The following is a 72,089-nucleotide window of genomic DNA, read 5'->3' as shown; positions in this document are numbered from 1 at the left end:
GCGCTTTTACGTGCCCTCAGTTGTCATAGTGCCGATGCAACCGAAGCCCTTTTGAGTGCTTCTCTCTCGCCTATATCTCTCGGAATTGCTGTTTTATTCTACGATCTGACGGAGCGACGTTCTTAGGCCGCCATCTCCACTGCTATCCAAGCCACCAGCGATCTCTCCCCGTCAGCCAAAAGCCCATCGATCCAGGGTTCACCGTAGTGCACTCTGAAGAGCAGGGGGGAGGGGGGGGGGACCAGTGTTTTGATCTGTTCTGCATTCCGTACATCGACTGCGGGCTTCTCATCCCATTGATGCCAAGTGAGCACTGGTCAGGGAGGTGAAACAGAGCCCTGCAAACCCGCAGATACCGTATGGGATATTCAACGTGTCCTAGAGGAGCACACAGTGTCTGACGGGCCCCGCTATCTAATAACCCCCAGAGGCAGCAAAAGCAGCAACGCAAGTGCGGGCGTCGCAAGTACCACAAGGGGGAGCCACTAGATATTCATCTAAAACGGCGAACAGGAAACCTAGGGTGGGAGCAACAGCTGGAAGGAATAACATAACATCCACAACAAAACACAACCCACAGCGAACCATCTCTAATTTATCGTAAAGCCGAGAACCCCCACGACACAACCATGTCGGAAAGAGTCAAGACTACAGCAGCAATTAAAGAAAAACAAGGGGGACCCGGTAATTTCAGACTCCCCAATTAAACACAAGCCTGATATCAACAGCACCCTGGAGATGATCTTAAAGAAGATAGCAGAGGTCCACCGCCTGGCCAAATCAACAAAGAGCACCATGGACGCTATTCAACTAGAGATCGCAGCAGTCAGAGTGGACCTACACACTGTCAATTACAGGCTCGCTGCAGCCGAACAGAGAAACAGCGACATAGACGACGCATCCCACAGCTCGACACAGGAGATGAAGGCACTAACAAAAACCACCTCATCACTCCAGAGACTAACAGCGGAACTGGAAGACGAAATCGGCGGGGGAACATGTGTGGCCTTTGAGGATCTGATTTCCAAAATCACAAATCTAAAGTTTGACCGTCAATTTGAGTTGGACAGAGCGCACAGAGTCCCCACTTTTAAGTCCTCAACAAGACAAGTGGCCCGTCCTATCATCTGCAGGCCGCTAAGCGCGCAACACACTTAGGCCATCTTCGAGTTTGCACGTAAAAACCATCAGTCAACATGGAAAGGCAACAAGATCATCTTTAAGCAGGACTACTCAAAGCCCACGGTCGACATCAGGAAAGGTTTTCTTGCCATGCTACAGTTCTCCTTTATAGCCCCGGTCAAATTCAGGATAGTCGACTCCGGGAGGCAACACTTCTTCAGCGACCCTAAAGATCTAGCTGCCTACCTAGACAGCCCTACTCCTCAACAAATGGAGACTGCGCAACTGGGTTCCAGCGAAAGGAATGCACCACCAGAACCGACTATCGGGTGAGCGCTGCTTACCAGACAAATCTCAGAGCCCATCCTTATACTGCCTGCAAGGGGTCAACATCACTAAGCGCAACAGCTACCTTGGAAGGCCACCTTAGCAAAGACAGTTTATGCAACATCTATCTACCTCATTTGACAAACTCGGCTACCTCATGGAGGGATTCTCAACTATAAACAATTACCTACCTCACAAGAGAACCCTGTACCCGCCCGCAAGCCCGCCTTGTGACATGCAATATGCAACAGCAAGACAAGGACACAGATTTTTCAAATATATATCCTAAAGACAATCCTGTGTATCCTTTATGTTTCATACTTTTCTCAGACTATTTTCAGATACCTGCTGACGGGCTCAGTAATCAGGTTTATTTTTGTAATGTATACAGAGGGGGGATTTCAAAGAACAGAGTCTAACGAATTCCAATAATCTCTTGGGTCTACAGTTATGTAAGCCACACAACAGTTATTCTCCGAGAGACGGGACGACGATCCTGTCGTCGCACGTCCGACATACGAGATCTACTGGGGGGGAGGGGGTGGGGGAAGAGGGTGGGAGGGGAGGAACCAGTACTATGGTTTCTTAGTTCTTGTCTACCTATCTTCTCTGTTTTTCTATCCTATTTCACCTCTTTACTCTCTACATTCTGGCACGATCTGCCAGAGTGTATACATAAAAGTTCTGACAGACGCACACGATACACACTAGGTGATCGCCGGCAGCAACACACTCAATCCCGCATCAGACCGTGACATTGTGTCCCTCAATGTAAAGGGCCTTAACCACCCCATTAAGCGCAGAAAGATCATAGACTACCTGGCCAAAACTAAAGAGGATATAATCTTACTACAAGAGACCAAGCTATCCGGAGAAGATGCCAAACTAGTGAGAGGTAACTGGATCTTGCAGACAGCATGCTCACCTGCTGTTAAAAAAAAAAGAGAGGGGTGATGACACCGGTATCCAAGAGATCCAACTTAATAATAGAATCACAATCCATCAATAGCGAATGGAGGCTCCTGGTGACACACCTGAGAAGAGGGGAGGAGCTAATCCACGTGGCTAATGTACACAGGCCAAACACGGACGATCCAGCATTCTGGGCGGGGGTGGCTCGATCGTTAGAGAGCTTCCCTCAAACTGACCTCATGGTGATGGCAGGGGACTTTAATACCCCATTAGACCACATAACAGATAGACAATCCACCTGTCGTTTTCACCCCACGAAATCACACGCAGCCCTTCGAAATATCTGCTCCAAATATAACCTAAAAGATGCATGGCGCCTTCAACACCCGGACACAAGGGACTACACTTTCCATTCTAACCCTCACAATTCGTACACCAGGATATATTACATATTAATATCTGGGTCCCATACACACCTAAACGAACATTCCGACATAGCCTCAAGACTAGTAACAGACCACTCATGTGTAAGTCTAAAGCTGAGCGGTTGTCATAACGAAGTAGTCACCCGGAGATGGCAGTTGAACAGCGACGTGCTTTCAGACCCCGCAGACAAAAAAAAGGATCGAGGTGGCTATAGCTGAATATCTCAGATTTAATGAATCCCATGAGACCATCCCCAATACTCTATGGGATGCTCTGAAGGCGACGGTCAGAGGCACAATAATTGAGATTAAATCGAAAAAAAACAAAAACACAAACTCAAGAATAGAGCAGCTAGAGCGGGGGAGTAAAAGTCTGGAACTATCCCATGCCAAGGCCGTTAAGGATAAAAGCCTATTAACTAAACTTACACAGATGAAGTACGAATACAACAAAATACTGAGTGAGAGGGGGGGACCGTGGATTAATAAATACAAAGCCCTTAATCTATGCGCGGCCAATAAAGCGGGAAAATTACTGGCCTCCTACTTGAAACACAAACATAGCCAATTCGCCGTCCCTTCCATCACTGACGCAAATAACAGAACCCACACAAAACACAATGTCATCCTTAAAACCTTCCAAAAAATCTACCAGGAACTATACAAGAAAGACCAGAACCTCAATACAGAGGAATGCTCTAGTTACCTCAATAGACTGGGCCTACCGCAGCTAAACACTGAGGAGATGCTCAGGCTAGGCCAAGAAATTAATACCACAAAAATTGAGTTGGCAGTCAAATCACTGAAAGACTACAAGGCCCCGGGCCAGATGGGTTCACTGCTGCCTTTCACAAGGCATTCCTAAGCCAACTGAAACCAACTTTGAAGCAAGTCTTTAACCACGCTGCAACTAATGGGGGGGGTGTCACAATCCATGTCAGAGGCTAACATTATAGTCATCCCCAAGGAAGGCAAAGACCACTTATCACCCAAAAACTACAGGCCCATATCCCTTATTAACGTGAACTTCAAGATTTTCGCGAAAATACTGGCAGTCAGACTAAATTCCGCTCTCCCCAAGCTAATAAGCAACTCACAGGTGGGCTTCTTACGCACACGCATGTCCACTGACAACACACGACTTCTCTGCCATATCATAAAGCAGGCATCTACCAAATTAGAACCAGCTGTGGCCATTACACTGGACGCAGAGTCTCCTGGAGCACTGTATGCAGGCCTTCAACCTAGGTAAAGGATACATACGGATGGTGATGGCCCTGTACCGGGAACCATCAGCCCGAATAGTGGTTAATGGGTCACTTTCTGACCCCTTCACCTTACAACAGGGCACCAGACAAGGATGCCCACTGTCCCCCTCGCTTTTCCTACTAGCACTAGAACCTCTCATCCAAGATATCAAACTTAACAAGAACATAAAGGGTGTACATATCAACGGCATGGATGTAAAAGTAGCCGCCTACGCTGACAATATTTTAATCGTAACGGAACAGCCGAAGACCTCCATTGTTGGCCTGATGCACACTATAGCTGAATACTCAGGGCTCTATGGGTACAAATTAAATAGACAAATCTGAATGCAAACCACTAAATATCCACTGCACGAGTGACAGTCTGGGGGGGTGGGGTCGGGCTTATCCTGGCAAGCAGGTTACATCAAATACCTGGGCATAAAATTTGGCAATGATCTAATCAACACTACACCATAACGAGAATATAATGCTAGAGAAGATTAAGAAACTCCTAGAATCATGGTCATAACGTGGTGGGGCAGAATAGAAACGATTAAAATGATGATCACGCCAATGATTAACTATCTGATCAGCATGCTCCCACTCCACACAGACGAGTTACACCGCAAAATAGATAGTATGCTCTCAAAATTTCCTTTGGCGTGGAAAAAAAGCACGGATAGGCATTACAAAACAGACTGGAGACTAGGAGGTGTAGACCTAGAAGACTTCAAAACTTTCCAAATAGCGTTTCTAGCGAAACAAGGTTCTTACTGGATAGCGCCGCCGGATGGCAACACACCGGCATGGTTGCAGGTGGAGAAAGCCATATTAAGCTACCTAAGCCCTCTCGCTCTGCTAACAGCAAACAGACACCCCTATACCTCAAAGCCGATCTTTAAAAACACAAAAATTTGTCCTACTAAAGGTAGATAAAAAGCTAGAAAACCGCACTATAGGGTCAAAAAACGAATCACTCTGGGCCAATAGCAGGATTCTATACAAAGGGAAGAGCTTAACCTTTGACTCATTGATTGAGAAAGGAATCTGCTATCCCCTCCAATTAGAAAACGAAACCTACCCCATCACCTTCACCCACACTCAAGGGAAAAAACAAACTAGAGGATATCGAATTTTATAAGTTCCTAAAAATCAGATCGGCTTTGTCCAAAACCAAATTTCTAGTCTCGCAACCATCAATCTTCCAGCTCGTATCTAAAATAAATAAATAAATTAGGACACCAGGTCTCACACCTCTACAAACTCCTCCGCCCTAAATCCACCAAGCTTAACGGCAAGACAGTTGCCTACTGGAATAATCAAAGTAAAGCCACTTTCAATGACCATGAGTGGGCCCCAATATGGGCGTCAGCTTCACGTAGTAAGATCTCCCCAGTGCTCTCACAAACGAAGTTTTGGTTGCTTCACAAGGCTTTCTGGACCCCTGCACGATTACACTCATTAGGCCTCCGAGAGGAGGCAGTATGCTGGAACTGTAACAAAAAGAAAGGGGATCTTGCACACCTTATCCTATACTGCCCTGAAAACATTCTGGGGTGAAATATTTAGGTTTTTAAACCAAATGTTTGACTGCACCCTAACAAAAGAATTCTCCACTATCACCACAGGATTTATGAGCAATGAACTGAATTCAGCAGACCACAGGGACCTCCTGGACTTACTACTGACAGCAGTAGTGAAAATGGTCCTCACAAACTGGAAAGACACTCCTAAGACATCGTACAAATGTCGGTTCAATTGGATCACTCATCTTAGAGGAGCAGACAACGTGACACTACAGAACTCACCCTGGAAACCAGCCTCCAGAAGGATGTGGGGGTCCCTGGACACGTTCCTAGACTTTTTTGAGCCCCCATGAAAGCGGGGTAGGCCGAGGAGAAACTTTTCTAGCACCCCAAGTGAAGTCCCACCCTACCAAGAATGTAATTGGGCCCCAACGGTCAGATGTAATGTTTAAGCAATGTAAACCTTGAGTGCCTGTCCTCTATCTTCTTCTTTCACCCCTTGCTTTCATGCTCCTTTCTTTTTTTCCTTTCCTTCTTGACTGTTAAGACAGGTAGGGAATGCACAGAATTATAGAGGCAAAAGCGAGTGGATGGAAAGTTGCAAACCCTGTTACAGAATTACCAATGTGTTCTTTTTAAAATAATGTAATAAAACATATTGAAATAAATAGAAAACCCTATCCCTGCCTTATTGTCACTCTCACTCAGTGGCTTACCCAACACTCGCCATTTTGAATTACTCCATAGTTCATTAAATCGCCTGGTGGTTTTCTGTGGAAGCTGTGCAATTGTTCCTACATTGTTTCTGTGCAATTCCATACGCCCCTAATCTCCTGGGGAATATTCTTCCCAGGCACCTCTTACTCCTGGGTGACTCATTGGCTCTTAAATTTCTTGGTTTTTAAGAAGTTTATACAACTGAAACTTAGTCCTTTATATGGTCTGGCTTGAAAGCGCAGCTGTCACCATAGAATTTTGCGAGAACCACCAAGAAAAGGTCTTTGGCTCCGCTCACATGTTGGGAGCCAGGACTGTTTTGATTGGGCAGAAGTTATATGCTTTCACACAAAAAAAAAGTGCTTGCCACCCCCACACAAGCTGTAGCGTTTTCTTTATTTATTCTGCTGCCTGTGCTTGAACTTTCAGGGGCACACACATTCCATTGTAATGCAATTAAAGTGTCTTAGATAACTGGAAAATGTATGGCATTTTTCCTCTGGCAGCAGCAGAGATGGGAGGATGTGGTCATTAAAAGGAAATGGAGTTTTAGGTTTGGCTTGACTGTGCATTCATAAGCTATACCTATTTATTTATTTTGAAGGTTTTGTATAGCGCGAACAAGACCCTTGCGGGTATCAGAGAGCTTTACAGGTCAAATATAGGTGACAGACATATACATAAAAATACTATAGGTTATGTTAATACAGAAGTGGTAACTATTACAGAGTAGCAAATATATACACGGACGTATAAATAGTTCAAGTAAATTTGGCCAAGCGTAGATTTCACTTCTTTTTTTAAAAATGCCGAGGATGGGTTCTGTCTTGTTTTGGGGGGCAAGGCATTCCAAATCCTAGGAGTCATTCCTGAGAAGGTTCGGTTGTATGTTTTCTTCTTGGTAAAACAATGTGGTTTCAGTAGAAGATTATAGGAGCTCCTGGTGGTTCTGTTACCACCCAATAGCACCAATTTCTCGGCTAGGTATCTCAGGTTTTTGTGATGCAATGCCTTGTGTGTCATACAGGTGAATTTCAAATGGATTCTGGCCTCAAAAGGTAGCCAGTTGAGGGCACGAAGGCCAGGGGGAGATGTGACAGTTTCTTTTGGAGCCTGTGATAAGTATAGCGGCTGCGTTGATTGAAGCTCTTAGAGGGGCCGTCGTCAATCTGAGAAGGCCGCAGAGAGCGACACTCCCATACTCCACTCTGGGGATCACTAGAGCCTGAACTGCCTGTTTGAAGTCATTTGCGGGTATGATGGGTTTCAGTCTTCTCAGGGTGTTCAACTGAAAATGTGCTCCTTTAGTCAGAGCGCTGATGTGTTTCTGCATCTTTAGCTTGTTATCCAGAGTTATTCCCAGCGATTTCGCAGTCGATAATGAGAGGTTGACCGTTGAGTGCTGTTAAGTGCTTCATCCACTAGCAGATGGTGGTTGTTTGGCTGGGGGAGCAATTAAGAGGAATTCGGTTTTGAGGGTGTTTAGTTTTCAGTGGTTTTTGGCCAGCCAGGTCTGCGTATTTTGGAGCGCTGAATTAAGAGATTTGAGGTCCTCAGGTGAGTGGATCTTAATGTAGAGTTGTGTGTCATCTGCGTACATGTGTTAGTGGACATCTGAGGAGTTGAGAAGCTTGTTGAGTAGTTCCATAAACAGGTTGAAGAGTGTCGGGGAGAGGGATGATCTCTGTGGTACTCCTAAAGTGACTGGGGTGGGCTTGGATAAAGATTGATTGGTATTGAATCTTTGTGTTCCGTTTTGAAGGAAGTGAACCAGTTTAGAACCAATCCAGATAGCCTCATTCTGTGTTTCAAGAGGTCTAGTAAGTTGTTGTGTTTGATGGTGTCGAAGACTGAGGATAGGTCAAGCAGGATCAGTAAACAGGCTTTGTTTTGGTCCAGGATTTTTAACGCGTTATCTATTATGTGGATCATGGCTGATTCGGTACTGTGCCTTGCACGGTAACCTGATTGGAACTGAACGAGCAGGTTGGAGTGATCTATGTGGTTGCTAAGCTGCGTGTGAACACGTGTCTAATAGTTTGGTCAGGGTTGGGATATTGGACATTGGGTGATAGTTATTCAGGTCTGACTGGTCCGCCGATTGTTTCTTTAGGATGGGGGATACCGGACCTGCTTTGAGGATGTCTGGGATAGTTCCTTGCAGAAGCGAGGTGTGATAATCCTAGTCCATTGAGGCACTAACATTGGAATGAAGTCTTTTAAATAGGTTGCTGGGAGAGGGTCTGTGAAGTGATTAGAGGGATTCTGGGCCGTGAACGTTTTTAGGATAGTTTCTTTGCTGTAGAGGTTGAAGGAGGCCCAGGAAGCGTTTTTGAGGTCGAAATTTGCAGAACTAAGCGGGGGTCATCGAGGAGAATATTGACATTGCCAATGCTTTAATGGACTCTCTCCCCCACAGAATGTGTGGCATGCTTAATCATCGAATTCTCACCCGGTACAACTGGCATTACCAGACTGGCTCTACCTCTCTTATGGAGGAACCACTTTGATGTAAGCACTCCGGTATTCTCCATAGATGTGGAGGATGATTAAAATATATTGCAGGTAAACCCATTCCAAGTTTATTCTTAGGGTACGTTTAGAGATTTTAAAAACAAAGCAGGATGTGTAGAGAGAAAGTATGGAATCCTGCATCCACTGCTCCTACATGATTCAGCCTGTTTAGCTCAGTCTTATAGGGCACCCCAATTTAATCAGGACCAAACTAATTCCTTGATTAAGTGATTAATTAGATTTTTGAGATCTAGGAGTCTCACAACTAATCGTACATGAATCACTTGTGTCACTACAATCACACTATATAACCACTGAATTCCGGTGTGTTGATTGAGAAAACCTGGCAACATTATCAAGCAGCAGAATTTAGGAGTGGGCCAAATATGTCTCATACTATGTTACAGGAGGGTGAGAGCCTCGTGTCACACAAAGTGCAGAGGGTCACCCAGCAAAAAACACTTATTTTCAGTTCCCTGCATGAGTTATGGCCCTGCTCTTCATTATAATCCGTATCAACGGCTAACTCTGGTTAATCTTAGTGCTTCCACAGGCTACCACCTCACATTGCTTCCTTGGGCTGCCACTGCTGCTTTCCTTAAAACTCCCATTGTGTGATTGCTCATCACCAAAATTTACATAAATCAGTTGATTCACAACTAAGGTTCTGTTACATGTGTCCCTATGCATAAGCACAAACAACCTCACTTCTTAGTAGTAAGCCAAGTCACTTGATTGGTTGAAAGAGGACAGGAAGAGAAGTTATCTAAAGAGATGATGCAGATAGATGCACTCACTTGGGTTTTCATTCTATATCGACAAGTAAATGGGTCTCTCTCTCTCTCAAAGTGACTACTATGAGGAAAATCTTAATAGGAGTATTTCCTAGCAGGGCTGTAGCTGTTGGTACGTTATTCTGGAATTAGTTCTTAGTTTCCAGGAAGATTGTGCATGAAACAAGTTATCTTGTGATGGACTGTTAAATTGATGCTAATCCAGTACACATGGTTGCGGGTGAAATCAAGGTGGAGAATTCAGTAGCACAAATACTGTTATCCCAAAATGGTAACTTCCCTTCACTAAATCAATGTCTTTTTTGTTGTGGTTCTACCAAGGAATTTAAATTGGTCTGCACTAAACTGGCTGCATACCATTACGGATAACCCAGAGTCCAGGAATTTTGATTTCCTGATGCCTTTCGTCATACCCAAATATCAAGTATGACTATCACCCTGACTTCAGAATGATTGTAATTTACTAAGTGCTTTCAAAAAACGTTTGGAAGAGAATTTACACAGCTCAAAGACCGGCCACATATCAACTTTGAGAGTACAACATATGTTATAACGGATATGGTCACCTACTGGATCAGGGGGTGGAGGGGGGACGTTTTAATAGCAAGAAATAATTAATCATGGAAACAGTGAAAAACAGAAATCAGAGATGGCCCCTTATTATGCACTCTAACAGCCGCCAGCTGAAACTTAATTGCTAAGAACTCTAAGCTGACTTTACTAAGAAGAAAGGATATGAAAGCGCTGCCTCTTCCTGGCCTACCTCTAGAACATATGGCTTTCTCTGGGTGCAGTGGGTCACTCGTAAGTCCTAATGATGTTTCGCAATGAATTCCTTAACCCACAAATGTTTCCTTCCATACCTGCTGGTACTTCTCATACACCCCCCATGTAATTCCCCCGTAGTCTGTCATTTAGCTCCCCAAAAGCCAATTACTGTTTGTCCCATCATATTGTTTTTTCCTTACCAATCCCCAGTCATAAGAACTTACCCGGTCTCCACTGTCTGTGCCCGTTTCCTGTCTCCAGCTCACTTTCTCTCTTCTGCCCACCTAGGTCCTTTTCTGGCATGAGACAACCCACCCTACCCACCAACTGCATTCTATAACTCTAACTCATTCTATCGCCAGCCCACATTTTCTCCCCACCTTAACCAACAAATGCATGCTATAACCCGGTTACGTTTCCTAACCTAGCTCCAAGTAGCAAAACGACCTTTCACCTGCATGTGTCCTACCTTGCTCTGCATAAAGGTTCTAGCACTGACCTTTAACCCAGTTATGTGCTGAATAAATGTAGATTGGTTTCTTTGAAACTAGCCTCATTTATTATGAATGAGGATTCTTAGCATCATATCAATCTCCTGCACATAACTTACATAACAGGATTAACATACTCTGTACAAAAGTCATCGCTAACTTTATCCTCTGGCGAAAGGGCAACTTTGAATAATTACAATTATTGATTTAGGCTCATTTACCTAATTGTACTCGCAACATATCGATTGTGGTAGAACCCCAGAGGCTACCTTTTTGGTATAAAAGAACTGCACCTTTACTAGGTAACTAGAGGAGAGCTTCTACGCTGACACTGACACAGAGGTCCTAGCACACTGAGGTTTCAACACACAGCGGTCTAACTTCCCCAGTGGGGTGTCCAACTCGTGACCAAGACGGGGTCTTTCATTCTCTCACATCAGGTAATGGGGTTGGCTCTTTCCTAGGGGATTCTTAGCTTCACACCTACATACATGCTAGGTACACTTAGGTAGGGTACGAATAGTAGGAGAACGCTAAGATTACTACTGATTTTATATAGGCCTGCATATATTCGTTGCTTAGCAACATGGTAGAAATGTATCTGTTAACTCCATTGGAGCTTGTAATCTCTTACATTTGCTTCCGTCTATTGTCAAAGCAAACATGTTTTATACTAGAATGACGCTGGTTCAATAAATACTTATTGGAAACGTCCCCAACGTTTATTCTGTGTATCTCTCCGAGACTAAGTGAGCACGATTGACTGAGCGAAAAGGGAAATGCTACTTTCCAGTATGCATCTGTTCTTGGCATGTGGAGCTGCAGATCACACACTAGCATAGTAGATCGCAATCTGGTGTTGGGCTCGGATGCTTGCACCTTGTTGTCTTGGAAGAAGTCTTTGTAGTCACAAGATAGGCGACTCCTCCCTTGGACGCATGGGCATCGACTCCAGCCTTAGATTGTTTTTCTCCATGATGGGAACTGATAAGATTTAGTAGAAGAAAAAGATGTCCATGTGTGTATATCCAAGTAAGATAGAACTGGAACAGATACAGATCCCGGGGAGGTGGGTGGGCATGTGTGGATCTGCAGCTCTACATGCCAAGAACAGATGCATACTGGTAAGTAGCATTTCCTGTTCGAGGCATATCACACACTAGCATAGACTATACAGCAGTGTCTCCCCTAGCGGTGGTCAGCTGTATCAATTGCAGTAGTTAGAAATAAAGTTAAGGACAGCTTGGCCAACAGAAGCTTGTTGCTTTGCTTGTACGTCAACACAATAGTGTTTAGTGAAGGTGTGTGTTGTAGACCATGTGGCTGCCTTACAAATGTCTAAGAGAATGTTCCCTGAGAAAGCCATGGAAGCCCTTAGTTTGCGTGTGGAATGCACTCTAGGGCGAATGGTTAATGTGCGTTTAGCTTTTTGGTAGCATATTTGGATACATTTAACTATCCACCTTGCAATCCCAGATTTGGAGATGGGGTTACCCTTATGTGGTGGAGAGAAAGCTACAAACAATTGTTTTGTGGAAAGATTTAGTTCGGTCAATATAATAAAGAAGGGCTCTTTTAACATCTAAGGTGTGACGAGCTCTCTCCGCTACTGAGTCTGGGTTTGGAAAGAACACTGGTAACTCCACTGACTGGTTAAGATGAAAAGGAGATATGACTTTTGGAAGGAATTTTGGATTGGTCCTAAGAACCACTTTGTTACGATGTAATTGTAAGAATGGTTCTTGTATGGTTAAAGCCTGGATCTCACTCACTCTTCTGAGAGATGTGATTGCAATAAGGAAAGCTACTTTCCATGTAAGGAACTGCAGTTCGCATTTATGTAGAGGTTCAAATGGGGGTCCTAAGAGCCTTGTAAGAACAATGTTTAGAATCCACACCGGAGAGGGTGGTAATCTGGGAGGAATAATTCTTTTAAGTTCTTCCATGAAGGCTTTGATCGCACGGACTCTAAAAAGTGACAAGTGTTGTCGATTTTGTAAGTAAGCTGCGAGTGCTGCTAGATGCAGACATATGGATGAGTATGCTAAGTTACATCTTTGCAAATGTAGTAAGTAGCAAATGATGTTCTGGATGGAGGCATCCAGTGGGTGTATACTATTGTTAGTGCAGTAAATGGCAAATCTTTTCCATTTTGCAGCATAGCAAGCTCTAGTAGTAGGTCTTCTGGCTTCTTTGATAATGTTCATGCAGTCCGGTGGAAGGTTAAGGTAACCGAACTCTAGGACTTCAGGAGCCAGACCGCCAGATTCAGTTGACCTGGATCTGGATGTGTCTGATGTCTCCATGGTTCTGGGTTATTAAGGACTGGGAGAGACGTCGTTTTTGGTGTGGAACTAGTGAGAGTTCCAGTAGCGTTGTGAATCATGGTTGGCGTGCCCATGTGGGAGCTACTAGGATCAGTTTGAGATTGTTGCCTGAGCTTGCATACCACTAGTGGAATGAGCTGGAGAGGCGGAAAAGCGTACGCAAATCTGCCCAACCAGGTCATCCACATCGCATTGCCTTTGACTCCGGGTGCGGAAACCTTTCAGAGAAGGTTGGGCATTTTGCGTTTGTGTGTGGAGAACAGATCTATGTCTGGTTGGCCCCACATTTGGAAAAAGGGTAGTAGAACTTGGGGATGTAGTTCCCACTCGTGAATCTGTTGTGTCTGTCAACTTAACAGATCCGCTATCTGATTGTGAACTCCTGGAAGGTGTTCTGCAAGTAGGTATATGTTCTGAGGAATAGTCCATCTCCAAATGTTCTGTGCGAGCTGGGACAGCTGCAGAGAATGTGTGCCTCCTTGTTTTTGTATGTAATACTGCCAGCAGTTCTAGGCGATTGATATGGAGCACTTTTTGTTGTGTTCCATTTGAACAAACAAATGGAGGAGTATAGTCAGAAGACCAATCAACAGTCTCCAAAGTGCTGGGAAAATAAGCAAGGCGCGAAGAGTTCTCTTTTGTAGAAGACCCCTCACTCACCAACCTAGTTGGTGACCTGCTTCATCATCGGGGTCCCACCCGGATAGCCGAGTGCCATCCGGGTGTGCTTCGACACCTGAATTACAGTGGAGCAGGTAGTTTTTTGTGCAAGTGAGTGAACAGGGTTTTAAAAATGGGCCAGATATACTCACTAGGACATTTTATTCTGGAGCAACTGGTCAATCTTAAAAACGTTGGTGGGATACCTTACTTGGTTAAATTGACCAATGGTATCTAAAAGTGAAATGTGATGATAAAAAAAGGTCTACATATTTCTACCTATATGATAGTATTATCAGGTTTGTCAGGACCAAATGACGTGACCCGAGTGGTATACACACGCTAAGGTGTACCCTATCCTTGATCACTTAGACCTAACCGTCTACTCACAGTCAGGTGTCCTGTCATCCCATTCGAAGACAGGTGAAATCTGTAAGAAACAAACACAACATTACAAGCAAACGCTGTAGGAGAGTAGGGTCTGCTTTCTATGTTCACCCCCACTTTTTGCTTTTGCTTTACTGGTTTTCGACTTAGATGTGGCTGTGGGCCTGCTAATCAGACCCACAGCCCTGCTGTTCTCTCTCTAAATTAATACTATGTACTGTAGGTGCATAACCCAATTGGATAGGATCACCTTATTGGCCCCTGTACAGTGTACCTTAGGTACCCAGGGCATAGGTGTACCCTAGGCCTACCAGGGGCTGCAGCATGTATTATGCCACCCCTGGCCTGGCCTTCCATTATGACACAACTGGCTGATCACTCAGCTGGGGCAAGGTCGTGTAATCACTCCTTGCTTAGGTGTAGTATTCCTATACCTACCTTACATATAGACACATGTGTACCTATCAGCCACTCCTATGGAAGGCCTTAACAATCCTGGAGGCAGAGTGCTTGGTAACATGTGAGATGGTGCTCTAGCATGAGCTGAGCCTGTCTGCAGCTTTCGGAACCATGTCCTTATAGCTGTTCTATGATATAGCCTACCATATACTCTTAAAGTGCCTTATAATCTTAAACGGTTATGGTAACTATGGTTTGGCTTTATCAAAACATGTCGTGTAAGGTGTCTAACACTTTGGAATAATACCCCCATCGCATTTCTGGGGATGAGGATATTATCCCTCCCTTCTAGAGGGAGAAGACATGTTGAAACCTACTTACCCGGTTAAAGTTAACCAGAGCCCCAGCATCACAAAATGGATGCTGCTGCCACGACACAAGTCTGACCTCCTGCTGCTGGGAGTGATCCCGGCACGGGAGGCTTGGACAATAGGTTTCCTGCCTTGGGAGGTGCGAGCACCACCCCAGACAGGCCTTAGTGTATTGGGGCAGGGAGGGATGAAAGAAACGAGACACTGCCTGGGGCACACAAGGTGTCCCATGCATAGTCCAGTTCAAACCGGTGCTGGGGCACTCCAGCCCCAGTCCTGGCGCGAAACTGGACAAAGGGAAGGGGGTGTAACCACCCCCCTCCCAGGTCCCACCCAGAAGGCGTGACCTAGCAGGCAACCCAGCCCCCCAGATTAGTATAAGTGTGGTAGCTGGGCCCCAGGAGATTAGATTATCCTGAACCTGCAACTTGAACACAAACTCTGGACCTTCGACCTTCGACGAAAGAAGAGGACTGAAGAATCTCCCTTGTGGCCAAGGAGTGGCTACCCTGTGCAAACAGGCACCATCAAGAGACTTACCCTTTGCTTTGCTGAAGTTCTACGAGGGACCGACTGCAGAGCCCGACCAGAACCTTGACTTCCAGACTTCTCCGACCCTGATCCACATCCACAGCCGAGCTGAGAGCCGTGGAGGCGACGAGAGACGTGGGACCGGCTACCTGGGAAAAGTGGCGAGTATCTTCCAGCGCAGCTTCTGAGGCACCCTCGAAGTTGTGCACCGGGGATAGAGAAGCCCCAACCCCAAGCACCATCTGCACCGAAGATCAGCCCCCCACACTCCACGAGTCCTGCGTGGGGGCCTTCTGCATTTTCCTGCATGCCGCGTCTGTCCGGTCACTGGCCCGTTGGCTAGTAACCTTTGCGACGACACACCTTCAACTTTCCACTGCTGGTTTGGCTCCTCCAGACTGGCTCCTGCTCTTCTGAAAAAGAGAAGCACCCCAGACCTTCCTGGTCTGCACCAGAAGCAAGTCCTCCATTCTTCGTGGGTTCCGCTTGCCAAGGCTTGGTGAGTCCTAGTTCGACTTCGACGCCGCCGACAGCAAGAGCCTTCGTGGGACAGCTCGCCTCCTGGTCCTGGTCGTCCTCGACGTCTCCTGGTACCCGTGGCTGCTGCAACAAGCTTCACCTCTTCACCTGCAAACTCTCGACATCGCCTGGTTCCTTCCTGGTTCCACGTGGTCACTGGCTAGTGACCCAGACTCTGTCCCTTCTGCTTGCAGGTATCCTTCCTTCTTGATCCCAGCCTTGGGATCCACCGGACACTCTTCACTGACTGCCTGTCAGCATCTTTCCTTCAGGCATCCATAGGAGTCGACGACGAAACCCGACGCAACTTCACACCTATGCACCCGCAGCCCGTGGGCTAGGTAACTTGGGTACTCCGGTGCTCATCAGGGTATTGACTATCCTAGTGTCTAGTTGTCCAGTCTCGACTTCCTAGCTACTCCAGAAGTGTCCTAAATCTTATTAATTCTAAACTGTACTATTTCTATTGATTATACGCATTACGCGTGAGTGTTTCCACTCTGCACCTGAATCCCGTGGGCCTCCCACTTCCTCACCTTTGGTAGTGTAGTGTAGCCCCAGCGATTCCCTAGGCCTAGGCCTATCTTATTTCCGTGACAGTGGTCCTTATACCACTTACTTAGTATATGGTTTGCGTGGCCCCTAGGGCCTAACTGTACTACTTACCTGTGTGACTTAATGTATGCTTGAATAAGACTGTGTTGTACTTACCTCGAATCTCATAAAGAGTGCTGACTGTTTGACTAGAATAAATACACTTTATTTTATATATATCTGTTGTGGTGTCCTTTCATTTGGTATTCAAGGGGTTACAAATGGTATAACAGCTGGCTTCACATGCCATTCAGAGTTTAGCCTAAGACTGCTCTTGTCCATGCTACCACTAGGATAGCTGGTCTATAAGGTTGACTTTACAACCAATCACCATAAGGGTTGTTTGGACTGATACAAGGTGTACACTAGAACTAGTGACATCATACATCAGGCCAACTTCTCACAAACGCGATGGTACGTATGTAATACAGTGTATTTGATGTTGAAAATGCTCCTTGTGCTCCCAGCGGAGTGCGATCATTGACTCATATGATCAGAGCATACAACGATCAAGGTGCATCGATAATTCAGTAGCCATTTCTGTTACTTGATAACTCAATTATGACCCATTCATAGCCATAAATTGTAATGAGTGTAAAATATCCCATTTAGTACCAATGCATAAAGATAAATCCGCAGGATATAAATTGTACCTGTGGAAAACTCATGCCGACCCACTCTCATCAATCATTCGCCGTGGGTATTCTCGCTCTCAAACAGAGTCGTGAGGGCGTGTGTTACTTAGCATGCATGCTAAATTGTCTTAGCATGAAGTTGTGGTACGAAGGAACAAGGAAGGAGAAAGAGGTGCTTACTAAGCGGCGCGTAATAGCATGCCTCATGGGAGTCCAGGCCGAGGTGCTGGCTCTGAAACACAAACTGATGAAGTGACAAAATGCTAGTAGCGGTGTAATGGCTAAAAAAGGGGGGCGCATTAGTTGTAAGTCGAAATATAGTGGAGCGCTGTACTTACATAGTGGAGCCATTTGCCCAGAATTGTGTGTCCGAGGAGATGGCTCCCCATCCTGTGAGTGATAAGTCTGTCGTCAGCACTATCTGTGGAAGAGGCTCGAGGAACGGCCGCCCTTTGGACAAGTTTATGTTCCACCACTTTAGAGAGCGATGTGTGCGGCTGTCCACCAACACCAGATCTGTAAGTTGTCCTTGAGCTTGGTTCCACTGACGCGCTAGACATTCCTGTAAGGGACACATTTGAAGTCTTGCATAGGCACAATGAAGATGCAAGATGCCATCATGCATATGAGTTGCATGAACACTCTGGCTTGAAGAGAGTGTTGGTTTTGAAATTTTGTGATAAGAGTTTGTATACTGGCTATCCTGGCTGGACTGGGATATGCTAACGCTGTGGAGGTGTTTGTGGCTCATAGATATTGGTGTATGAGAGGACTGGAGATGCGACTTGGTGTAGTTGATCGTGAACCCCAAGTTGTGTAACATTTGGATGGTTTGGTGAATGTGTAGAACACATTGGTCGAATGACTTGGCTTTTATTAGCCAGTCGTCTAGATATGGGAAGACATGAATTTGTTGTCTTCTGAGATGTGCTGCTACTACCGCAAGACATTTCATGAATACTCTGGGTGCGGTGGTCACTCCGAATGGAAGGACTCTGAACTGGTAGTGTTGTCTGTCCACTACAAACCTTAGGTACTTCCTGTGAGCAGGATGTATGGGAATGTGGAAGTAGGCGTCCTGGAGATCTAGTGTGGCAAGGAAATCGCCTTGTTGCAGCAGCGGGAGCACTTGTTGAAGATTGATCGTATGGAAATGATCTGAGTGTATATACAGATTTAGGGGTCTGAGGTAAAGTATTGGTCTCTGAGTCAAGTTCTTTTTGGGTATTAGGAAGTACAGTGAGTAGACCCCTGTTCCTTGATGCTCGAAGGGAAAGGGAACTGGCTCTATTGCGTGCTTTTGAAGCAGTGAGAGAACCTCTTGTTTGAGGAGCGTAAGATGGTCTGCAGACATTGGACGCTGTTTGGGTGGTATGTGTGGGGGGTAGCTGTAAGTTCCAGGCAGTAACCATACTAGATAATTTGTTTTATCCACCTGTCTGTTGTGATGGAATTCCAGACAGGTAGGAACTGTGTTAACCTGCCCCCGACCGGAGTGGAATGGTCTGGGGGGAGCGGAGGAAAGTCACTGTTGTGTGGCGGGGGAGGTGCGAGTGTTATTACCTCGATCTCTTCCTTTATTGTTGTTTCCTCTGTATCCGCCTCTAAAATATCCTCTACTGGGGGATGTTTGTGTAGTGGCTTTAAATGAAGATGGTGTCTGCGCCCATGTTTTTGGAGGCTCCTCTATAGAAGGAGCGACGAAAAGAGCCACGTGTTTGTGGAGACTGTAACGCTCCCATGGACTTAGCAGTCTCGGTGTCCTTTTTAGGTCTCACTGAGCCCAGCGCATGCACTGGCTCTGAGAGACATTTTGGAGGTGAGTTTTCAAAGCGCTGCTGGCTGGCCTAGCGCTTGCGTTCATGCGAACGTGCACACACGCAGCCGGCAGCTCTCAGCGCCCGAGGCGCCATCTGGAGCTTTCACTTTTTCCGCCGTCGGGTGCGCGCGCACCCCTGCTTTCGCGAACCCCTGCTTTCACTTTTGTTGTCCCACTCGCGTGTTTGCCGGCGCGCACCCCTGCTTTTATGTTATTACAACTAGCAACTGTGATTACATCTGCGGCCTTTACTCCCAGACATTAATTGCGCGAGTTTATTTCAGGAGTGGCCCGTGATAACATTGTGCCATGGGAATCCATTTGGCGTCCGCACACAAAAACGAAAAATATTCTTTTCTGACACGCCACCTCGTGGAAGCTAACGGGCCGCTACCGCCTCTGTTGTGCCCCTTCTCCGGCTGATCGTGACTGCGAGAAGATGCTCTCCCCGACCAGGATATGATCACTGGCACCTGGCGGCCCACGCTGTGTTCTTACAGGTAGAGCCTGCAATTCAGTGCCAGAAACGGTTCTCCCGGGTCAGCCACTCAATTCACGGGGCACCTGTGCCGATCACAGCGAGCAAACTGAAGCCTCGGCACACACTCCCTGGTGAAACGGCTCCTTTGCGGCTTGGCGACGCTTTCCGGAGCAGCAGGCGGTCTCTTCCGGTTTAGGACCAAGGGCGCTCAAAAAAGCTCCACAAACACACCCGCACCCCTCTAACACTATATTAGACCCCTTCACATATTACTGACAATTTATGCCTGGGCATTTTATTAAAAGCCACAGTGAAGGGCGCCCTTCGATTGCACATCTCTGGCAAACACCACCATAGAAACAGGCTGACTCCCTTCTGCAAACTTCTACATAATCGCCCACAGACAAACATTTTTATTTCTTCCACCCTCCGTCCCTTATAAAACCCACTTACGGAAGTGATTCAGTCATGATTGTGTTAGAAGGAATATGCTACTTACTAGTATGCATCTGTTCTTGGCATGTAGAGCTGCAGATCTACACACTTTTGCATAGATCGTCATCTGGTGTTGGGCCCGGATGTTTGCAGTTTGTTTTTCCTCTTGGAAAGTCTTTGTAAGTCACAAGGTCGGTGACTCCTCCTTTGGATCGTATTGCGCATGGGCTTCGGCTCCATCCTCAGATTGTTTTTCGCCAGCAGGGAAAGATGGAGCGTAGTAACAACAGTGAAGAAACCCATGTGTGTTGTATCTAAATAAGATAGACTGGAACAGATACAGTTAGCCGGGGTGTTTAGGGGCCGGAGATCTAGAATAGGTCGTAGAGTCTCGTCCCTTTTTGGTATTAGACAATATAGGGAGTAAACCCCCAAATTTTGTTGATTGACAGGAACGTGTTCTATTGCCCGTTTTTGTAGGAGGGAGATTACCTCCTGCTTTAGCAATGTGGAATGTTCTTGTGACATTGGGTGTTGCCTGGGTGGAATGTTTGGGGGGGGGTAGATGTTAATTTCAGGCAGTATCCTGACCGGATTATTTGAGTCACCCATTTGTCTGAGATGATGGTCTCCCAGACATGAAGGAAATTTGTGAGTCTTCCCCCGACTGGAGTGGAATGGCCTGGGGGGAGCAGGGGGGGGGGGGGGGGGGGGAAGTCATTGGGTAGTAGGTGTGGCAGAACGGGTGTGGTTTGTTTTGCCTCTGCCCTTGTTGTTGTTACTCCTGTAGCCGCCTCTTTGGTAACCTTTTGTCTGAGTAGGGGACTTGTACGATGTGGATGCTGTGTCTGAGGAGTAGCCTCTGGATGCACTCCGAAAGGATGAGCGGCGAAAGGAGCGTCTGGGCGGGTGAGACTGTAAGGCCCCCATGGATTTTGGTGTATCCGTGTCCTTTTTAGGTCTCGCCTGGCGAACGCAGCGCGAAGCGCTGCTGTAGCCAGCGAGATCTATTGTTGCTGACTTGCCTCGGAAGGGGGACAGGAGATGTGCACGCGCAGGCTTTTGGCAGATTTGAGTTGGTGTACGCGCCTACAGCCACGCGGCGTGCACATCTCCTGTCCCTCTTCCCTCGCAAGCCAGCATTTAGTTTCACTTTCGACATATGGAGAATCCCACTCACCCGGTCTGCGGGGGAATCCTTCTGAACGGCGGCTTCCGGAGCACTCCAACTCCACTACTGCCAGCACGACGCGGGGCTCTCTCCTTATGCATGGGAGCCCCGCACGGCTATCTGCCGCTCTTCACCCGGGCCCCCTCCTGGGACCCGGGACTTCAGCTCCCACACCGGCTGCAGGCGAAAGTGACAGGTACTGCGCATGCGCGGGCAGCCCTCGCCCTCCCAGGTCTCCTCCCCAGCCCGGAGCTGCTTTCTGTTTTGCTTGTTTTCCCAGTCACAAGCATTTGGAATAAAAACGATAGGTCAATGTCAACGCGAGAACTCGAGTCGGCGGCTGGTGCGAAATTGAACCAGGGCCCCCGGCGCTCCACCCTGTCCCTAATTTCCCCCCCATTTCTAATTTGTTAATAGCTACCAGGAACGTACCTGGATCGGGAGGGCGATTGCGGCTCTGGCTATCCTTTGGAAAGGCGCTCCTTTATTCAAATCCTGGCAAAGCGGGAGTCATTCAGAGGTAACATCAAGGCCACAGAATGTTTAACAACAATTAGAACAAATGCATATATAAGAAAACAATGAAATACGCGGACATATGAGTTATACATAGTGCATAGGAACTGAATGTACAGCGGAAAAAAGGAAGTGACGAAGTCACAAGAGGCAAATGAAGATGATAATTTTGATTCATCCTCTTGGAGGAAGCAGTGGAGGGGGAGATGAGAAAGAGAAGCACAAGAGTTGAGAGGAGAAAGCAGGGAAACTTTTGTTAGATACTAAAAATGTCATTAGAAAAAAGTGTTTTGAACTGAGTAGTGTTTAGAGGAGAAGACAAAGCGCGTTTAGATGGAGTCAAAATAACAATATATTTCTATTATAAAGAACGTGTTGCAGGTGTCCAACACACGACAGAATTGTATCGACCATTGAAGGATGACAGGTGGCACCGCATCTGTCTCCGATGGAATCGTGACCTCTGGATAGCTCATAATTCCCCTTTTCTGTCAGTGTTTGCTTAACTCACTGAGCTATCTTAGTTTAGAGGGGTGAATGCTGCATGTGAACTGTTAAAGGCTGTCATTGAATGAAACTATTTAATTGGCTGCCTGCCAGATGGAAGCGAAAAGCAGCTTCATGCTTTTGATATATATGGCCGGCTTTACAAAAAGCAGGATGGAGGGGATAAATCGAGGCCAGGAAGAGTTACCCGAAGGTCAAAAAGCTTCAGCTGGATAAAAAGGGCAAAGAAGAGGCGGTAATGGAAAGTGAACGAGTGACTCCAGGAATGCCAGGTTAAAGTCATGAGTGCGCATTTACGCGAGTTTGAGCTATTGACATTGCAAATAACAATGCCTATTGGCATTGTCATTTACAATGCCAATAGCTTTAACTCGTGTAACTGCGAGACCTATTGCATTGCAAATGCTTGTTCATCTTTTCGAAGGCCTCATCCATCTTTGGCCAGAATAGAAGTTCCTGGTCAAAGGGATGGTTAAGGATGGAGGCTTGTACTTCTGGTTTAAACCCAGATACCCTTAACCAAGCATGACGACGGAGAAGGACGCTGGTGTTTAATGGTCTAGGAGGCTGCGTCTGCTGAGTCTAGGGCACAACGTATAGAGGTGTTTGTGATTGTTTTACCCTCTTGAATCAACTCGTTGGCTTTACTTTTATATTTTTCAGGGAGATGTTGCATTATGCTCTTTAATTCATCATAATGAGCCCTGTCATATCTGGCCAGCAGTGCCCGAGTGTTTGCTATACGCCATATGTTGGCGGCCTGGGATGCTGTGCGTTTGTCTGAAGCATCTAGCAGTTTTGATTCCTTGTCAGGTGGTGGTGCATCACCTGACGCTTGCGAGTTTGCCCTTTTACGTGCCGTAGAGACCACTAAGGAATCTAGTGGCGCTGGTCCCCTAATGTAAGAGGGATCTGAGGGAGCAGGTTTGTACCTTTTTGATACGTGGGTTAAGGACCTAACTGGGTCTTTAAAAACTTCTGCTGCATGCTTTACCACCCCTTTGAGCATGGGCAGTATGGAGGTGGACCTCTGTGTAGTATCGAATGTGTCTAGGAGGAAATCTTCCTCCACAGGGTCATTATGCATGTCCACCCCATGATAATGTGCTGCTCTTTGCAGAAGATGGTTAAACCCTAGTGAATCTTCAGGTGGAGTTGGTATAGAAGGGTAAATATCGTCTTGTGGGACGTTGGGGATATCTGGTATATGGTAATCGTCCCATGGATCTGGAGATCCTGTAGGGGTGGGGTCTTGTGGTACATCCCCTGTATCATAATATGGGTCCCCATGATCATCATCGTCTGGAGACGGAGTAGGAGAACGATGAGGTGGGGGTGGAGGGGGGGGGGGGGAAGGAGGAGGGGAAGGTATTCTGAATGGAGAGGTAGCAGAGTCTTTCCTCTTTGGAGGTGGAGCAGGCTTCTCCAAATGTCTCTTCTTAGTAGAGTCAAATGTCCAGTTTTTGGATTCCTGGTAAGAGTTTTTTTAAGGGATCCGGTGTAAATAACTCTGGTGAGGTAAGTTGATCCGTCGGCGCCGAAGGCGATGATTTTTTAGGTTTTTCCGTGCCGGTTTGATGTTTAGAACCCGGCTTGGGACCCTCCGGTCGCTTGGTCAGCGCAGAGATGTGCTTCGGTTTGGAAGTGTCGGTGCCGGGGCCTTGTGTGGTTTGGTCGGCACCGAAGATGGCGTCGGTGCCGAAGGGCTGGGTTTCGGTGTGGAGCTCGGTGTCGAGGTGGAGGCCGTCTTCTTTTTCGGTGCCGAGCTGGCAGGCTGGCTCGAGCCCGAGCTGCCGGAAGGCTTACTTGGCTTCTTCACCGGGCCCGAAGGTGGGGTGTGTGAAGCAGTGTCTCTGGTCTTGCCTAGGCCCGGAGGCGAAGGCGTGACCGAAGCCTTTTTGGTTGTCGGCGCGGGTGTGGGAGGGGGTAGATTGGTACTCACGACCCTCTGCGCCAGGGTGATGTCCTCCACATCTGACTCGTCCGCCTCGGAAGCGCTGACGAGGTCCTCTTTGGTACGATGATGTTCCGGATCGTCAATATAGTCTCCGAAGAGGTCGACTGGAATGGACGTCGAGGAGTGTGCCATGTTCCTTCTGGCTCTTCAGTCCCGAATAGTCTTTTTGGATCGGAAAGACTTACAGGCCGGACAGTCTCGAGGCTCGTGTTCGGGGGAGAGGCAAAGGTTGCATACCTCATGAAGATCGGTGTGGGGAAATTTGGACCCACATTGAGGGCACTTTTTAAATGGAGTTCTTTCCATGAGCCGGGACCGGAGCCTGGGTAGGCCCGAAGGCCGCCGTCGACAACGACTGGAACCGAAGGTTTGTGTCTATGAGAAGGCGCGTAGATTGAAGAGATCGTGATCTAAACAATACAGCGACTGGGGTGAGGATTGCGCGTCGATCGTCGAACTGGAAGCTGTTCGGAACCGGAGCACGAAGATCACATCTGAGCCCGATGGTGGAAAAAAAAAAACAATCTGAGGATGGAGCCGAAGCCCATGCGCAATACGATCCAAAGGAGGAGTCACCGACCTCGTGACTTCCAAAGACTTTCCAAGAGGAAAAACAAACTGCAAACATCCGGGCCCAACACCAGATGGCGATCTATGCAAAAGTGTGCAATCTGCAGCTCATATGCCTCGAACATTAATGTTCCAAACTATTAGAAGACATCAACTACTTTTAGAACTCGTATACACCAATATGTCTTGTACTCCACGAAAGCAGTCGGTGCCAGGCATTTACTGATCAATCAGGTATTTTGTGTGAGTACCAATCCGGCTCAAGCAAAATAAAAATCCACTAGTGCCAAGTACCCAAGTGATCTTATTCCTCACATATACCGCTTAGCAGTTGTAAACTATGCATTTGACTGTATTTATCATGTTGCTAAGTGTTCTACTGTTCGCCAGATGCCACTTAATGAAAGTAGGCGTAATGACAAAAGGGACCCGAACCCGTAGATGTCATCGTATTAGGTTTATGAGCGTACATAATCGTATTTTGGCCACTAATTACTATAAGTGTTTATGTGTGTGTGTTTTTTCCCCTTTAAAACCCGAACAGGGTACTTACTACCGTATGCATGTATACCTGGTTTGTTTGTTTAACCCGTGAAATATTTTACACAAGGCCGGCCTCAGTTTCCTGTCGCAAGTCCTAATATGTAGATTGGTATAGCCTCTTCCGCAGGTTGCTGTGGGTGTCCTGCGTTGCGGGAGCAAGTTCCTGTGCTCAGAAATGTTCTAACTTCCTTACTCCTTGGAGGCAAACCTAGCCCCAAGAGGTAAACTTTCCCTTGGACTGAGTTAACTTCGGCCCAGTGTGACAGGAAAACAAGGAGCGGTAAATGGAGAGCTTAAACAATCACTGGAGTGTTGTTAGTTTTGTTCTTTTACTACGCATGAGATGATAAAACCTTTGTCTTTTTACTGTTATAATTATATTGCTCGCTTTTTGTACCTTAGCTGATCTCTGTTGCACTACTACAAAGGTTACTGACAACTAGTACCGTTTAACTTTTCTCTGTAATTAAATGAAATGTAGTTTGGCGTTTTGTTATTCGTCACGGTTTTCCCTTCAGGCTTTTTATCATCACATTGGACGACCTGTGGCTGTTATACTGAAATTGGTGTGATTTAATAATTTAGGATGCTACAGCTCATCTATATTTAAATGTCTCGTCATTAAAGAGAATTTATTTTGCAAGCACGTGCTTTTTTCCATTAAATCTAGTATGAAAAGATAACGTAAGAATAAGCCGCCAACTCTCTAGTGCAGCTAATCTGTTTATAGGGTCATGAGTTCTGAAGGGAATGATCAGGAAGAGCAGTTCGACAAAAGAAAATTAAATCACACCATCACTGCTGACCTTTGAGCGAGTTCTGCTTTTTCCAGACGTTACAATTAGCTCATTAGGCTGTGCTTTTCTTAGTACAAATGTTTTGCAAGAATGATAGTAGTCTTTATGTCAAGATAGCGACATTAGCTAAATGTTTTGATTGTAGCTGTAGATGTGCATTTTGACAACGTGTATGCTAGAATATTCTATCCCTTTTCCAAATAATATACAATTGTATCGGTATGTAGATAGCGATGCCAAACTCCATTTTAAAGGCGCTGAACCCTTTGAACAGTGCTATTAGCTCTGTTGTGCTAACAGATGTTTTACTTACTTTATTCTACCCCTAGCATGTTTCCGAAGTCCAGTTCCATTCCCCAAATGATGCTCAAGCCAATAGCTGAAATCTTGATTCAATTGCTACATTTGGCTGGCTGCGTCGCAGTGATTCACATATTAGCATATTAGTGCTTTAGCATCACAAGAGTACTATTCTAGTTTATTGATCACAAACTTACTCAGTAGGACGGGGTTCATCACATATCCTCACATTGTTGAAGGAGTGCTTCAATTGCATTGTGTGAATAGTCAAGTCACATTGGGCTTCTTTATGCAGGTAGCTGCTTCACTCTCTTGCAGTAGTAGACCATTGCCTCCGGGAAAGCACACGTTGCCAAGTGTTGCTGTATGCGGTGATGGTGCCATGTACGCGCACCTGCGCATTGCAGGTATAGATTGAACTTGCATCGTTCTGTCTACTGCCCCTGCTCACTTGCGCTGTCACATTCTATCCTGCTTACCTTCCATGGTGCTTACCATCTCCCCGACTTCTCTCATGACCCACCTGTCTGTATCTTGAAATGCTCTTTCTCCCTCCCCTTGTGCTTGCTGCTTGTCCTTCTCTTCCCCATTGCTTGCCTTTGTCCCGTTCTTCCATAGTGATCAACTGTCCTTCCAGTGCTAGGAGGAGCTCTACTGAGGTCAGGAGGTACTATAGGTGAGTGATGCATGTTAATGAGAGGCACAGTGAAGCATGGGCTACAACATGATGGGATGCGTTCATATCCAGCTGTGTAGCTCAAGTGCCATTTTACCTTCATGGCTAACTGATGAGCTATAGAAGTGAATGTACAGTGTTCAATATCCGGTTTGAGGACCATCACCAATAATTGGCTGATCTTTACTTCAAGTGCAGCATAAACCTTGTGAGCACCATTTTGCTTCTGGTGAGGGTGCCTCGCAAAAGTGCCTTGTCCAGCCTCTATCACATCAATATTATGTATTGCAAGGTGGGTTTTTCCCCTCTTTGGCACCCTTTTCCACTCCTCCCTGTGTCCTATTGTTTAGCCGAAGCCTCTACCCCATCAGCTGAAATTTAACAAAACCATATAAAACAAGCATTGGCATAGCCAATAGGTCTCACTTTTGGGACCTTGTAAGTGTTTAGCCATGCAACAGTTCATGTTGTTGCACCAAGGATATTGTCCTGCATAACTAAATACTAATAAGGTCCCAAAAGCGAGACCTATTGGCTATGCCAATGCTTGTTTCAAGTGCAGTGTCCACAGCCGGGCCAAAAGCTGTTCTTGGTTGAACGGCTGACTGAGTATGGTAGCCTGGACCTCCTGCTTAAAGCCTGAAATGCGTAGCCAGGCATGTCGTCTAAGGAGTACACTGGTGTGGATTGATCTAGAGGCAGTGTCTGCTGTATCAAGTGCACATTTAATTGACACATTTGAAATTAGCTTGCCCTCTTGGATAAGCCATTTGCCTGGGTTTTATACTGGTCAGGCAGATGCTGCAATAGGTTTTCCAGCTAGTCATAATGTGCCCTGTCATTACGTGCCAGCAGTGTTTGTGTGTTGGCAATACGCCAGTGATTGGCTGCCTGCGCCGCTACCCTTTTGCCAGAAGCTTCTAGCAATTTGGATTCCTTATCAGAGGGTGGCGCATCCCAGGAGGTCTGGGAGTTGGCGCGCTTTCTAGCATTGGAAACGACTAGAGAATCCAAAGGCAACTGTCCTTTGATGCAAGTAGGATCTTCAGGGGCAGGCCTATATTTATCTATTCTAGGGTTAAGAATCCTGGCACGTACTGGATCTTTAAATACTTCGGGGGCATGCTTAATAACTCCTTTGATCATTGGTAATATTTGCACTGACTTTTGGGATTGTTCAAATGTATCTAAGAGGAAGTCTTCCTCTGGTGCGTCTGAGTGCATTGTGACACCATGATAAAGTGCAGCCCTATTTAATAACTGTCCAAACCAAAGGTGATCATCTGGGGGAAATGGTTTTGAGGGATATGGCTGTGGGTCTGGTAGATCTGTTGGGATAGGGTATGCCCAATCATCTTGTGGTGAGGTATCTGGATCCGTGAACGGGTCATTCGGATCACCCCCCTAAACCGCCCCCCCCCACCCCCCGGTCGTCATAATCATCATCATCTGGAGGTGGTGTATGTGGTGGAGAAGTTAGAGGTAAGGGTGGTTTAGGCAGAGGAGGTGGGTTAGAAGGCAGTATAGGAGAAGAAGGAAGCATAGGTTATGTGGCAGAGTCCTCCTTCTGTATAGGAACTGTGCAGGTGGTGTGTCCAGTTTCCTCTTTTTACATGGCAAAGCCGTGACCGGTCCTGTTTTTGGGTTTTTATAAATCTTTTTCTGCCTTGGATCGATAGGATCTGGGTGAAAAAGTTCTTGTTCCTCGGAAACTGCTTTCGGTGCCGATTTTTTCAGGTTCCGAGCGAGGCTGCGGTTGATCCTTGTGGTCTTTGGCCTTAGGAGGCGTAGTAGAGTCCTTAGGCTTCTGTTTCAGTGCCGAGAATGTTGGTTTTGGAGCCGAAGCCGGATCTTTAGGCTTGGAAACATTCAAAGCCGGCTTATCCACGGGCCTTGGGGTTTTCGGGGCCGTTTTGGAGGTGGAAGGCCTCGGAGCCTATTTCGGAGCAGAGTGTTCCTTTGGCTTCGGTGCTGAAGGTGCCGGCAGGACAATTACATGAGGTTTGCTCGGCCCGAGCTACCGGAAGGCTTGTCCCTTTTCTTCTGAGCCGAGCCCGGAGGCGGGGCTTCTGAAGGATGTTTTCAGTCTCAACTGGGGCCAACAGGTGAAGTCTTGACCACTGCCTTCGGTTTTGGAGGGGTTTGGGTAGGGGCAGTAGTACTCACTCGTTGCCCAGGAGTGATGGGGTTGTCTGAGTCTTCTGCCTCAGACACGATTTTGAGAGCTTCGGAATCTTCTTCCGGGACATCGGGGCCTTCATCAAAGATGTCCTCTGGTTCCGAAGCTGGTCTCTGCTCCATGATGTGTCGTTGAGACCTTCGATCCCGAATTGTCTTCTTTGATCGAAAGGATGTGGAGGCGCAGCTGGACTCGTCGTGTTCAGGTGATAGGCACAGATTGCAGACCTTGTGATGGTCACTGTGTGGGAACTTTGCTCCACACTGGGGGCATTTCTTAAATGGCGTCCTTTCCATGAGACATAGGCCTTACAGCGTGGATAGGCCCAGCGTCCCGCGTCGACGACCGGAATCGAGCCGATGAAGTCGGGTCGAAGATTAAAGTGAATCCGATGATTTTTTGGAAGTTTTGCGCTTCAAAAAAAGTTTAAAATTGGGATTTCCAACCGGAGCGGAAAAGTAGCATTCAAACCCAATGGCGGAAAAAAAACAATCTAAGGATGGAGTCGATGCCCATGCGCACTATCGTCCAAGGGAGGAGTCACCTATCTTGTGACTACGAAGACTTCTTCCAAGACAACAACAAGGAGCAAGCATCCGAACCCAACACCAGATGGCGATCTACTATGATAGTGTGTGATCTGCAGCTCATATTCCTCGAACGTACTGTTTCCACGATCCCTGAAGGGTCAAGAGTTGACATGTTCAATGGTTGCCAGAAACTATTCGTTACTTGGTAAGGTTTGGGGGCTTCTAGTGGTACTGTGAGCTAGCTGGTCTATAGGCTGCCGTATCCTGTGGGTGTGTCCGGAATCAGTTTAGACACCAATCCCTCAGTTTATGCTGTCCAACAAACCCACAGATCCTATGTATTTTTAGGAACTACACGACTGGGAAGTCCAATGAGGTTTCACAATGAATTTCTTTACCCATGAATGTTTCTTTCCATGCCTACTGCTACTTCTTATACACCACCATGTAATCCCCATTAGCCTGTCATTTAGCTCAGAATAAGCTATTTACTGTTTGTACCATCAAATCTTTTTTTCCTTACCAATCCCCAAACATAAGAACTTACCCGGTCTCAACGGTCTGTTCCTTTTTCCTGTCTCCAGCCCACTTTCTCTCTTCTGCCCACCTAGGTCCTTTTCTCTTCTGGTATGAGACAACCCACCTTACCCACCAACTGAATTCTATAACTCTAACTCATCCAACTGCCAGCAGGCCAATTTCCCTTGCTACCTGCATCTTTGTCATGACAGGCCCTTCTCCCCTCGCTACCCACCATCGACTTCTCTGATTAAGAGGCTGGTTTAAGCATAAAATGTCTTATCTACAGCTCAAATCATTTTCAAATCATTTGCTGCTCAAATCAGTCTCTTGTGGGCAACCATTACACAAACCTTCATAAGCACAAGAGGAATCATTATATAAAACATGTGCAACGGAATAAATGAGAATTAGGGACATTTTCACCCAGGCCTATTTGAAATACTGGACTGCAGAAGCAAACAGAAAAGGCTAAGTTACTAAACTGAAATCAAGTTCTGCATCATGGGAATAATCATTTTTTTTTCAATCCTCTTACCATGGATGGAAACGTGTAATTTATAGTAGGTCCACCTATCCAAAGGAACTGAGCAAGGTGTGCCAAAGCCAGTGCAAGGCATGATGGGATATGGAAGACCGCTCCTTAAGTAGCAGCGTACGTTTTCTACCTTTTCATGAATGTTTTCTATCTAGCTGCATTTTCTTCAGTTTTTTCACCCCTGGTTTTCCCTAAGCACCAAAGTTAGGGTTTATGCTAAAATTCTGTTTAATGGGGTTTTTCTTTTTTCCCCTTTGAACTGGAATTGGTATGCAAGCATTTCAAAATGCCAGATTGTCAATATTTGAAAACATACAAGTGAAATAAAGTTCAATGGCCCTTCAACCCAAACCCTAAAATTCCCACAGTTAGGTGCATAAATCAAGGTCAGACCATGCAGAACAAGAGCCAAAGGCAGCAGAGTACTATACAGGGTCAAAGGCAAAAATACAGTCAATGCACAGTGTTGAAGGTTCTTTCTGAAAGGAACTGCTTTGCTTTTTTCAGTAAGGAGGTGCTACCAGGTAGTCTTAGTTTTTGTGGCAATGTGCTCCAGGATGAATACAAGTGATTTTGCACTGGGTGAAAAATGGGTTTCGATGCGGGCAAGGGTGGTATTATTGAGCCAGGTTTGTACTATTGATTTGCATGTTTTTGGCAAATAACAATGTTTTAGTGAGTTTGAGCTTCAGGCAGGTGCTGGACATCCGTCTCTAGATGATTTGCAAGCAGTGCTTGAGACAATGTATTTTTTATGGTGTTTAGTAAATATGTATACTCACAAAGGAACAAAGGTTAAATCACAATAGAGCTCTGTCTACCCATGTACAAATGACCTGCAATGGACATCAATGCAACCCTGTAACTTAAAGCAGCAGTCGTCTACTCCCACTTCAGAAGTAGCTGAAAGCTATCTTGTATGCATTGTACTCATAGTGGAATAAGGGTCAGCCTGTTTATCTGGACCTTGACTTTCAAAGAAATCCAAAACCACAATGTTTCTTAAAAGATTTTATGAAAGTATAATCTTATCACAAATAAAGATACAATTTAATTAGAAACATGCAATCATCATTTATCACACTTAAAATCTGGTATACTGTAGTGTGCCCATTTCTTGCATTCACAGCATGCTGCAAACCCTTCCTACTCGCCTGTAAAAACATTTTACCCTTTTGTAGGAATCTAATAACCGGACAGAAACATAGGTCCATGGTGTACGAAAGTGCAAAAAAGTACCACAGTCCTGAACTATATTTTTATCTTCTCTGTAAACACTTTAAATTGTTTGTTTTTTTTGCCGTTGAACTCAGGACAGTTATAATTTTGTGGGTGACAATAAATCTTTGCTAGAAATTAAGGCAATACAATTTCCTTACCAGACTCTGGAAAACACACAAGTACAAAGAAATGAGAAAATATTTTTTCCAGGGCTACTATTAAGTGTTTTGTTGAAAATAAATGCAAAAATATGAATGGCTCCTAAACACCTTATCTAAGCAGCTTGCAGGATAAATGAAAAACAAATCCACTCCACAAGTAACAGACAATCACCGTCAAAAGCACAATCGCTTTAGGCAGGTATGTAAGGAGGTGGGGGGTCCTTTTCAGGCATCTTGACTGCCATTTCATAAGATGGAAGAATATACTAAAAGAGAAAAAGAGAAAGTCTTTAGTAGGAACGTAACTGAAGGTGTGATTAAGTCTGCTTATCATCAAGAATCCTTCCCTCTACGATCACTTGCGATAGAAGGCTCACTTCATTTCTTCGGTTTCTAGTTAGTGTTCTCTTGGCTACATAGAACAAGCATTTGCAATGCAATAGGTCTCGCATTATTAAAGTTTGAGCTATTGGTGTTGCATTATTTAGCAATGCCAATAGCTCAAACTTTAATAATGTGAGACCTATTGCATTGCAAATGCTAGTTTCCTCTTTCAATGCGTGCTGCATTCTACAGCACGCATTGAAAGAGGAAAAAGCCTCCTGTGATTGTTTATGTGCAGGAAGGGACACCTTCCTGCACAAAAACAATCTGCCCATGGTGCAAGGGTGACTGCGCCGGCGCATGGCTGCAGTTTGTGCGCCAGCGCAGGAGAAGCACAGAGATGCGACATATTCTTGAATATATGTCGCATCTCTGTGCTTTCCAAACTAACGCAGCACGGCGCAGCAAAATGACTAGCTGCACCGTGCTGCGTTACTTTATTGTAAATCTGCCCCCAGAAATTTACGATAGGGAATAGAGGTGGGTGTTATTGGAACATTATTCCGTACTTCATTCTCATTTTTACATAATTCAATTATAGGCATTTGCAATAATTCAGTTCACACGAGAAAAGTGGTTCACTCGTAATCACGCAACGTTTTTTATTAATAATTGGGGACCCACAAGACAAACTGCTTCGACCCTTGAAAATGCTTTTTTTATTTACGTGTATATTGCCGCAATTGAATTTAAATGACAATTATCAAGAGGAGAATAATAATCAATGAAAAAATGCAGTAGAAAAGTCACTGTGCTGTTTTAAAGACTAACCACAGAATGCAGTCCTTTTTTACACACACATTTGTGCAGTGGAAAAACCTCGCCCGAGTACCAACCATCAACACTGCACCAGAATCGCTTACTTATATGTTGTTTTCAACACCCTCAGCCACGCACCCACAAAATAAAAAACTTTAATTCTTGGCTTTGGTCTTGGAGGGATGTGAACCACTATCCAAATACAATGCGTTTGCATTTTAACATGTCTGCATTAAAGAAATATCATATCACAATGCGAAGAACTCGAAAAAATATGCATCTCAAATCCTGTCATTTGGTATTTTTTGATTCGCATCTTCATGTTTAGTTGACAGATCTTTTTTGTCTTCTGCTCTGACTTCAGGCAAAGCTGGTAAAGAATTTATTAACTTGTGTGGGCTGAGCGATGTGAAGCGTGTAAATTGTTCACGTTCCAGACAGTACCAAGCACTGTAGTGATAATGCAATGCTGGACCAAGGGAGCTGGACTCCCGGTGTGCTCAGCGCAGCTAAGATCATAAACATTCTTGCGTATTCCAGACAGATGTGCCTTTAACAAACCGCCAATCTTTCAAACGTTACAAGAATTTACTTGAATAAGACAAACATGTAAGGAGAGATATTCGAATAGGCAGAAGTAACTGGGCATACCGGAAAGACTAGCATTATGTATTTATATCACAGCTAAATATACGAGAGGGCTTTGAATTTACAAGGTACATTTTAATTTTAGAAACATCTCGCTTTCAAGCTCACAGTTATAAATACATCCGATAATATAACAGATAATATTTTGCGGTTTCGCAGAGTTCCTGCAAAAACATATCTTTGCATCTGCGATTTTCCTGGACGGGGGAGACTCAGAATGAGTCCGCCAACTGCCACTGCCCAATGGAAAAGAGAGAATGAATTCCCTAAACATACAAAAGACAACAGCATGCTGAGCGAGGAGTTGTGTTGCCCGGGTGACATCATAAAAAAAAAAACATTTCCGTTGCAGTGAAAACCGCATGACTGAACGCGATGAGTGAAAGCGGGTAAATAGAAGATAGCGGCCCATCATGGAAAAATCCTGTTCTTAGCAACTCTGGATGACACTGGAAACAAGCCAAAGCGCTTCGCCTTGTTTTTGTTCCAACTTACACTTTTTGCGTATCTCCCTCCCTTAGTTCGTCCCTGCCTTCTTCCTTCGTCCCTCCAACCGATGCCCAGCAAGAAGAGCACGTGACACACTAAGCATAATTAGTTATTCAAAACAAACATTAAAAAAAACAGTCACGAGTGGTGCGCGCCACTGCGAGCCATAGGTCTTTAATTATCGCGCCTGTGTCTGGGCACGATAATTGAAGACATATGGGCTTTGGTGCGCGTAACAGACACCAATAGGCCATGGGCGGAGCAATGTGCCCGCCTTTGGCCTATTGCGTGGTCTGTAAAAAGTAAAAAAAAAAAAAAAAAAAAAACACGTGCACAAAGCCTAATAGCGGAACCCAAAATGAAAAGCACATGCACGAGCGTGTGCGATTCCAGGGTCAGTTTCTAAACCCCCTACAAAACGGCTCGCCGGCATGAGTACTGCTGTGCAGTGCATAACGAGGGTCGAGCCCTAAATAAGGAAATCTAGCACTTTTCCATTTATTTTTAGGAATTATATCCGAATTTTTAAAACAAAATCTCTAAAATAGGACTCTAACTTCGCTCAAGAAAATTGTGCTGTGCCTAAGAGAAGTCTAATTTCAATTAATAATGTGAAAGTACCTATGGATTCTTTTAATACTTCAAAACTCATGAGTGAGAAGTGAAATGACCACCCAAGCCCTTGTTAGGAGTAAGGAGGAGCAGAATTCCAGTACTGAATTCTATTCTGTGTGATTTTGAGCGGGCTGCTCTACACAACTGGTTTTCCCAGGCATTGGAGCACCATACTGGATTCCATCCGGTGGCTTGGGTGAGGTGTGAGAAAGTGTAAGAGGCTTTGGCTGAAGCAACAGCCAACACAAATTCACTTTCTGGAGCGGGGGTGGAGTGGGGAGACAGGAGTGAGGGTTGGGTGGGGGCCCGAGGTGCTCCAACTAGCCAAAACTTAGCTTCTATTCCATACTCTGCTCCATCCATGCCCACCCCACAGCATATATTTACCACCTGTAAATGTGTGTCTTAAACACCAAAGAAATGGGAATTCCATATGGCTTAATCACTGGTAAATCTGGTCTAACAAAGGAAGTCCTAATTTGATATGGTTCAACCTGTAATTGAATGGTACTGGTACGATGTTACTGCATGGCAACAGTTTTTTTTGCATCTAGATTTACCACGCCACCAGTACAGCGCAACTCTTAAATCAGGCTCTAAATGTGTTCTATCTGCATGCATCTAATATAATGTTTACCTGAGGGGGAGCTTCAAATGCAGGGTAGACCGCTATCTCTGGCAGATTTCGGTTGTTGATATATTTGTAGCAGTTCCACACACAATTAATCAAATAGGCCTGTAAAATAAATATTCAAAACTAAGAACATTGGCTACTTTGATGTTTTCTGGTGAAAATACAGCATTTCAAATACCGTTCTAGCACAATTCAAACTTATAAGAACTTCAGTGGAATGAATTGAATTGAATGGAATTATTGAATGAATTTCAATAAGCAGTTTGAGAGCCATGTTGCTGGTAGTTTCCTGGCACCAAAGCACTGTTGTACCTATCTGGCGTGGCTTTACCAATGTTGTCTGACTTTGCTGAGACTCCTTTACTAACAATATATTTTTTTTTATTTCACTTAAAGAAAACTTACTGTAAAAAAAAAAATAAGTAATAAAACATTGATCCCACATTAACTATTTGGCTGGCCAGCTATATTTTGTACTGTATATATTTAATGTGAGGAAATGAAACGCACTACGTCTCAGTTTTGTCTGAATGCAATTATTTGTGTTTTTGTGACAGTGGTGAAGATATTTAAGTTGGTTAATACTGCTCTTAGTTTTTCTTTTGTACTGCTCATTCTTCTTTCTAATAAGCACTAATAACATAAGGCAACAGAAACGGTTTACAAACAATTGTATATTCTGTAATAAGATAAAATGACTGTTTACAACATACTAGGGATGGGCAGGGGGTCATTTCACATTGATGCGGTGTAACTTTGCTTGCTATTGCAATACAAAAGAATCCAAACTTACCTTCAAAATAACTAGGAAAACAAAAAACACCAGGACAATAAACAAAAGACAGCTGGAGTCCAGAGATAGCAGGTCATCTTTATATGGGAAATCAGGCTATTTACAAAACAAAGAAAACCATTAGAAAACAAAAAATTTTTATAACATTTAATGTAATTGTGAACATTTTAGCATTATTTCACTAGTAATTTCTCCTGCTGGACGGTTTATGCTGCAGTGAACATGAAAAAGCCTACTCTACGCACTTTAGCAAGACAGTAATTAAATACCTCACTTGACAGTCATTGAAAGTTTCTCATCGGGAAGGCCTGGCCTATTTTACAAAGTACTTTGTATATTCCACGGGTAACAGCACCTTATTACATGCAGATTTTAGATTTCAGTGTGTTTTACTGACTACTCGTTTTGCTTCCCATTTTCCTTTTTTGGAAATATGAGCATCTCTCTCAATCTTTATAAAATATAAAACAATCTACACTTCAAATGAAACCTTTAAAAAACAATTTCCAGCTCTTTGTGATACTTGGACAACTCTGACCACTTCACCTCCCAATTCATCTACTGCACACTGAAACATCCTTTTTTCTCCTCCTTCCCATTCTCCCTTCACCTCCCCAGTCATTGTGCTGTTTTTGTTCTCCGGACACTTTTATATGCAATAAACCTGGCATCCAAGAGTTCTCAGATTACATCTATATATTTGACATGCCATCAACGAGCCCTCATTTAGAATCACGGACAATACAAGTATTAGATTACGCTAATCTCTACCTCTATTGTGGCACCTAAATACACAAACACACCCTTTGCCACACCTTAAACACCAATCATAGGTCCACCGTGTCTGCTGACCAACTAACTTAATAGTTCATACAAATCTAAGTATTCACATAAGGATACAGACTTCAGCGTTCAAAGATAAACTACAGTTTCTGGGCGTAAAAATGAGACCCTTTTTGGCTGAGCTTCATGGTAACTGATCAGAATCATCCACACTTACGATAAGTGCAATGAATAGAATTCTAGATGAGTAACAGTGAATTATGGGTATGTCTTTCTCCAAGAGGTTCTGAGTGAAAAATAGACAAGGAGAGCAAAGCTCAAGTTGGCATACTTAACATGGGCTCTTCTTCCTGACCCAAAATGTGAAACAAATACCATACTGCCATCCTTAACCAACCCCACCACCTACCCTACCTTCAGTACCCATCCTGCTGCTGTGCTATCCACTTTCAGTCAACGCATACAAGCAGCACTGCACTAACAGGCTCTCAGAGAGATCTTAAGTATGGACTGGAAGGCTTTTATGACATCGTAACAGTGTGTAATGAATTTCCCTATCAACAGTTGCTGCGTCATAGCAGTGAATTATCACATTTAGAATCTGGTGTAAACGACAGGTTTCCTATGGAAGGCATGCATTACAATCCAAAAATCTTGTTAACCAATATCGACCCTCAAATGTACATTTCAAATCTAATCCGTGAGGTAAAAGACTCTCACAAATATATACCCTACATGCTGCTCGAAAAATGAGGTCATAGGATTTAAGTTGTAATTTGCTCCTGTTTGCTGCACATACTGGTCCCTAACTGAAGAAACCTACAAAACACAGCCAATATTGTATAAGGCTATAGAAGCTTCTTTTACATTATCTGTCATAAATTATGCTTTCTACATTATTCAGTATGTAGAAGTTCGGAAAAGATGGACAAAGCTAAAGTGTTATTAGCCATTTCACTCTGACCTGCGTAAGAAACAAAAACTCCTGCATGTCAGTACGTTTGAAACCCTGAGTAACTGCAACTGGAGCACGAGTTTCTAAAACTCAAAGACTTAGTGCTGGAACTCGCAGATGATGAACTACAGTAATTTCATATATTACTGTCTCATAGTAAATAACTTGCTTCAAACATATCTTTTGAAAAACGTAAAATACAGGTTATAAAAAGTGACAGCATTAAAGGGTCACTTACCAACTGTTCTAAATAGTCTTTAATTCTTGGCAAATATGTAAGAGAGCTTATGGCTACAAGGCAGCAGAGTGCAAAGTCGAAGAGTTGATAGCAGAAAAATGGAATCAGCCAACCACCTCGATGCTTTTATGAAAGAATAAGGAAGTCAATTAGTTTGTCCAAAAATATTAGAACATTTTAAGAAGGTCTTACTGAAAATTAAAAGATGTACTCACAGCGATTGACCCGTACACCATCATGGCACTGATAGTAAACATGAGAAGCGAGATGGCAAAGAGAACACAAGCATTTTCTGTGTATAGAGAAGCAACAGGAAAGGTTAACATGTGACAAATTTAACTTTAACCAACTGACTGTAGTCATTTCCATGGCTTTATTAGAACAAAAGTTCTAACAGATCCACCACTCTTAAAACAAGCATTTGCAAAGCCAAAAGGTTTCACCTATGAGAATTCAATTAGCTATGTCAGTTTTTTTAACCAAAAAATTAATCACACCACATAATTAAACTCCACTACATAATACACACCACAAAATGATATTCCACACAATTCTAATAGTCAAAAACACCAAATTACTATTCACATAATACAACTGCACACCATGCCACATAATTCCACAACACAAATCCACATCACACAATTGCAATCCAACCCACTTAATTCCACTACACACCACATACATCCACCACAGTCCATAACACAAGTACGACATTTACAACACCAATACCTCCAACTTGCTTTCTTTTTTTTTTTTTTTTTTTTTTTTTTTAAACACTCAAACACACAGATCTGGAGCTTAGCCCCCATTTGTTCTTTTTCGTTACAAAAACGCATGCTATCCACACAGTTCCACACCACACAATTCAACTCCACACCTTTCCAATGCACACCACATATTTTAACACCAAACTACACAACACCATTCCACTACAACTCAACACAATTACACAACACACCATATACATATATATTTATTACACACCTCACAAATCCAATCCATGCCACACAATTCCACATCCCACAAAATTAAACAGGGCACCACATAATTAAACTCCACTACATACCACTTCACAACGCAAAATACAATTCCACATAATAACACTCCATAACACAGAATCCCACTCCACATGGTTCCAGTACACTAAATAGCGCAGTTACTATCCACATAATTGCAAAGTACACCATGCCACATAATTCCACTACACAAATCTTATCCACACCACACAATTCCACTGCTAACTAACCTAATACAACCCACATAATTCCACAACACACCACATACGTACACTCCATAACACATAGGTAAAAGACATTGCCATTTACAATGCCAATAGCTCTAACTCAAACTAATGCTAGACCGATTACTTTTTTTGTTACAAATATATTCCAGCATAAGCATAAGTAAGGGTGCAGTCCCTTATATGACTAATAGAGGTCCCTTTACAACTCCACAAAGACACCCAGTAAAAGCCTGTGGTACTGCACCCTTTTCTTTCTTCGTGGATTTTCTTTAATTACTTATGCTATTGCTGGGATATTTAACAAAATAAAATCTAACAAACATCATTTGCAGCGCGAATAGCTGAAACTTTCAGTAAGGCGAGACCGATTGCATTGCAAATGCTTTTTTTTTAAATCATGGTAATACTTTGTTTGCTACAATTTCACCTCATTAGTGCCAGGTTATTAAAACCATACAGAAATACGCAACTGAAAGACGAGTAGTTAACCTTTGAGAAGTGCCTTCCACTCCATGCATCCTCATTGCGAGTGCTTTTAGTTGCAGTCTAGATAGGCCAATGGCTGTGCAACCCTGAACCCAAGCTTAAGAAATAACAGAGCACATGAAAAAACCATTAAAAAAAAAACAAAAAAAACAACCTTGTTTTTACCAAGAGTGCATTTCTTTAGCCTTGCTGCATTTAAACTATTTTTTTAACTTCCTTACAAACCACAAGACAAGTAGCATATACATTTTAATAGATCTGTATCACAGCAGTAAACAACATTCCAAAACGTTTCCTCTATTTAACCTGCACGGAACAATTCATTTTTAACAGAACTTTAAAATGAAATTATATTCCCCACCTTTACCAAGAAATTTGTTTAAAATGTACAAAAAAAAAAAATAATAACTTGAGGAATGGTCTGCTGCATTATTAATGCAAATAATTAGGTCTGGGCGGTGAACTCCGCTCAGTTTGCAGAGTTTTCTGCACTCCGCACAGCTCGCAGAAAACTGTGCTCCGCATAGGAGTTCTTCCCCGTTCGCAAACTATAAGTTGGGGAGTACGAGCTGCAGCTCATGTAGAATTTTTATCCAAGCGGCAGGAAGATCAGCTCGAACAGCAGTCCGTGCCACACTCCACCCCTTGCGGAACTCTGCAAAGTTTTTATGTTACTTTGCGGAGTTCCGCAAAGCTGAACTCCTCAAACTCCACCCAAGCCGACTAATAATAAAATAAATAAGTAATACATGGATGTTTAAATTTAGAAGCATTCTGCATTGAAACAATAGGCCCAGCAAACCTCTACAGTTTCATAATGCTTCTTTATAAAACAAACTGCTTAAGTGTTGTCAAAGTATAAAAACACTTTCAAAGACAACAAACTCAAAATACCAGCAATATTATAGCAAGCATAGTTTGGATGTGCTATGTTAACTTTAATATCCATTATCCTTCTGGCATTTACAAACAGCAAAACACTTAACTTACCAGCCATTCGCTCGGATGCGTAGTAGTTGCCCATAACCTCATACTGAATATCAACTGTTGGCACTGTATTAGGGTGCGTCACCTCTACAGTGAGCAAGATGCCCATCAACAGGTTCACGACCTGCAAAAAAGGAAAAGCTTTTACCAGCATACCATGGAAAAAACTAGTATCAAAGAGGGCTTAAAACATTGTCAAAAGAAATTCAAGCTTTCTTAGCCACTTTAAAAGGTTAATTGAAAACTAATAGTATACTGCCAAAGCCCATGGCAAATGTGGTTTTAGAACAGTAAACCTTACGTCATTGTAGTGATTGAAACTTTAAATATATTGCAAAAAATAAAATGGAACAATGGACATTAAACAAATTTAGACAACACTTGAAGAGCTATTTTCCTTGATCATCCTAGATCACCAAAGTTACTTTGACATTTCAGTGCTATATATTTTCTCTGAAGATGCCACCCATTATTCCAAATTGTATATCAGTACTTAGATGTGCTCACAAGCCCCACTGAAAGTTTAGTTTGCTTGCAAAATATAGCATTTTGCATAGTAATTGCGAAGTCTTTGGTCCTATTTCACGTAAAGAAAGAAAAATCACTTTCATATCTGATCGAGATAATACATATACACACACACATATATATATATATACACACACACACACACTATATAAATAAACATTGGTAATGCAATAGGTCTAGTTTTTAAATTAAAGTGCCCCCTCCGTCAATGATTGGGATAGGTATTCAATAAGTCAAACATGCACTCTGTCACTCACCTTAGTCCTCGTGCATCCATTCGTCACACACCAACTCTTTTTTGTATTCATCCACTTACATAACCACAATTAAAAACTCTCAATAAATTCTGCAAGACAAATTTTACAAAAAGCATAAATAGAAAACGTGCTGCAACCTAATTATGGCAGGCGTATGCTTGCAATTACAATACAATTAAACAGAAGCAGGTAGCATTTCTGTAATGATATTTTACAAATGGTTTTGTCTTGACGTTACAGCAATGCCCCCATGTTTAGAGGGATCTATAAAGCGCTACAAAAACCGAAGGTGTCTAGGCGCTAGATTGACCAGTAGGCAGAATTCGTATTATGAAGGTATGTTTAATACAGCCAGGTTTTTAAGCGCTTCCTGAATTGAAACAAGTTGGATTCATTTTTTAGAAGAGTGGGCAGGGAGTTTCAAAGTTTGGCAGTGGTGTAAGCAAAACTTTTGCCTCCCCATTTTACTTTATGTATATTGGGGATGGACAGGTTGCCACTGTCTGATGATCTCAGTGATCTGACCAGAATACAAGGTTTGAAGAGTTGTGTAAGCTTGAATGCAATACATGGAGCTTGGAACTGAATGTGTTTGCTGATGGGCAACCAATGTAGCTCTGCGAGAAACTTGGAAACTGAATCAAAGCGGGAGAGCCCGAGCAGGAATCTGGCAGTGGCATTCTGAGTAATCTGGAGTTTAGGTATACTGCGCTTGCTCGCGCTAGTGAGAAGGGCGTTGCAGTAGTCCAGCCTAGAACCAATTAAAGCTGTGACTACTGTTTTTCTTAGATCAAATGGGATGAACAGAAGTACTTTTTTCAGGATTTTAAGAATGAAAAAGCAAGCTGCTGTGGTGCAATTTATCTGAGATTCCAAGGAAAGCTTGGAGTCGAAGAGAACTCCAAGATTCTTTACCTTGTTGGCTGGTGTTGGGGTAGAGCCCATCTGATTTGGCCACCAACTATCTGACCAGAAGATTGGTGTAAGCATAACTTCCGTTTAAGTGTTAAGTATTAAACAGTTAACCTGCATCCACTTCCCTATGTGGCTCATGCAGTCTTTAAATCGAGATACAGTCTCCGTGGATGGGCTGTTGATGGACACAGTCTCCGTGGATGGGCTGTTGATGGACACAATCAGTGTGTCGTCCACATAGGACACAAGCGTAAATACGAAGGTTTTTATCAGCTTGGCCAAGGGGGTGACGTACAGGTTAAAAAGGGTAGGGCTCAATGATGAGCCCTGTGGGACTCCACAGGGTAGTGAGAAATCCAGGGAAACAAATGCATCAAGTGCCACTGATTGTGTCCTGTTAGACAGAAAGGATCTAAGTAGGAGGAGCGATTTATCGCCGATTCCCAGTGAGCAAGACGCTCAACCAAAACATTGTGGTTGACCATGTCAAATGCCGCTGAGAGGTCTAAGAGGATAAGGGCAGCGTTCCCCCCTCTATCAAGGGTTTGCCCAAGTTCCTCCGTGGTCGTAATTAGCACCAACTCAGTACTATGATGGACCCGGAAGCCATATTGCGAGTGGTCCAAGATGTCACCTTCCACAAGAAAGGTGGACAGTTCCTCATTTAAGTATCTTTCTATGGTCTTAGCTGGAAAGGATAGCCTGGAAATAGGTCTGTAACTGGAAGGGTCCTCAGGATCCAAATTTGTTTTTTTCAGGAGTGTCAGAATGGAGGCTTCGACCCCCCCCCCCCCCCCCCCCAAAATCAGTGGGAAAACACCCGAGGAAATCATGAGGTTAAAAATATGCCAAAGTGGGGATGCAACGATTTTGGGGACTAGGTGCAGAATTTTAGGTGGGCAGGGGTCGAAAGGGGATCCAGACTTAACTAAAGAAATGAATTTGATAGTCTGTTCAAGTGTGATTGGCGGAAAAATAGGAAGTGTGGTGGTAGGGGAGCTATCTGCATTAGCGTGAAGAACTGGACAGGCACTCTGGTTCTGATCAGGGGGTGCAGATAGAATTGAATGGGGTACAAAAGCATCGAAGAATTGTTTGACCTTTAGTTGAAAGCCATCTGCTAATTTGGTGCTAAATTGCTGGCTATTTTCCTGGTCTTGTATTGCTGGCAGCTTAGAGAGTTTATTAACCGTGGTAAATAACCTTTTCACGCAGCCACTGGCTGCTTCAATTTTTTCTTTGAAGAAGTCGGATTTTACCTTCAGAAGGAGCTTTTTATAGGTTTGAATAGCCAGTCTGTGGTCTGATTTAGTTTGGACCTCATTTGTAGGCCTCCATTTCCTTTCAGATCTTCTACAAATTTGTTTTTGCGCCTTCAATGACTCATTGAAACATGGTTCAGAAGGAGACTGCCTGACTGAATGCCACACGGTCAGGGGAGCCAACTGCTGCCCAGTGAGGACAATCCAGGAGTGATAACTCCTCACTGCCCCGTCCAAATTCACAAGGGTGGACTGACGAGACCATACAAGTGTCTTGCTTAGCTCATCTCCCTCAACCTTGTGCCAAGGTCGAAAGCTAAGAGCTTTCTTAGCTACATTAGAGGGCCTTTTAGGTGGCAAGGTGACTTCAAACATTATTGCCTTGTGGTCAGACCAAATAAGTGGCAGAACTCTATTCCATTGATTAGGATGGTCAGAGAAGATCCCGTCCAGACAATGCCCGGCCGAGTGTCTAGCCTCCTCCTTGACCAGCTGATTGAGTCCTATATTGGCCATATAGTCTAAAAGGGCTTCAGTGTCTATGTCAGCAGTATTTGAGGTGAAAGTTGAATTCACCCAAGATAGTGAAGTTAGTTTGTTTTGCCTTAAGTTCCAGGAGCTGACCAATAGAATTTAAAAAGTTGGATTTAGCTGTAGGTGGGCGATAAATAAGTGCCATTGAAGGTGTTCAGGCTATCAAGCCGGATTTAAAAAAGGTAGCTACTTCACCCTCTGTATAATCTGAAATTGGTTTAAACTGAATAGTAAAACCATTTCTTGCTGTAACCACTATGCCTCCTCCCCTTTTCCCAACTCTCTGTCTTTCCTGTAAATTTTAAAGCCCTCAGGAAGAGCCCCTAGGAGGTCGGATCTAAGGAGGAGTCAGCCCAGGTTTCTGTGACGAAGGCTATATCGATTGCATGCTCCTCCAAGAGGTCGAGAAATGGTAAGGCATTTTTAATGAGAGATATTATATTGAGGAGTATGCAGCGAGTTATGTTATGTCTTAGATCTGGGTTTCTTTGCTTGAAGTACCAGCGTCTCGCTGGAGATAGGGGAAAACAGTGAACCACAGTGGTGCAATGGGGACAGTGTTTTTTTCCTGAGATCAAGTGAGGATCAAAGGGAGTGCCTGGAATACTGCATTAAAAAACTATTAGTCATCTGGGTTAAAACTGGCATAGTGGCTGGCGCTGTGCGTGGTCCGTGCGCGAACGGGCACAGACGGACTTGCCTTTGGTGCACTGGCGGCACGTCCACTGCAGCATGCAACTCAAATAGGGCAAGTGCCACTAAAGACTAGACCACCAACTTCTGTGAGCGGAAGTGTAGGCGGAAGTGAGTGCCAAAATTAGGTCCCGCACTCTGCACAATCGGCACCACAGCCGCGGCAGATCAAGGCCGGGACTAACATGAAAGTGTTGAGGGCAAGCGGTAGGCGTTTGAGGTGAGAGCAAAGCTTTCAGTTAGACCGCAATAAGATTTAAAACCAATAGTCTGCAAATAGCAACAAGAGTTTTTAAAATGGACTGAGCAAAAAACAAGTAGACTTTGACCTGAGTCATTTGAAGCCAGGGAACTCAACGTGCAAACCTTCAGCGTGACTGCCTACTAATGCTAATAAAATTACTCCACTAATTTTAATGAATACATTCACCCTTATGCCTATTGACTTTATCATATCCTTTTCACAATGAGAAAGTCAGGCCCACTGACTTTATTGGAACCTTTCATAATAAACAGATCTAACGGTTAGCTTGCCACCACAACTAGCAAAGCCCTGCTGTATAGAGCATACACTCATTGGTAACTAGACTGTGTGTGAACAAAAGGTTAAACACAATTGCTTCGCTTCATAAAGAGCCTGTCTCAAGCAGTTGGATAAACAAATGATTACAGCTGGAGGGTAGGCACATTCAGTGTAAGCACATAGCTTTTGACAAATCAAAAACTGTACTCTGATGAACCAACACCTGGGCGGAGCTGCAGTCTATTGCTGTGGTGCTCCTGAAACCCTTTTGTTTTAGCACAGAGGGTCTTGTGAGGTCACTTTAACCAATATTTTAACAGGGATTACTGCATAAAAAGTAAACAAGTCACTGAAATGTATGAGTTAATAGTGGCTGTGTATGCACAGAAGGTTCAATGTTGGCACTAAATTTTCAGTATAGAGGTGAATTTTGGTTGTTCTGAGTGTGTTGGCACACAATGTTGAATGTGCCTATAATCGTCCCTACCGAAAAGCAAAGTACCCCTCCTGTTGTCCTGTCTTCGACTATTTTCCTTCCAATGTTTGCGAACATAGGAGGAATACACTTGTGAGCATGTACAAAGTGTTGCAAATGCTCAGTGGAGTGTAACAGGACTGTGCATTTCCATTTCAATGTTCACTGCCTTTTCCCAGTATAGCAAAAGTTTAAAACTTTGAAATGCAATCAGTAAGCAAACTGTTTTGAAACAAAGAAGGTTGTGGTGGTACCAAAAACACTGCTGTACCCTTTAAATTCTGTGCCTCTACATCTGTTCAGTGGTAAAAGTGGGCATATTTATTAAGAGTACAAAGCTCAAAATTACCAAGATTACCTATGGAGAGTGGTGTCAACCTTACCATATACATGTGTATTTCTCTTAAATTCTCACTCATTTGTTCCTTTCCCTCATTTGACTCTGGTTAATACATTTACCTGCCACATAATTTAACGGATCATTACCACCTTTTCTATGTTTATTTCGCAGTCCCTATTTTCGGATAATACCCCTAAGCAACACTACCATCCAGAGCAGAACAGAGATTACACCAATATGGAGATATGCACACATGTCTCTCAACTGTATGCAGTCTATCTTATGAGGTTACTCAGGAAGCACTCTTGGAAGAATTCTCAAAGCAATGTATGAAGCAGGAAACTCAACAGAACTGGATAGGAAGACTATAGCATCCAGGAGTCCCAATTCAATCGAGACAATGTACAGACAACTACTACAATGTTGGCAGAAAGGAGACACAAAGGCCTGGCCGAATCAACTTATCTGCTCCTTTCCTCAAGGACAAAACCATTGACGAGTCTAACATAGATGATCCAGAAGCTATGGAGCTGAAGCTATAGAGGCCAAGAAAGAAAAATAGTATAAATCCAAGGGAGACTAAGAGAATTAAATGTTTTCCTCAAACAAACTGAAAGGGGCTAAGAGTAAGGCAGGCCTAGTGGAAGAAATTATGAAATAAACTTCTGACTAGGTGAAAACCCAAAAACCCAAGAGACCTCATTTCTGGGATACCAAGGCAAAAAAAAGCTACTGCACCAACAGAAGCAACAGGATTAAGAGCAATTGTGCTGAACAAAGCCAACTTCACCAAGGGACTAGAGTATCCAAAAAGTGATTGACAGAGTGCTTGAATTAATCTCAGTCACTCAGATCCACATCGCAGTCCATCATTATTTTGCACACCATGCCACCTCAGTTTGGACCCACCTACATGCAAATCAGTCTCGATCCTGCTCCTATCGGAATAGTCCAGCCGAACTGCCAAGCCAGGTCCTCCCAGAACTGGAACACAAGCAACTCAGGTCTGGTTTAGCCCTAGTTACGGACCCATCTGCCAGGCATAGCTTAGTTCCAGAGAGGTACTGTGCGAAGGAACCACATCTGGGCAATATCCATCCCACCTGTCCTAGGGCCTGTATGTTTGGGTGGACTGTCCCAATGGAGCAGGGTCAAGGCTGATTTGCATATGGCTGGGTCAAAACTGAAGTGGCATGGAGGGTGAAAAATGACAAATGATGGATTGGGATGTGGCCTTGAGCGATTGTCAGTAGCTAAGATTAATTCAAGAATTCCATCAATCACTTTTTTTTTTTTACTCCACAGAGAATACACATTTCATAACCAGCGGTCTAGACAAATCCCGCAACAGATGCATTCCTTGTGAAGGGAAAACAACCTTCCTAGCTCAGAGAGACTGAAGGAAAGGTCAGCTGGACCCAGGACAAATTCCAAGCTTGACATGTGAAAGACCCAAGGCAAGAGAGAATCCAAGACTTCCATGTTCAAATACAAGGAGAGACTACCAGTGCAACAACTGAAAGACAATGGGTTGAAACCACATGATTAGAATGTGAAAAACAGAGGAATTAACATTTGAGGAGACCGTGCTTCTCTTTGGCGCAGCAGCAAAAGTACATAACAGCAGAATGGTAATGTTTGGAGAGAAACCAACACCTATTGAGCACACCAGTGCCAAAGAACCTTTGAAAGCAGAGGCAAAGTAAAACAGGCTAGTCACCTCCTCCCCCTCCCCCCCCCCCCCAATGTCCCACACAGCTAATGATTTGTTGAGTCACGTCATGACAACAGAACTGTTTAAAGCAAGTTATCATTCCACAGACATCAAGCGTCCCTCGCTCATAAAGGTTGTGCAAGGAGGTTTACCTGTTCCACGGCAGTAGTTGGACTAGACCAGAACAATCGGCAAGAGAGAACAGGGTGCTGTACACTCTTAATTGTACCTCAACATCTGTGTAACTATTACATTTCAAACTAGTAGACAGCACCTGCATTACACCGAAGGATACAAATAAATAATTACATAAATAAAATCAACGCTTTCCAGAACGTCACTTGAAAAGATTTTCTTCTCCAATGATGGCCATACCAAGTGCAACATAGTGATTTTTTTCTCACCATGTACTGTGGGAGGACAAAATGCTCATATTTTCCCAAGAAATTAATAACGCCTAGAGAGGGTGTTGGAAGGAATCTGAAGCGCACTGCTACATCAAACCTTCCAATTCCTCTCTCTGTAGGGCTTAAGAATCAAGCTCTTAAACCGCCATCTTATACCTCAAGCCTTAAATTAGAACTTCATACTTGTTAGGCACAGTTAAGCTTCACTAAATGAGTTTAACACTCGCACCTGGTGAGGAAGATGGACAAATGTGGTATGTGAAGCATCATGCAAGTTTTACAGGTCAGGCAGAATGCTTCACATTGTAACATAGTACACTGCTTCCTATGGCAAATATACACAACTGACTGACCTTGAAAGAATAAGTCTGAGTAGTCTCTGCCAGGGAATGAACCCATGACTGCTGGATGCACACGGACCATCGCAGAAGACACAGATCTCACTCGTCATCCGACCAGCATCTCCTAGGAGTGACATTTCTTATTCCACATCACAAACAGGGCTCACTGAGCTAGCAGACATTGCAGTGATAAGCAATTGACTGGAATGAACTACTTATTAAACAAAGCTTCTGTCAAGGGGAAAAAGTTCACTGTCTGTATACATTTCATTTGTAACTAGTTACTACATAGTATATCATATCAAGTGGCAATACATTTGATGCTAGTTAATACTTCCACCAGTACCCTTGATGTACAAACTTGTACATAACGTGACATGTTCCATTTAAATGACACGTTTGTCATAACTGGATCGTCCAAGATAATTCAACTATGAGGTGATAAACTAAGTTCTCATACAATTGACATAAATACACAGGTAGTAGTGTTCCCTTGCAGGGAAATATCCGCACATCCACTAAGCACAAAGTAATCTAACACTGATTAAGCGTGAAAACAATTTATAAAAAGTATTCTACTACATTTCTGTAAGCGGGTGCTAAGTCAGCCCCAAACACCTACTAGCTTTGCTTAGACTTTTTCAAGGCTGGAATATCAAACATATTACAATAAATATACTATATACAATAACATACAATTAAATATTTCTGTTTCTGGTCAATACTGATCTTCTCCGCTCTGAGTTTAGGGTTATATACACCCAAAGGTTTGACAAACCGAATCAGTACTAGATAAGGATAAATGGTGTGCTCTAAGAGCCTCAGTTTTTGTGTTTAAGTTCTCATACAAGTTAGGGATGCACTCACAAATATCACGTTCTTAAAAATATCATTTCGAAAGACTCAATGGCCCCCACATAGCAGGCCTTGAGAAATCTACTCCCCTGCTCGATATGGCGAGTCAGATTTTATCAGGCTGAGCTACTTTAATGGTCTATTGGCCCATTCAGGTGATGTGACAAAAAACATGTGTTCTGTTTACCCAGAGAACAAATGAGTATTAAGATGCCTTAAAATCTTGTTTAAATTGTCACATTTACCTTGCGTTTAAAAACAGATCAAATGTCAGCGTATGTCCTCTTACAATTTGCTGCTTATGTTATCCTGGAGGTTGGTGTTTACTTCTCTTTCTCACACTGCAAAGTTAGTGGATTTTTCAAAGCGAACTGTCTGAAAACAGTGCTATACAAGTGTGAAATGAAAGGCTGCTTGATGGCAGTTTTTTTTCTAACATTTAAATAGCTTTTAAATGAACTGTACACATTTCAACATAGTTAATCAGTTGCTAAAGCACGTTTTTTTGTAATTCTGTGTGATAGAAACAAAGATCTTTATAGGATCAATACTAATCATAACACTTTACTTGGTGATGTGCAAATGATAAATATTTATGCTGCAATCCAATTCCCATATATTGTTTATACACTATGTAGGTTTATCAGAAGAACTGCAGGTTAGTTGGACAGTGTGTGGCACTTTAAATGAAAAATATGTTGCCTGTAATTGGCAGTGTGTTATCACATCAAGCTTTAGTAATATATTTGAGAGTGATGGTTTTTAAACATGAATGAACTGAGAAACAGGACAATGCTTTTAGTGAACTAAGACACGGCAGGGTCATGTGTACCCTTTATGTGGGCTAGATTCTTAATATACATGGAGCAAAGTTTGAGTCCATTAAATAAAATTGGCAGTGCAAGAATAACATTAGAGTCAAGATACAACAAGTCTGCATTGGAAAGAGCCTCCAAATGATGGTTTAAGTCCCCTACCAGAACTTGTCCGTTTGAAGTGTATATGGGGCCAACCTTTCTAATAACGATGCGCAGAACTCTTTCTTATTTCCTCCTGGTGGATGATAAACTAAGGCTCCTGCCCATTCAATCGCTTGGGCTCGCTCCACCCTAAAAACCAGCAGCTCTAAATTGGGGGAGGAAACAGTATCCAAGGTCTTAATATGTTAAGGAGGAAGCGTGGCAATAGCTAGACCTCCGCCCCTCTTTCCTGCTCCATCCAGACGAACAACAGAGTATTCTGTGGGAAATGCCATCGCCAATGCCGGTGTGGCATCATTGCCAGGGGATGTGGAATTCCTATAGCCAGACGCCCGAGACATATTGTTTGGGGTCAAGGGCAACAAGTTTTCATGTGTATTTTGTCCTTGGGACAAGTAGGCCCAACCCCCTACAGCACAAACCCTTTGGCTGCCAGTTTACAGTACCACATTATGGATCAGGCAAGGGCAATGTCTGCACTTAAGGTAATATTTGTGTCCATGTGTTAAATGGTGTTCAAGCTTGTATTTATGGTTCATTAATACAAAGCCTTTATTATTAGGGTGAGCACTAAAAGTAAAGGTTGTAAGCTCGGCCTGCACTACTGACCATGGTTCCAGTATAAACACGTTTTCAAAGTTTAGTAATATGAGGCTATGTATAATGCTCCAAGAATGCTCTCTGATTATATGCAAATATTTGCCGAAACTTGAAAGCAAGAGTGATGATTCTTTGCTTTCAAAATAAAACGTTCACAAAAAAATGCAAGTAGGAAAAAAAAAACATTTTGCTAAACTACTGTAAGATTTTAGGTACCATATCTTTGCAGCATCATTTAGTAACATGTTGATGTATGCTTGTATTTCCCAATATTCATAATGGAAAAGCAGTATAACCAGTTTAAATGAGATTATGGGAAACAAAAATGAACAAGCATTGGCAAAGCCAGTAGGTCTGAAATTGGTAGTCAGCATTTTGGTTTTGTCAATGCGTGACTTGTTTAGGCATAGTTTTTGTAAAATCTCATCGGTGTGGAAGCTGCTGGGTCCTCACCTTTCTAACAAGCATTGGCAAAAGCAAAAATTGTTTTTGGTCTCAAAAAGCACACATTGCCACAGCAGTTCAGAGCACTGAATCAAATTACTTTGTGTGCCAATATGCTCCTTGTAAAAGAGCAGAATACTGTCACTTACAGTGAAGCTAGCTGATAGACCGAGAAAGAGAGACAGAATTTTATTAAGCACAAAAGGTCATGGTTAACGCCAGGCCTAATTAGAGGACCGAGAAAGAGAGACAGAATTTTATTAAGCACAAAAGGTCATGGTTAACGCCAGGCCTAATTAGAGGACCGAGAAAGAGAGGCAGAATTTTATTAAGCACAAAAGGTCATGGTTAACGCCAGGCCTAATTAGAGGACCGAGAAAGAGACAGAATTTTATTAAGCACAAAAGGTCATGGTTAACGCCAGGCCTAATTAGAGGCCCAATTATTAAAGAAAGTCTCAAAAGTGCATCCATGGTATATATCCTTGCATTAAGTGCATATATACAGTTTCCGTGAATTCGCAAGAATTTACAGAAGTAGGCCAAGAAATAGTACTCCTAGAAAATATGTGTGAACTGCATTTTAGCATGAGCAAATGTGCATGTGTAGATTTGCTTGTGTAAAAATCTGAAAGTTTTAAGTTCACTTTTCCTCCAACCACTTTTTTGCCCAACCCTGGAAGAAGTTTTACGTCTGCCCCTGTCAGGAGTAAATTTCCAACCTTTTTCAGTACGGGAAAAGATTAGAAAAGAGTTGGTGCAAACCCTTAAAACACGCAAGTTAGTAGGTTTGCACAGACTCAAAAGGGCATTCCAACCCTTGAACTATTGCTTACCACTACCTTCAGCCCCAGTATGTAGACCTGCAGAATCGTACCAACATAAGGGAATTGCTAGTATTCAACCCTGCTATGGTACGAGCCCTGGCATAATTAGAGAGGCTATATCAGAACTCTTATATAATGAGATAGCTGCCGTAATTTGTCGCCGCATTACATGGCACAAAAGGGAGAAGTGGATTTTATTACAGGGCAAGTAGATTTATGAAGCAACCTGCCCCATGGACAAGTAGATATTTTATTAAATTCCACACCCTCGATTGTGCAACCAGGTCTCAGTAAAGAGACACATATCTGGTTTTGCGTCATCTAACAAGTCCCAGATTTTTGCTACCTGCTTCGGCATGGATCTTGCGTGAAGATACAGCCCCTGGAAGGGAACTGCTTGCCCTCCCTTGGTCTGATTCTCTGTCCCAACAGACTGTTCCTTACGTAATCGATTGTTACTGAATAGAAGGTGAATACTGCAGGAAGTTTGCTGTTCAACCATAGACCAACCACAATATGGGCATTTCCCCTGAAAGAGGGCGTTCTCTGCCAGTGGATTGTCTGTACCCCCCGCTCAGGCGGACAAGTATCCAAGCTTCAACAACATCTCTCTAGAGTAACCTAGCTTGGACGGCGGGAATACCTGTAGAACGGGCAGCATCGTCTGGCAGAGTCCAGGCGCAGAAATCACATAAGAACACCCAGTCCAGACGAGTTTCCATTCCGAGGCAAGGACGTTGGGACCAAATACTGAGTGATTTCCGCACCGCTGTGCCATGGAGCAGCATCAAAAAGGTAGGGTGACTGGCCTTAAAATGGCCGCCAATGCGCCTCTAAGGCTCTCACTCAACTTTGAGTACTAGGGCTCGCTGAGCTCCAGGGCCCCCAGCAACATCAACCGAGGCCTCACACTCCCCCCCCCAACTGACCAGAGGTGACCCGGGAAGTCGAAACAACTGCACACAAGTCAAGCAAGAAGCCCAGCTCCACCATTCTAATTTGCCTGACCGCAAGATGGCCGATCCCTAACTTTTGGTGATCCACCTTGTTTCTAAAACCTGGTCGTCTAATCACAAAACGCTGCATGGGACACTATGGTATAGGATCCCCTCTGCGCACAAACGAAATAGACCCTACACAACCAGCGTGCAAGTCCCTCAAGGGTCCCCCTCCTCTTCAGACGAGTCTGCCTGGCCTCAAGATGGCAGATGCCCGGCTCCCATTGACCAGCATCTAGTCAATTAAATAAGATCTACTAACCCAACTGTTAGAATGGGGAACCCCTGGTTGGCACAGGTAGGTACTTGTAACAAACAGTGGTCCCTTCTTCTAGTCAGGGCAAGAGAATTACTCCCTCAGAACAACCCCTGCTCACCCTATAGGTAGTGTGGTGCGAGCAGTCAGGGCTAAACCTCAGGGCGTTACGTCAGTTAAGCATTTATGAGCACACACAGTAAATCACCAGATCCCCCACGAATGGACGCCAGGCGTAAGTTGTATCAAAAATACGTATACTTTATGTAAAAAGTTCTTTGTTATGCAGACTTAGTACAAGACCATAAATAACGTTCGTGAAAGGGGAGCCACAAGATGACAATTCGGCACAGTTCTCTTTTGTTGGTAAGTTCTTTGTTACGGGCGCTCTATAGCGCTCTCTTGGATCTGTGCAGCCACGGTGAAACGCCGTGCGCCCAGGGTACAGTGATACGGTGAAATCAGAACGTTGCGGACCCCGAGTCCTATGGAGTGTTCACTGTACCTTGGTTCGTGCGGCGGGTTGGACGTGTCTTCGGTGGGGGGTGGGGGGGTGCAGCTTCGGCACCTTGAGGGACTCCGGATCTGGAATCAGCAGCCAGCTTTCGGACAGACGCGGCCCAGGGCCTCCAACACGGACGGTGCGGGAGGTCACCTCTGGGGGCGACGCGGTCTGAATCTTGCGGGGAGGCGAAGCGGGGCGGCCGGATACGTTACGACGTACGGGGGCCGTCCGGGGCTTTGAACTCGCGGTCCGAGCAGAAATCCGGCAGGAGGGCGAGAGGGCACCAAGCCCACTCCAGCAGCAGGCGGGTGACAGGGAAGCGGGGCGGCCAGACCCGAGGGGTCAAGAGCGACTCAGGTAGAGCGGGGCTCTCGGCGAATGGAGGCGGCCAGGCTTCTGGGTATCACGGCCCTTGGAGGGGGGACAGGTGCACAGAGCACTCCGGCGGGAGAAAGCACACGGCTCGATTCACAGACAAGCGGAGGCACGGTGAACCCACTGGTCCTGGGGTTCAGATCAGGGGGCAAGCTCAATCAAGCCCTTGGAGATGGCTGTGAGCACAAGTTTTTGGGGTCAAACAAATAAAGCAAGTCTTATGCAGGTTTCTTCTCTCCTTTGGCAGCGAGGCAACCACTGCAGGCAAGTCCTCCAGACTTTAGGAACAGCGTTTCCTCCTTCAGCTTCAGGTTCCTCCTCCTCAGGCAGAGCGTTCTTCTTTGTCACGAGCAGGATCTGATTTCTTAGGAGCAGGGCTCCTTCTTTTAAAGCGCAAATCCTTTGTTCTTTGTCGCCAGGGGGCCTGGGCCTGGCTCAGTCCAGTTTTGGAGCACTTTGTTGTGGTGACTCTGCTCTTTCTTTTCAGCAGCAGGGCAGCAACATCAGCCGCTCCACAGGGGGCGGGGGCGGCTTTGTGGTGGCAGAGCACAGGTCTATTCAAGAGTCAAGGTGTACTCCTCCCACCCATCCTGGTGTAATCTTTCTACCCACCACCTGGCAGCCAACCTGTCTCCTGGATTCCCCAGCCCTGCTCCTCTTGTTACTAGGCAGAACACACACACAGTGCAGAGGCGGTCTGGATGGCCAGATCAGTAAATACTAACTTTCTAAAAAGTAGTATTTACAAACACAGGATATTAAAATAAACTTTACTAAAAGAAGTATATTATTCTGAGTTCAGGCATACTAAACATGACTTTCTACCATGCTCTATGAGTCCACTGGGATCAAAGCGTGTAGCAATCCCAGCAGCCTATTCTTGCCTATGGAGAGCAGGTAGCCTTCACTAGTGAAAAACGAAAAGGGCTGTAATTCACTAGTAAGACATGCCACACACATCAGGGCATGTCCTACCTTATGCCTACAATGCACCCTGCCCTTGGGCCTACCAGAGGGGTGGCTAACATGCAGTTAAGGGAAGGTTTAGGGACTGGCAAGTGGGTGCACGTGCGCAGCCAGCGCGACAGTACCTGACTGCACGCAGGTTCTGCAGTGGCAGACCTTAGACACATTTTACCAGGCTGCTTCTGTGGGTGGCACAACCAGTGCTGCAAGCCCACTAGCAGCATTTGGATATACAAGCCCTTGGCACCCCTGGTGCACTCTACTAGGGACTGATAGTAAACCAAATAAGCCAAACATGGAAGTCAATTCACATAATACACTTTACCATAGGGAGAGCATATGCACCTTAGCACTGGTCAGCATTGGTAAGGTGCCCAGAGTCATAAAACAGCCAACACCAGGTCAGAAAAAATACAGGAGGAAGGCAAAAAAATTTAGGGATGACCCTGCAAAAAGGGCCAGGTCCAACACTAACTAACAGCGACAAGGGTCTACTTATAAGGGGATACATAGGGCCTACTACCCCCAACGAATTAAGATATTGAAAATAGCATGCAGCCCTACACGGAGCCACATTCTCCCATTAGACCTTGCCTGGACTTAAGATGGCCAACCCTAAATCAAGACATGATCTCCAAAACAACCATCCGATGTAAGGGACACCAAGCAAAAGGATTTTTTCTTCCATAAGTTTCGAAGTAGCACGTTGCTATGCTGCTTCTCAAGCTCTAGCTAGCAATTCACCCCACCCGTTCCAAGATGGCCTACCTCATTAGCACAGTGCTCACCTCCCTAATAAGAGACTGAGCTACACCTCGACTCTCCCGCTCTAAGGTGACCCTCAATGAGAAAACATTCACATAATGAGAGTTCCAGGGTGACCTGATTTCTTAATGACAAAGACCAGGTCCCCTAAAGAAAATAATAAAAAGACCACAACTTAGTCACATTAACCTAACCACCTGCTCACTGACACCGATACTTCTTTTGGCGCCAATCTTCAACTCACGCACTGCTGACCTGTCCCATCTCACCAACTTCCCTCCAGTTGCACAGTACCCCTCCCTGTTGAAATGGCTCTAGACACGCCAACTCCACCCAATCGTAAACTACCAACCCACCTGAAACCTCAGAGCGCGAACGCATACACTATCAACTACCCCCCAACCTTTCTCCTAAAGCGAGACGAAATTTCAAGCAGAAACTGATCAGACAGCACAGAGAAACCCTATTTACGGACATATACCACTGCTCCTCCAAAGGTCTGATTAAAGATGGACTTAGTCTTTCACACAGAGACCAGAAAACTGGATCACCACGCTCAGATCACAACTCCATCTCCAAAACCTCAACTACCCCACATAGCTGTAAACTAACATCCTCGCTCCCTAATCGTTCGTCAACGAGAGGGATCACGTCCGTAACCATCTACACAAACGGCACTGTCCTTCAGGCAAACAACAAGAACCTTGAGGCTTTCGACTTCCTCTTCCCACACTCCGTTCTGCTCTCCCCCACCTGCCTCGTCCCGCCCCAACCCACCTCCCACCTACAGCCAACTGGCCCCAACAGGAAAAATGATCTCCATCCCGCTCCTCGCCCCCGCCTCCCACGAGTCACCTCTCACTACAGCACCTCCACAAAGCATGCCCTCCAACTCTATAAGGAAAGTTTAAATCCAATTCAAATTGGAACCATCCACCTCAACCCCACGACCACGCTCTGCCGACATTTAATCACACTAGCTCACACCCAGATTTCAGAAATCCAAATTCATTTCATGACCCAACCCCCCCGCACTCCCCCAAGATCCCAAAAGGTGACCACAGGTCCCGCACACGGAGCAATAGACAACATTTCATAAATTCTACCTGTACCACACAGGGCGACTCCATCCAAGATGCCTCCACCCTTACTCATGACTCCATGGCGCAGCATCTCGCTTCACTAGAAAGCCAGATAGATTTGATTGCCTGGGGCTTGACCGAAATCCTCCAACCTAGATAAGTTCCGCAGGCCCCAACATTCCCCGCCCTGGATCCCATCCCCCTCCAACACCAATCACCATAAGTGCCCTACCGGCCCATAGCATCCCCCGTGACCCGGCCACAGACTCAAGAACGGATGTGGAAGCCCGGCCTCTAAATTCCCAAAGAAACACAGTCCTCCCCACTAGGGCCCAGAGATGTTCAAATTCCGATATCGAGCCTCTGACCTCAAGACCCACTAGGTCCGTAGCAGCAATGTCTGACAAAGAAGTGGCCGATCTAGCCTCTTCATATGACGCACCTCCCATTGATTCCACAAGAACCAAGTGATCACTGGCTTCCGAAAAGACCTTCCTTGCACAAAACCCCTAGCCCGCCCTTCCTCACCTCCCTACCTAGGGTGACCAAGGAAATAAAGACCCCAAGCACCAAAGAGCTTTCCACCAACTGCTTGCTCATCAACTGCAGGTCGGCGTCTATGCATGCAACTGAATTAGCAGAAGCCAGACTCTCGCAAAACATTGACACAGCGTTCATCACGGAGACCTGGCTCAACAAGCTCTCCTCACCATGCCTAGACATGCTTGTGCCCCCAGACTTTTCCATTATTAACAAAGACAGGAAAGACCAACGTGGGGGAGGGGTAGCTATCATTCATAAAGACAACATTGCCATCACAGAAATAGAATCATGCAAATACAACACTTTTGAATGCCTTACAGCCAACATGAAGACCAAAGATAATGGAACTTTGCTCTGCTACCTTCTTTATCATCCACCAGGCAACACCTCCGCATTTGGGGAACATTTATCTGACCTGATCGCTCACTGAGCAGTCGGAGATGCCAACAACCTAATTCTTGGCGACCTTAACCTACGGTGGAATGAAACTAACAACCTGCTAATCCAAACGCTATCCAATCTCCTCTGTGACAACAATTTAACCCAACATTGCATGGAGGAGACTCACTACAAAGAAGCGATCCTGGATGCCATCATCGCTCAACGAGACGAAATTACAATCAGCCACATACTCCCGATGGACTGGTCAGACCACCACATGATCCTATTTCATATCAACCAACAAACTATCTCAAACACCTATGCAAATCCCCCCTAAATGGGCCAGAAACCTCTCTCAGGTTCCCATGGTAGTCCTTGAAGAAAGGATAAGCTTGCTTCTTCCCAGCTCCAACGACCACCTCTCCATAACCGAACTCACCGAGCATTACAACGCAAAGCTAGTGGCTATGCTTGGCCAGCTAGCGCCACTAAAGCTGAAAAAAAGCAGAGCCATTCCGTTCAGGTCATGGTTCAACTCAGACCTCAATACTGAAAGGAGAAAACTAAGAGCCAAAGAAAGAAGTTGGAGGAATAATCCTACCTCTATCCTCCACGAACAACTCAAAACAGCTTGCAGGAAGTACAACAATCACATTAAAAACAGGAAATTCTCTTTCTTCTGCTCTGCGCTGGACAGCGCAAAATAACTGACCGAAAGAGCTCTATAGCATCATCAGGCAACAAACCTCTAAGCCCGTAACCTCCTCTATACAGACATCCAAAGTACTATGCGATAAATTTGCCAACTTCTTCAATGACAAGATTACGAAAATCGAACGCTCACTTGACGTCATCAATACGCGCCCCACTTAGAGCATCACGTCCGGGACGCTAAATATCTCTCCCTGTCCCTTAACCAACTCCTGGCTAAGCTTCCGCCCCATTCAAGAATCTGAGATAATCACGCTGATCGCCACCTCCAAACCCTCAGCTCATGTCCTAGACCCCATTCCACCCCTACTGACCAAAAACCTGAAGAGCTCCCTAGCACCGCTTTGGTGCACGAGCATGAATAGCTCCTTGAAAAATCGAGTCATTCCAGACTGCCTTAAAGTGGTACAAGTCACTCCCTTGCTGAAAAAACCCGGCCTCGACATTACGGAGCTGAATAACTTGAGACCTGTTTCTAACCTCGCCCTTCTGTCCAAAATCCTAGAAAGATGCGTACGCCAACAACTAACCCAAAACCTGGACAACATCAACCTCCTGGGCTCCCATCAATCTGGCTTCAGAAAAGGCTGTAGCACAGAAACCGCGATCCTCAACATCATTGATGATATCCATAAATCACTAGACTCTGACCAATGCTGCCTCCTCATTCTCCTCGACCTCTCAGCAGCATTCGATATGGTACATCACAATCCTCTCCTCAGGGCGCTCCAAGAAAGAGCCGGTCTTGGCAAAATGGTCCTACAATGGTTCTCCCTCCTTCCCGCACAACCGCACTCAAAAAATAAAAATCTAAAACTTTGCTTCTGACCTCCATCCAGTCAACAAGGGAGTCCCTCAAGGCTCAGTGCTATCCCCGCAACTCTTTAACATCTACATGGAACCGCTCACCAAACTACTCAAAACAGCCAACATACGTTTCCATCTCTATGCTGACGACACTCAGTTATATCTGGAAACCACCTCCGTCAGAGACATTCAAAGGCTCAATGACGTACTGAGAGATGTTCAACACTGGCTGTCTTGCAACCACCTTAAACTAAACCCGGACAAGATTGAGACACTCAAATCGAATAAGGAAGAAAACAACCAAATTACCGAATGGCTGAAGGCCGTCTATGCGCTCAATGGGAATCTCACCCTTGCAGATTGTCAAATCATTAGGCATCACTCTAGGCCCGAAACTGAACATGACCAGACACATCAAGAATTCGACCAAGAGCGCTTTCCTTAATCTCAAACTACTGAACAAGATGAAACCTTTCATTCCGCCCAGTGATCTCAAACAGGCCACCCAAACCCTGGTACTGTCAAGACTGGACTATGGAAATGCAGTCCTCTCAGGAATACCAAAATCACATCTGGTCAGGAACCTCAGAAGCTCCAACTCCCTCCTACTCATCCCACCAATAACTTGAAAACAAAAAACTGTGGATCGATCCTTCGCCAGAAGTGCTCATAAAATCTGGAACTCTATCCCCCCACACATCAGAACCATTCTCTCTTTTGTAAAATTCAAAAGCCAACTCAAAATCCTTTTCCTCAACCGCTTCCTAGGGAATCGATAGGATCATTCGGAGTAGGGAAGCAGACAACTCGCACCGCTGCCACTCTAAGACTAAGAAGGACTCCGAAGTTAAAGACTGTCCTTCACCGTCAACGCGTCGCTCTTTTGTTTTGTGAATCTCTGCAATGTATCTACTATAAAGCGCTCCGATACCCTAGGGTCAGGCTAGCGCTATTTAAAACTTCTTATATAAAGAAAAATAAATAATTAAAAACGCTCGATTATAACAGCAGATAGTAAAAGATTTCTGCAAATTGAGTGCCTGCTTCTCTCCTGCACGGCTGTGAACAGTCATTTTATGCTGCAAGAGGGCCAACCACTAGAGCGCTAACCGCTGCACATGGCGCCCAGCACGCTTAGAGAAAACTAATAGGCAGCTTCTCTCCACTCAATCAACAGACATGATTGCAGTGGACCGGAGAGTTGCAGAAAGGCTAAGTGGAAGACAACCCCTTACAGCCTCCCAGAATGTACAATTCATAACAATTAAAAACAGAGATTAAAAAACGCTCGATTGTAACAGCAGATAGTAAAAGATTTCTGCAAATCGAGTGCCTTCTTCTCTCCTGCGCGGCTGCGAACGCGGTCGTTTTATGCCCCAAGAGGGCCAATCACTAGAGCGCTAACCGCTGCACATGGTGCCCCGCACGCTTAGAAAAAACTGATACGCAGCCTCTCTCCACTCAATGGAAGTGATGCACTGCATAGGGTGTGGCTATGTGTATGCGGATGACTGAATGAATGTAGGACCAAAGGAGAATTAGAAGAAAGCTTCAGTGGAAAATATAGTAGAAGGGTGGATGAACAGATAGGAATGGTAGAGGGATGCATTGTATAGAAAACCTAAATCAGCTAACATTACACTGATCTGCAAACAAACCAGTGGTATTTTAAGAGCAAAAATTACAAATCTGTTGTAGCATCGGGTTCGCAGAGCACTGCTGACTTCCTAAACTTTGCTATGCTATCCATGCCTAATTCCTAGTCTGAGCTGTGCCCTGTAAACAAGCCAGTCTCCACTACAGAAGACCGACATCATGCCAGTTCCACAGCTAAAACAGAGAATGAAAGTCTATTGACTTTCTTGTTTCTACCATGACAGTGAGATTACGCGTAATCTAAGGGGTGTCAAAAGAAAGAAAGCAAAAAGGCTGATGACTTATTTCTGACTTGCTTCATTTTAGCCACCTATTACCCTATTTTAGGGATCAACTGTGTCCGCCACCTTTGAAGTAATAAGGATTGGGCCATTGCCACATATAGTAATTTTACCAATTTGGGAGGTAATGGAGTAGCAGGATCATACCCCAAAAACAATCTACCAAATACTGGGAGCTAACTTTGTCTGCCAGACCTTCTCCAAATACCAAAATATTTATATACAAAAGTCTTGAATAGGGACACACAGACCAATTACGTGTGACCAATTTGCGACAGTCCCCCAAATTGCATCGAAAGCGACCACCTGGGGTTAACTTGAGCAAGAAATTGCGGAGCTCTATAGAAAAGCCACTTACTAAAGAACATTCGGATCCTTTCAGAAACCATAAGTTTAGTATATTAATTTCGTACCACATCTTTTTCGTTAATTCTAACCCTTCACACTTTTCCCATTTTTAATTGCTTTTTGGCAAAGATCATTGCCCTTCTTGGAGACAAGCAATCTTTTCCATTCCCCTGGTCGCTTATAATCAGCAGCTACTACTAATTCTGTTCCCACCTTTTGGGTGCCCCAAACCTGCCCAGAGCAGGAAATCACCTTGAACAAGCTCACGAATGTCCGGCAGATGTAGACACCTCTCTCCACTCAAATAGTTTGCTACCTTCTAAAACCCAGCTCTCCCCCATTTTTGTACTACATCAGGGGTCACTTTAGCACCGGAATCCATAACTAATTCTGACAAAGATGTAACAGCATTAATGTGGGGAATAGCATATATCGTAAAGATATCCGGTGACTTTGTTCATTTTAACAAATTCACATACAATGTACTCCTTAAGGATCAGCTGCATAAAATTGTTCTTCAAAAGACTGCCTTCTCAGAGTTTGGCATTGAATCTAATGAATGTGTCCTTGTGTAACATAACTGGTGCTCATGTACAGTGCTCCAATACCTTAGGGTCGAGTTTGCACTATATAAATCTGAAAAAAGAAAAACTAGTAACATTCTTCAACCGGTCTTTAAAAAAATACATTGTTGCGAGCTGACGCTGTTGCGCTCCTCCCTTCCATTGTTGAAGTTTAAAATGTTTCGGCAGCAGGATTTAGGAAAGTGAGATTAAGCTGTGCGTTGCACATGCTCATTACACTCCTACATCGAAGGACAGAAATATGGGCATCACCAAAACACGGAACCTCTGCTACTGCAGAATGTGGTAAAAGGTGGTCAGGCAAGTTGCAGCGCAACAGCATGGAAGCTTCATGAAATTGCATCGAACTCTTTAAAATAATCATAGATTATGCACCCTCAGATGATATGTGGATGATGTGTGCTGCTGTATACATAGATGAAGTATTGGTGATGCATTGCCAAATCGGTAAAAATCATTGGCAAAGCTAATAGATCCCAAAGGCAAGACCTATTGGCTTTCCGGTGCTTGTAAACCTTGGTAACACTCTCTAGGCATTGGCTGCACCTCATCACTGCCAGTTCAACACCCAAACTTAGTAAAAAGCAACAGAAAGGGGACCCGTTCAGCTTGGCAAATGGTCTTCCACTACGCGGGAACGCAGGTTGCTGCAATTTTAGTAACTTTTGAACAACATCTTGTGATTCTAGGCAAATTACTTAATCCTCGTGCCTAACAACTGAATGTGTCCATCTGTAACGAATCTGGAGCTCATCTAAAGCACTCTGATATCCTCGGGTCTAGATCACGCTATTTAAATCGTTTTTAAAAATAAGCTAGAAACATTTTTTTCTGTTAAAGTCTGCAGATTATGCGGCATATGACTGATTATGTGGCAAATATATAATTGTGCAAAACGGCCGCAGCATCACATAATTCCAGTGGGCTATTGTTCATTCAAACCGCCAGAAAAGCTTAAAAGGATGATTGGTGTTAATTATAGTTGATATCTGCATCGACACATTTTTAAATATAGGACAGTAAGGTGGAGCGATAATGATAAGGGGTTTGTGAGGGGTCGCATATTTTGCAACGCGATTTTAATATAATTTCCAACTTTGAGTGCGGGATTCCTTCTATGGAACTTTGAGGGGCCATAGCGATCACCTATCTGTGTACCTCTGGCGGGTGGTTTACAAATAAACTTAGAAGCGTAGGAGGAGTATAGCGAAAAGTGATGTCCCATCACCTCCGTGGGAGAGATCGACACCGGATGCTTACAGAGCCCTCTTATTTTGGGGGAGATTTATCTTGATTGGGGTTTAAAAGGCAGGTGTGCACAATTGGACACTTTGATGCGGCAAGACATTTGCCGGAAGACGTAATGCTCAGTCCGAGACAGGTTTAGCAGCGGATGAATATTACCGTTCTCGGACATTCTTATACAGATAACCCGGAACTGTAGCCCGAATGCGCAGAGCCCCAGTCACACTTACCATGTACCAAGTGCCAAGAATGATGGAGCCCGTGCGCACATGACAGCACCCGCAACAGCGGGTACTGTAGAGCCGATCACGACTCCGCTTCAGAGTCATGGCGAAGCGTTAGCCCAACAACACGGAATAGAAAGCGTCCCTCTCTACTGCTTCCTCTCAGCCTTTACCCGTCGCTGTCCTCTAAACGCGCACGTCAACACGCACGCTGCCGAAAAAAACTGATATACGTTCTGGCCAATCAAACGCTAGTATAAGGGCACTCGCGACTACGCAAGAGGGCGGTACTTCCTCTTGGCCAATTCCGGGACACGCTCTGAGCGTGTGATTAGGTCTTCTATTTTCGTACCGAGAACGCCAGTCTAGCGCTACCGGGATGTCATTAGAACGTCATTTGTTAGAATGGACCTTCGATAGTGTGATGCACCATGCACTTCCACATACGTCACTGCAGAGACACAGCATCTGCTGATTGCGGGTATGCTTCAGAACAGCAGGCCTGGCTCTAGGATGTTTTCTTTGGGAGGGCCCTAAAGGAGCATGGTTGGGCCATAAAGATGAATGGGCACGGGCCAAAAAACAACAAAGTGTTAAATCGATCTGATGTTTTAAGTATTGGCACCTGTCCGCTTTTGACACTCCAGGTGCTACGTACGTTTTTTTATTTTTATTTACTTTATTTTTCCTGGTCAGCAGAGGAAACAAACCCACACAATAAGGGTACATAGAGTCACATAGATTAGCCTCCTGAGAGATATGAAAACCGTATAGAGACATCACGGCCCATCCATCACGTATAGGAAGAATACATACTTTGTCCCATTGCACCGCATTTACCCCACCACCGCTTCAACGTTAAAACAAATTTGACATTTATCATGCACAGGTTACAGGAGACACATTAGGGACTCTACAGCATCTTCTGGTGTGGAACTGAGGTATTGGACAAAAGGTTCCCAGAAGTGCCTAGGTCTGGAGGCCTGTGGTATCTATTCTGCTTATGTCTCCAGCGTCTCCTTACAGTATGTCATGTCCGTGACCCAGTCTTTAAAGCGTGGTGAGCGCTTATCACCCCATATCATTGCTACTCTGCGCTTGGCCAGCAGCAGAGCCACTGCTAACAGCTTTCGTCTCTTGGTCGGTCTCAACCTGTGAGTTCGCAAAAAACATATTAGTGGGGCATTTAGGATGAGTTCAGACAACATGGTCGCAAGGGCGTCAGTAACGTCTTGCCAGTAGGCTTGGAGCGGGGGGCAGGACCATGCCATGTGCAGAAAGTCTGCGTTAGCAGCGCCGCATCTTTGGCAATCATCATCTGCACGAAGACCGTATTTGTATAGTTTTGCAGGAGTATAGTATATTTGGTGCAAACATTTAAAATGAATGATGCAGAGGTTACAGTTGGAGGTCAGTAGATGCAGTTGAGTGCAGCTATACTCCCAATCTCTTTAATCTATAGTGACACTGATACAGCGCAGAATGTCAAATTCCTCCTTCGGCACAGACCACCTACCTCGACATCCAATTCATTCACATACATTCATTGGTGGGGCCCATAACACCAATATACTTACACTCGGTTGACCTGTTTTCTGAGGGAAAATACGTTTCACAACGCTGACATGAGAGGAATACCTTCGCCCTACCCTAAATACACTGACATTAAACCCAAGATATCCCTCCCATAAGGTGATGAATCATTTAGTTGTTTTACTTGGTTTTAATGAATAATGCTCGTCTATCTATACATTACTTCCTTACCACATTTCTTTTATTCAAATAACCGACACAACACATTTGTTAATTAATCAAATTCTCTTTATCTAAATTATTTTGCAAGGAAATTTAGTAATCATCAGCATTCCAGAGCATTATATTTACCTATTCTTGCTAAAGTCGTCCTCTAATTCAATCAGTCAAAGAAGAATTTATTCAAAGTTTAGGCCGCAATTCAGTCTCTCATAGATTCAGAATAACAGCTGTCCAGCAGTGTCACCGTCCTCTCCGTCAGCATAACGTCAGGAAATCGAGTTCGTCAAAGAAGAGTGAGCCAGTCGTAGCGTTACTACCCTAATTCCCTACCTACTTTTATGATGAAAATACTAACAAATATGTATCAAGATTGGATTTAGAGAGTTCCGATTGGTCAATTTCGACTGGCGATGAGCGGTTCTCAGGGTGTCGTAGCTGAAGTAATCGAACTTGCTTGTTCCGGCTTTTACATTGGGCAGTGTCTCTTAGTCTTGGTTGAGTTCCCGGAATGACCTTGGAGGGTACATGTTCACCCGGGGTCAGGTCCAGGCCACTGTTGCTGGCGGTGACGCATGCGCACTTCACCCAGAACCTCGTGTTGTCAAGGCAGTGACGTTTACCATCCTATTCAGCCATCTTGTATAGGCCGAAATGGTCAACTTAAGCAAAAGAAACACAAAAACGTAATTAAAAGATGGAAATGACTAATAAAATGATATTCTCTTACTAATACCCATATGTGTGTGTATTTATCTAGCAGAAGCAACACTCAGAGCGGTTTATACTCACTGAATAAAGCACAAATCACAAATACATGACTTAAAGCAACATATAACATATAATATTCTAATTTTCTACTATTAATATGCGTACACAAGTTAATTCACAATTAATATAGCCATGCAAAGTGCAATTCCCACGTATATTTCTCTTGTGAATATAGTTGGTGAGTTAATCACTTCAAACAGATTAATAATATTACAATTAATTGATTATTCGGATTAATATAAACATGTAGAATGGGGGTATACAAAATGTTGTACTACCCACTCCAGCAATCCCCCCTTTGGTGATTATATCACCACACTAACATAACATTTTGTAATCTTTTACAGAAATTTCGAATTGATTTCTTGTTTCATTCATATTTCAGTTTCCCCTGTTTCTTCTCTTTTTGCTGTTTTATACATGCTATCTTTTAACTCTTCTAGTTCTATTTCTTCAAATTCTCTCTTGTTTCTTATCCCTTCTCCTTAAGTTTTCTCTTTTTATTCTTTCTTGGTTTTTATTCTTTCTACAACAAATACAGCCTAGTCTTATTATTAATACTAAGAAAATCACACAAGTTAATGGAAATAATATCTTGCCTATAAATGTACTACCTAGTTTTACTACTAAGACTTTGATAGCTGTTATTTTCTTACTGATCTTCTCCCAAACACCTTCAACCTCCAGTGGTACAATTTCGTCATGCAATTCTGTTACATTCTTAATATAAATTTTCAAATCTCTACTTTCGTCAGGAATGTAAATACAACAATGTTGAACTTTCAGCATTCCACAGACTCCACCCTCTTTTGCCAATAAAATATCAAGTAAACAAGGAACAAGGGAACCCTACTCACATAGAGCCTGGGTATTAATTATTAGAAAGAAACAATGGCTCGTGTGGATTAATAACCAAATATATAATATACAAAGCCAAATGGCAATAACAAAAAGGGTTAAACGTGACGTCAGGAAGAAAAGTTGGCCATACACATTAGAAACTTGTTAAAAAACATTGTTCTTTATATGTACAATGAAAAAGTTTTTGGAAACAATTTCACAATATACATTCCAAACAAAATGACAATTTGTTGACAATTTTTTTAAACAATTCTGAAAAGTGTCCCAGTGAAAAAAAGTGAATAAACCTAAACTAAGCAAATAACAACAAAGTGCAACATAAAAGGTTTCAATTATTCATTATATAGGCGATCAAAGAGAATAGTGGAGTGTGATTCATCAACACTTATTCATCATAAGTGTCGAATAACGATTCGCCTCTTAAATCTCGTCAACGGCATTTCGACCCTATTTGAAATACAGGGTCTCTTCAGGACAATTTAATATAGGGACACCTAGAAATTAAATAAAAAATATCGTCAGTGTGCGATGTTAATTAGAGAAGGAGATAATAAATCATTGTTGTTAGGCCTTTATACCTGAACGGCAATGATGTTAGCCGACGCGTAAAAATAGTGTCACCGTGCTAGGAGTGAAACAAAATAACTCACAAAGTACCCAGCCGGGTGCTGTAAATATAGAATTTGGAGAGATTAGTGATCGCGGTAAAGCATGGGAGTGCACGATATTTCTGGTACACATAGTTGTCACTTACCCCTGTGAGGGTCAAATCGGGAGGACACAATTGCGCAATCGATAATTGTCTCAAGCTTTTCACCGAATGGATAATTCTTAGAGCATAGAATTAATATAGTAGCAGAGAGGCTAAAGGATATAGCCACCATAAATGAACCGCGTCCAGGATATCGCTGGTCAAGGGTTACAATGCACTGTAATCAAATTAAAAGAAAACGAAACCTCAGGATAAGATTTACCTTTTATCCATCCCAATCGGTTCACAGGGTTAAGGGAAAGCATTCCTACCTCTCACACAGACGTTTAGAATGTATCCATAATCCGTCTAGCGCTACACCGGAAAGACGACATTCAATCCGTATGGTACAATCACAGTGAGTGGTGAATGAAGGTCAGACTTTAAATGTGGTTGGATAAAAACAAACCAATCAAAACGCCCCTTTCACGGTAAAGAGACCGAACGAGTGTTTATGTTGCTAAGCAACTAAGCGCTTCTCGTTTAAGTGCACGCAAGGAAATGTGCGGACAAGTGGTAGTTGATAAAGTTACACTACCTTCATGATGGAGTTTACGCAATGTTTACTTTTTTTACTATACGGCGACACTATAGTATTATTTAGGCAGGCACATAGTCGGCTTTATAAAATAAAGAATTGAAGCACGCAACCAACAAAACTTAAAGTCAGTTCCCAATAGTATGTTAAACACATTATATCCAAAGAAGTATCGTACAATCCTAAAAATGCACAACATTACGTCAAAACCTTTTGGAAAATAACCACTTCTTAATTAAAAACGTTAAAGTGTATCGGTATACCTCCTAGTGCTACAACGGAAAATGTAGTTCAATCCATGTAGTGCAAATGCACTAAATAGTGAATGAAGCCCCTTTCATGTTGAATAGACCGAACAAACGTTTACTCTGTGTGATACAGTCACAATGACTGGTAAATAAAGCCCTTTTCACTGTAAATAAACCGAATGAGCATTTGTATTACTAGGCAGCTTACCACTTCTCATTTAGGTGCAACCTAAAAAAATGTGCGAGCAAATAGTTGCCAATAAAGTTACAATGGCTACGTGATTAGGTTTCCACAATGTTTGCTTTTCTATTATGCGGCGACACTGTGATATTATTCAGGCAGGCCCAGAATCTGCTTTTATGAAACAAGAAATTAGAACATGCAGTAAGCAAAACTTAAAGACAGTTCCCCATTGTTTGTTAAACATGTTATGTATAAGGCAATTTCATACATTCCTTCAAATCCAAATCATTTAGTCAAAACCTTTGAGGAATGACCACCTATTAGTTAAACACCTAGTCATTCCATTTCTTAAGTAAATACATATCAGTGTAAACTAAACACCTATAACATTGTTACACCCGAATCAACATTTTGTTTCAATCTTAATTGATGTATAGATACAAATGTACCGTCTTTTATCGGCACTGGTGGTTTAGACCACAATTTCTGTTTACACATTATATCTTGCTAGATATTGATGAATAAATCAGAGTATTATCGAACGCACTAACTCAATTGTACAAGGGTTGAATTCAGCAGAGGAAGGGCGTGGGTTTGTCACCACCCTTGCCTGAATGAGTTTTTCATTTGCTATGGTCTTATATATTCTGTCCTGTTTAGCCTTATGTATTCTCGCTGAGGTCGTCTTGCCCATATAATACTCTGATTTATTCATCAATATCTGGCAAGATATAATGTGTAAACAGAAATTGTGGTCTAAACCACCAGTGCCGATAAAAGACGGTACATTTGTATCTATACATCAATTAAGATTGTAAACAAAATGTTGATTCGGGTGTAACAATGTTATAGGCGTTTAGTTTACACTGATATGTATTTACTTAAGAAATGGAATGACTAGGTGTTTAACTAATAGGTGGTCAGTCCTCAAAGGTTTTGACTAAATGATTTGGATTTGAAGGAATGTATGAAATTGCTTTATACATAACATGTTTAACAAACAATGGGGAACTGTCTTTATGTTTTGCTTACTGCATGGTCTAATTTCTTGTTTCATAAAAGCAGATTCTGGGCCTGCCTGAATAATATCACAGTGTCGCCGCATAATAGAAAAGCAAACATTGTGGAAACCTAATCACGTAGCCATTGTAACTTTATTTGCAACTATTTGCTCGCACATTTTTTTAGGTTGCACCTAAATGAGAAGTGGTAAGCTGCTTAGTAATACAAATGCTCGTTCGGTTTATTTACCGGGAAAAGGGGCTTTATTTACCAGTCATTGTGACTGTGTCACACAGAGTAAACGTTTGTTCGGTCTATTCTACATGAAAGGGGCTTCATTCACTATTTAGTGTGTTTGCACTACATGGATTAACCAGCGTTTTTCCGTTGTAGCACTAGGAGGTATACCGATACACTTTAACGTTTTTAATTAAGAAGTGGTTATTTTCCAAAAGGTTTTGACGTAATGTTGTGCATTTTTAGGATTGTACGATACTTCTTTGGATATAATGTGTTTAACATACTATTGGGAACTGACTTTAAGTTTTGTTGGTTGCGTGCTTCAATTCTTTATTTTATAAAGCCGACTATGTGCCTGCCTAAATAATACTATAGTGTCGCCGTATAGTAAAAAAAGTAAACATTGCGTAAACTCCATCATGAAGGTAGTGTAACTTTATCAACTACCACTTGTCCGCACATTTCCTTGCGTGCACTTAAACGAGAAGCGCTTAGTTGCTTAGCAACATAAACACTCGTTCGGTCTCTTTACCGTGAAAGGGGCGTTTTGATTGGTTTGTTTTTATCCAACCACATTTAAAGTCTGACCTTCATTCACCACTCACTGTGATTGTACCATACGGATTGAATGTCGTCTTTCCGGTGTAGCGCTAGACGGATTATGGATACATTCAAAACGTCTGTGTGAGAGGTAGGAATGCTTTCCCTTAACCCTGTGAACCGATTGGGATGGATAAAAGGTAAATCTTATCCTGAGGTTTCGTTTTCTTTTAATTTGATTACAGTGCATTGTAACCCTCGACCAGCGATATCCAGGATGTGGTTCATTTATGGTGGCTATATCCTTTAGCCTCTCTGCTACTATATTAATTCTATGCTGTAAGAATTATCCATTCGGTGAAAAGCTTGAGACAATTATCGATTGCGCAATTGTGTCCTCCCGATTTGACCCTCACAGGGGTAAGTGACAACTATGTGTACCAGCAATATCGTGCACTCCCATGCTTTACCGCGATCACTAATCTCTCCAAATTCTATATTTACAGCACCTGTCTGGGTAATTTGTGAGTTATTTTGTTTCACTCCTAGCACGGTGACACTATTTTTACGCGTCGTCT

General features: G+C 43.8%; 1 protein-coding gene across 1 annotated transcript; it reads right to left on the bottom strand.

Annotated features, from left to right (window-relative positions):
- Positions 1-31,805: 31,805 nt before the first annotated feature.
- LAPTM4A (lysosomal protein transmembrane 4 alpha) lies at positions 31,806-64,855 on the bottom strand. The gene is made up of 7 exons (XM_085610628.1): positions 64,631-64,855; positions 41,207-41,327; positions 38,703-38,779; positions 38,488-38,610; positions 36,512-36,607; positions 35,722-35,820; positions 31,806-32,455 (listed from the first exon to the last, which is right to left on the bottom strand). The coding sequence occupies exons 1-7, from the start codon at positions 64,727-64,729 to the stop codon at positions 32,381-32,383; spliced, it is 690 nt and encodes a 229-aa protein (XP_085466754.1). The 5' UTR covers positions 64,730-64,855; the 3' UTR covers positions 31,806-32,380.
- Between the last annotated feature and the right edge of the window lie 7,234 nt (positions 64,856-72,089).

The sequence above is a fragment of the Triturus cristatus genome, chromosome 6 (assembly GCF_964204655.1).
Source record: "Triturus cristatus chromosome 6, aTriCri1.1, whole genome shotgun sequence".
Taxonomy (NCBI): Eukaryota; Metazoa; Chordata; class Amphibia; order Caudata; family Salamandridae; genus Triturus; species Triturus cristatus.
This window is presented reverse-complemented; position numbering and strand designations above follow the sequence as displayed.

Excerpts from the sequence above, each read along its gene's own strand:
- LAPTM4A (XM_085610628.1), bottom strand. The coding sequence starts at position 64,729 with ATGACTCTGAAGCGGAGTCGTGATCGGCTCTACAGTACCCGCTGTTGC. Across the intron at positions 38,780-41,206 it reads CGCATCCGAGCGAATGGCTG|AAAATGCTTGTGTTCTCTTT; the intron begins GTAAGTTAAGTG and ends CTCTATACACAG. Across the intron at positions 32,456-35,721 it reads CATTTGAAGCTCCCCCTCAG|TATATTCTTCCATCTTATGA; the intron begins GTAAACATTATA and ends TTTCTCTTTTAG.